The following is a 72089-nucleotide window of genomic DNA, read 5'->3' as shown; positions in this document are numbered from 1 at the left end:
GCTTGTTTAACATCCTTTGCAAGCGAGCAAGTTTTGGCAAAGATCTGTCTTTTCCCATACCAGGCGGTACACAGGAGTCTAATGACTTTTTCACCATAGACCCAGCCGGTGTCTGTAGCGAATCAATAACTTTTGACATAGTCCCCGCAACAGCACTGTGCGTCTCCACACAGGGCGATGTCTTCCCAAAACTCATGGCAGTCCATTCAGGAAGGGTCATTGTGGAGGCCACATCCTCGCCTTGTGACCACAATAGCTCTTGCGACATGGTTTCGAACAAGTCATCATCCCCAGAAAGATCCGACATGGATTCTATTTCCGAGTCTCTCAATTCTTCTGCTGGCAAATACTTATTTACAGTCCCCAACAATGGCTTACCCGTTCCAGACGTAGACTCTGGTAGCTCCGGCTCAGGTAACCTCTGGGATAGGCCTCGACCACGGCCGCGAGAAGCCTTCACATAGCCCACCTTCTTCTGAGTAGGCACCACAGGAACAGGTGTAGTGGACTCACAAATCAAAGTAATGTCTCCTGACGAGACGGCAGCAGCAGTGTCTCTTTCTGAAACATTGTCGGCAACAACAGGCGAAGTGGCGGCCCGTCGCTCTCTCTCTGTAGCGATAGCAGCTTCCACTGTAGCGATACCTGTCACCCAATCCATCCGGTAGGCACGGGGTGGCTTAGTAGGTGGCTCCACTACAAACAAATACTCTCCACACTGCGGACATCGGCCGAATGGACGAAGATGTACGGCCAATCCTCCACATCGATAGCAGGTCATGCCCAGTCCCTCAACATCTCCCGAGGTATACAGGACAAACTTCCCCTGCAGTTTCATTCAAACTCCAGTATCTGTGAGCAGAGTTCCAGATTGCACAGTATTCATCACGGTGCTTGCAGGGAAAACTCTGGGTCCCACAACCAATTGCAACACCGGAAAAGACATGGCCACACTCTGATCTTTTCAGCACGATCACGAGGCCTCTCTTCTCCTCTGGCGCCAAGCACACTACATGCGTCCCACGTGGTAGCAAGTAGGGTAACTCCTCCCACTTGTTCTTTCAGTCACGTAGCTCCCGGGCCTCTTCTGGTGCCCAGCGTCTACGCACCCAAAAGCAAAGTCCTGCAGTTTAACCTTTCCTCTTCCTGAAAAGATTTTTTTTCAAAGTCCAGCTCTCTCTGTAAACTCCCGGTAAAACACTCCACTGGGTTGCAATAATTGTCGGTCAACAAATCCCGGACGACGTCCCCACATGTAGCACTAACTCACGGTTGAGCTGCTGGTTTAAGCGGGTCTGTTACCTTCACTTTGCTTCCCTCTGTTTCACCGAAACCGGGTCTAGGGGTTCCATTGAGTTTACTGCTGGACGACACATGCACCAACACTGGAGTACGTTTTCAATGCTTTATTGAACAGTCAAACTTTAGGAAGTAGCAGGAAAGAGACGGAAAAGGAAACCTTCAGGAGAAACTCAAATATCTTCTTACAAAATCTTAGCGACAAATGTCCTGTTAGAATTCAGATAATTATGTGGAATGTGTTCCCCTCATGGGACGCACTCTTTGCTCATCTGGATAGGCCTCTCTCACTGGTCTAGCAGCCGGTACGCAGCACGAATCTAATGTCTCTGCCGAGTCACCAGGCCCCTCTATAGACCAGCACGCTGCGTGATCTCTCCAAGACGGGTCCTCCCCTGTGATCTCCTCGGCTGTCCAGCTTCGTCACACACGACCGACAGCACAGGACCATTCCTCGGCCATGGTGGTAGGCCCCAGACAAGCCTCTGGACCCACCCCTGTGCCGTAGCATCGTGGGCCTCCCGATCGGAGGACCACGAGGTAGCTCCTTAACGCATACCTGTTGGCCAGGAGGGCCAGCAGGTGGCTGCAAAACGACCTTAGAACATGGCGTCTGTCCCATAAATACCCCCTTCCCAGAATGCAACTCGGAGGACCACCTCCACCGAGCTTGTCTCCGAGACAGAGGAGCATCTATACACTTTGACACGTTGCCCTTCCAACACTGACTAATGGTAACAGCGACACCCACAAGTCAGCATGGAAGCACACACAACGTAAGCCAAGCTGGAACAGAGGCAAACTTTTAACCTTCCTAACACAGAATTTACTAAATTTACCTAATCTGCGGTAGATTGTAAATCTGCCAGCGCTACATATATATATATATATATATATATATATATATATATATATATATATATATATATATATATATATATATTCAAAACCAAAAGGTGTATACTGCGCTATCCCTATGAAGTATTCGATAAACAAAAAAAGCGAAAAACCTAAATCTGTGAAAAACTGAAGAAAAAAAATTAATGCTGCTGCAACCCTAAATGTGAGACAACCTCCATTGCAAAATACTATACAAAAATAGGCTGCGCTGCTATAAATAAGTGAGTGTGGTCATGAACCCTTTATGAGACCATAACATATGCACCTAAATGTGAAAAAAAACAATAAATAATATGGAAAAAAGATGATGATACCTGGAACATACATAAATAACCACAAATGGGTGACATATAGGGTTAATCCTTGTATATATATGCAATCAAACACTAGGTGAGTTGAACAAGGTCCTTATATAAAACGTTCCTTTGAAAAAAAATTGTCCTTCACCACTAAAATTAAAAGGCATCAATATGTTGGTGAAAAATAAAACACCACTCCTCCGCTGATATGAAGCATGCACTGTTGTCACCCTGAAGGACGTGAAGACAGGAAAATTCCTCCACCAAAAAAAAAAACGATCTGCCCCTTACCAGATATTATGATCTCTTGTTTAAGGAGATCATATATGCAGGTGACTGTGTCCCCCAGCCACTGGGTCTTTAATCGAAAATATGGCTCCAAGGGTCACCTCTCAGGGGGTCCGCTAGATGTTAAGCTGGCACTCACATCCCAAGAATGAAAAAAAGAACTCCATAGCGTAATTCTGACATTTATTGGTAAAAAAATCAAAAGAAATGCACTTACAGTGTTGTAGATTTAAAATCGCGTGTATACACAGAACAATGCCGGCCGGCTCACAGCTGCTGCCCGTCGCTTCCGGGATCAGCGGTGGATGGTGGTGACGTCAGCACGTCGCTCCTCCCTACGCCGTTTCGACAAACTTGTCGTCTTCCTGGGGCACGGGCGGCGTGCTGACACACCACCTTTATATATCAAACAATTGTATAGGAACGCCCTCTCCTGAGATCAAGGCATCCGAAACCAGATTCGCCATCTTTAAAGTGGGTTGAAAGAATCATATTCCATTCTAGTGACTGGTTGTATACTCAAAATACTGTTAACCTCTAATACCTCATATCTGAACTTCCGCACTAAGATCGAAAGTTACTATACTAAAAACAAACTTAAATGGAAACACATTCAAATAAAGAATGTTATAAAAATAAAATTAAAAATAAAGGAAAAAAAACCCCACAAGTGTGGGGATCCCACCACACCTGTTCATAGAACATAGTGGGTCGATAGTAATTCACACCCCCACTCATGTATGGATTATGTTCCAACAGTTCAACTCCCATAAGAATAAATTTCGGAATAATATTGAATTAAAAAATATAAAATTAAAAAATATTAAAATATTAAAGTATGACTCTTCTCCCAGGAACAGGGAAATAAAAGGAGGACAATAGTCCCCCATATCACAACCGTCCTGATAATATTGAGACCAGAATTGGTAAATCAGACGTCTAAGAAAAGGGGAGAAGAGAAGGGGTACATATATGCATGAATATTGGTGTGCTTGTATATCTAAAAAAAGAAGGACACATTGGCTATATGCCCGCACACAGATGGTAAATCAACAAAAAAAAAGGGGACAGTCTTGCATCTGGAGACGCAAAACATAAAACAAATCAAAACTGACTATAGAACAGTATATCCCCTTGAAACAGGGGCACATTGGCATCTAAAATGGACCTACGTAATAGGTCCAAACGTTACCCATCAGTTTCAATAGGGGTTTCTTAGAGATTAATAGTGTATGGAACGCCATAGGCTATAGAAGGAAAAGTGCACCATACACGATGGGCCCCTGATATACTAAACTCACCAATGCTCCAATAAAAGCCTGATAAGGAGTGTCCTATATGTTATATTCACCCGAACCGGACGCCTTGATCTCAGAGTGAGGCCAATATCATACATGTTAACCATTATCGATGAATGCATTTACATCAGTATCGATGTTCAGGCCATGGGGGGTGTAACATCGGACACGGTGGATCCAAGCCATTTCTAATCTAGACAGTTCCCTAACAAGAGATCCACCTCTCCAGTGGGCACTGTATCTGTCTATCCCTAAAAATAGGGTATTGGCCGGATTTCGATTATGGTGTAAAGCATAATGTTTCGACACCGAGTGGAATTGGAAACCATTTTTGATGTTTGTGATATGTTCCCCTAGGCGAACTTGCATGGGGCGTTTGGTCCTGCCTATATATTGCAGCCCACATGGGCACTGCAATAAATAGACCACCCCTTTTGAGCTGCATGTAATAAAGGGCTCTATTTTATGCACCCTAGAAGTACTGAAAGATGTGAAAGACTCGGTTTTCCTCTGCTTGTTCTTGTTTAGTGAGCAGATCTGACATCTGCGACACTGATGGTAACCAGACAAATTTTGAAAAAAAGACACTTTTTGGGTGGGTGGGTCCACTACATTGGGAGCAATTCTGTCTCGCAATGAAGGGACCCCCTTGAACACAATTTGTGGTTTTTCAGGTAAAATTGTTTTGATAACTCTGTCATTTGCCAGAAGGTGCCAGTGTTTCTTAAGGATCTTAGTGATTTGGTAATGTTGTGTGGAGAAGCTGGTGATAAACGGTAAAGAGGGTCCCCCGGAATCGCCCCTAGGGGCCTCCCTCAACAAAGTGGCTCTATCAATAGCTTCCACTTGATTCATTGTTTCTACCAACAGGTTCTTATTATATCCCTTTTCCTCCAACCTTCTTGAGATGATACCTGCCTGTACTCTATAATCACCAATGTCTGTGCAGTTGCGCCTCATGCGTATGAATTGACTCTTTGGGACAGACCTAAGCCATGGATCATGATGGCAGCTCCCGATGGGAATGAAAGCATTCCGATCCGTTTTTTTAAAAAAGGACATTGTTTTCAAAGAGCCTTCCTCTTTCGATATAGTGAGATCAAGGAAGTTAATCCTTTCATAACTGCCTTCATGCACAAATCTTATCCCCCTATCATTGTTGTTAATTGAGGAAAAGAAATCATCAAGTTGGGAGATGGATCCATCCCATAGAAGGAGGACGTCATCTATATACCTGGCCCAAAATTTGAGGTGAGGATCTTGGTCCTTATAGATGACGTCCTCCTCCCATTTGGCCATAAATAGATTGGCCAAACTGGGGGCGTACTTTGCCCCCATGGCCACGCCACGCTGTTGGCGATAGTATTGATGACTAAACCAAAAATAATTATGACCCGCTGCGTATTCTAGCAGTTCGATTATATACGTCTGTTGTTCTTCATGCAAAGGCGACAGTTTATTTAAATAATACTTGACTGCAGAAATCCCCAAATGATGAGGGATGACTGTGTACAGGGATGTGACGTCCGCTGTCACCAATAATGTCTGGTCACTAGGCCTTATGTTAGATAATAGATTCAACACATGCCGTGTGTCCTTAACATAAGATGGTAATTTTTGTACAAGTGGTTGGAGGAAGTGGTCGATATACTTGCCCACCCGGGACGTAATGGAATCGATTCCACTGACTATGGGACGTCCCGGGGGGCAAGTCAAGCTCTTATGAATCTTTGGTAGACAATACAGTATGGGAACTCTTGGAGCCTTCGGAATGAGGAAAAGTTTTTCTTTTTCATTGAGGATACCCATCCGAAAACCTTTATCGACTATGGGTACAAGAGTCTTTTTATACTCACGAATAGGATTACCAGGTAATCTGACATAAGTATCCTGATCTCCCACTATGTTTTGCATCTCCAAAAGGTATGCATCTCTATCCAACACTACAATCCCCCCACCCTTGTCCGCTGGGCGGATCACTCTGTTTTTCTTGTTACAAAGTGAATCCAACCCTTCTTCCAGAGTCTTTTCCATACGGGGGTTGGGGGTTTTTATACGCTCCAAATCACGTATTAAGACATCCCTAAATACCTTTAATGAAGGGGCTAGGGTTCCAGGGGGGTTAAATGTTGAAGCATTAGACAACCCAGAATGTTGGATGTAATGCTGCTTGTTCATATTATGCAACGTTGGATTAATCGCGAAATGACGTTTAATATTGATTTTGCGAACGAATTTATGTATATCCATAAAAGTTTGAAATTTATTGAGTTTCCTCGGGGGTGCAAATTTCAAACCCTTATTGAGTAAAGAAGTTTCTGCTTTTGTAAGTGATTGGGAACTTAAATTAAAAATCCCGTCATTTTTTACTTCCTTGATTTTTTTTGACTGTGCTCTCCTCCCCCCTCTGGTTCCTCTTTGCTTTCCACCGGTCTTTTGACTCCCTGGTTGGGCCTGGGAAAACCCCAATTTTGTTGTTGATAGTTTCCCCCATTTGAACTATTGGAGTGTTCCCTAGATGGACCTGGTCTTACATGATCGAAATCTCGATTAGTATTTGCCGAGACAACAGATCCATGTTCAATAGGGCCCTCTCTATCTCTTAGGGGAAAAAAACGGTTCTGGGTGTCAACTTCATAGCTGTAATCCCAATCATCATCTCTTTCAGAGTACCTGCGATTCCTATTATGGTGATCATAGTCATGATATCTATTAGGGCCTTGATAATAGTGTGGTATTCTATCGTATTCCCTCCTGGAATACTGTGGTTCCCTCCCATAATCCTGGTACGAACCTGAATACTGTGAAGGACCATAAGCTTGATTATCGTTCCTTCTCTGATGAGGTAATGGGTTTCCACCTGTAGGTCTTTTCGGGAATCCCCCCTTCAAAGGACCCTTCCCTCTATATGGGGATTGATAAGAGGCTCTTCTCGCCTTCCTATCCCCTCTGCCACTATTGGGTGGTCTTTTGGGAGTTTGTTGTATGTAGTGAGTTGTAGGTACAGGCTGCACTTTTGTGGGGATTGTTCTTGAGGTTTCTTCCCCCTGAGTGATAGCCTCCATACGGGAATCAGAGTGAACTATTTGTTCAGCCGCTATTTTCTTCTGCCACTCGAAAACTTGACTAGCCTGATAGTCTTCATAATCCCTGTTGTATTTCTTACGTTTTTTGACTTTTTGTTCTTTCTCCTCTTTATCAAGAGTTTTGATCAAAGAACAAGTCCTTTCTCTGTACTCCTCACTATCTTTATATAGGAGAAGATTATCCTTCAGGTTCTTAATTTCTAGATCTAATCTGGTTAGTTTGTCTTTTTTGCGAGATATCAGGAACTGGAGGAAATTAATCCCAGCATCATTAAAATACCGGAACCAATCCTCCAGCTCTGTCTCCCCTTTCTGTGGGCAAACCTCCCACCTCAGGCTTCTAGGAACCATTTTCAAGCGTATGTAGGTTTCTAGGAATGCTACATCCCACTGCGTATGTATCTCAGACACAGTTAAATTCTTTAGTCTCATAAAGAGGCCTCCTAGATCTTTCTCACCATCTTTGAAAGTCTCAAAAACACCCTCAGTGTTGACTGTCTTTGATGCTCGATAATCAAAAATATCCATTTTTCTGTGTGAACAATTCTCTCAACCAAAACCAAACAGAAGGATCAATTACAGATCTCCGGTTTTTATATAATAATTGTGAAAAAATTAATCTCTTACCCACCTCCCTGTAATCAGTGAGTTGAGAACTGAGAATTATGCCCGATTGTGAATACGTGCACACCCTTTCATACTTGGTATGATGGAACGTATAATAGATGTACGTTCAGGGATTGCTGCTGTATAATTGTGTCTCTATGTACATAAATTCAAAACCAAAAGGTGTATACTGCGCTATCCCTATGAAGTATTCGATAAACAAAAAAAGCGAAAAACCTAAATCTGTGAAAAACTGAAGAAAAAAAATTAATGCTGCTGCAACCCTAAATGTGAGACAACCTCCATTGCAAAATACTATACAAAAATAGGCTGCGCTGCTATAAATAAGTGAGTGTGGTCATGAACCCTTTATGAGACCATAACATATGCACCTAAATGTGAAAAAAAACAATAAATAATATGGAAAAAAGATGATGATACCTGGAACATACATAAATAACCACAAATGGGTGACATATAGGGTTAATCCTTGTATATATATGTAATCAAACACTAGGTGAGTTGAACAAGGTCCTTATATAAAACGTTCCTTTGAAAAAAAATTGTCCTTCACCACTAAAATTAAAAGGCATCAATATGTTGGTGAAAAATAAAACACCACTCCTCCGCTGATATGAAGCATGCACTGTTGTCACCCTGAAGGACGTGAAGACAGGAAAATTCCTCCACCAAAAAAAAAACGATCTGCCCCTTACCAGATATTATGATCTCTTGTTTAAGGAGATCATATATGCAGGTGACTGTGTCCCCCAGCCACTGGGTCTTTAATCGAAAATATGGCTCCAAGGGTCACCTCTCAGGGGGTCCGCTAGATGTTAAGCTGGCACTCACATCCCAAGAATGAAAAAAAGAACTCCATAGCGTAATTCTGACATTTATTGGTAAAAAAATCAAAAGAAATGCACTTACAGTGTTGTAGATTTAAAATCGCGTGTATACACAGAACAATGCCGGCCGGCTCACAGCTGCTGCCCGTCGCTTCCGGGATCAGCGGTGGATGGTGGTGACGTCAGCACGTCGCTCCTCCCTACGCCGTTTCGACAAACTTGTCGTCTTCCTGGGGCACGGGCGGCGTGCTGACACACCACCTTTATATATCAAACAATTGTATAGGAACGCCCTCTCCTGAGATCAAGGCATCCGAAACCAGATTCGCCATCTTTAAAGTGGGTTGAAAGAATCATATTCCATTCTAGTGACTGGTTGTATACTCAAAATACTGTTAACCTCTAATACCTCATATCTGAACTTCCGCACTAAGATCGAAAGTTACTATACTAAAAACAAACTTAAATGGAAACACATTCAAATAAAGAATGTTATAAAAATAAAATTAAAAATAAAGGAAAAAAAACCCCACAAGTGTGGGGATCCCACCACACCTGTTCATAGAACATAGTGGGTCGATAGTAATTCACACCCCCACTCATGTATGGATTATGTTCCAACAGTTCAACTCCCATAAGAATAAATTTCGGAATAATATTGAATTAAAAAATATAAAATTAAAAAATATTAAAATATTAAAGTATGACTCTTCTCCCAGGAACAGGGAAATAAAAGGAGGACAATAGTCCCCCATATCACAACCGTCCTGATAATATTGAGACCAGAATTGGTAAATCAGACGTCTAAGAAAAGGGGAGAAGAGAAGGGGTACATATATGCATGAATATTGGTGTGCTTGTATATCTAAAAAAAGAAGGACACATTGGCTATATGCCCGCACACAGATGGTAAATCAACAAAAAAAAAGGGGACAGTCTTGCATCTGGAGGGCAAGTATATCGACCACTTCCTCCAACCACTTGTACAAAAATTACCATCTTATGTTAAGGACACACGGCATGTGTTGAATCTATTATCTAACATAAGGCCTAGTGACCAGACATTATTGGTGACAGCGGACGTCACATCCCTGTACACAGTCATCCCTCATCATTTGGGGATTTCTGCAGTCAAGTATTATTTAAATAAACTGTCGCCTTTGCATGAAGAACAACAGACGTATATAATCGAACTGCTAGAATACGCAGCGGGTCATAATTATTTTTGGTTTAGTCATCAATACTATCGCCAACAGCGTGGCGTGGCCATGGGGGCAAAGTACGCCCCCAGTTTGGCCAATCTATTTATGGCCAAATGGGAGGAGGACGTCATCTATAAGGACCAAGATCCTCACCTCAAATTTTGGGCCAGGTATATAGATGACGTCCTCCTTCTATGGGATGGATCCATCTCCCAACTTGATGATTTCTTTTCCTCAATTAACAACAATGATAGGGGGATAAGATTTGTGCATGAAGGCAGTTATGAAAGGATTAACTTCCTTGATCTCACTATATCGAAAGAGGAAGGCTCTTTGAAAACAATGTCCTTTTTTAAAAAAACGGATCGGAATGCTTTCATTCCCATCGGGAGCTGCCATCATGATCCATGGCTTAGGTCTGTCCCAAAGAGTCAATTCATACGCATGAGGCGCAACTGCACAGACATTGGTGATTATAGAGTACAGGCAGGTATCATCTCAAGAAGGTTGGAGGAAAAGGGATATAATAAGAACCTGTTGGTAGAAACAATGAATCAAGTGGAAGCTATTGATAGAGCCACTTTGTTGAGGGAGGCCCCTAGGGGCGATTCCGGGGGACCCTCTTTACCGTTTATCACCAGCTTCTCCACACAACATTACCAAATCACTAAGATCCTTAAGAAACACTGGCACCTTCTGGCAAATGACAGAGTTATCAAAACAATTTTACCTGAAAAACCACAAATTGTGTTCAAGGGGGTCCCTTCATTGCGAGACAGAATTGCTCCCAATGTAGTGGACCCACCCACCCAAAAAGTGTCTTTTTTTCAAAATTTGTCTGGTTACCATCAGTGTCGCAGATGTCTGATCTGCTCACTAAACAAGAACAAGCAGAGGAAAACTGAGTCTTTCACATCTTTCAGTACTTCTAGGGTGCATAAAATAGAGCCCTTTATTACATGCAGCTCAAAAGGGGTGGTCTATTTATTGCAGTGCCCATGTGGGCTGCAATATATAGGCAGGACCAAACGCCCCATGCAAGTTCGCCTAGGGGAACATATCACAAACATCAAAAATGGTTTCCAATTCCACTCGGTGTCGAAACATTATGCTTTACACCATAATCGAAATCCGGCCAATACCCTATTTTTAGGGATAGACAGATACAGTGCCCACTGGAGAGGTGGATCTCTTGTTAGGGAACTGTCTAGATTAGAAATGGCTTGGATCCACCGTGTCCGATGTTACACCCCCCATGGCCTGAACATTGATACTGATGTAAATGCATTCATCGATAATGGTTAACATGTATGATATTGGCCTCACTCTGAGATCAAGGCGTCCGGTTCGGGTGAATATAACATATAGGACACTCCTTATCAGGCTTTTATTGGAGCATTGGTGAGTTTAGTATATCAGGGGCCCATCGTGTATGGTGCACTTTTCCTTCTATAGCCTATGGCGTTCCATACACTATTAATCTCTAAGAAACCCCTATTGAAACTGATGGGTAACGTTTGGACCTATTACGTAGGTCCATTTTAGATGCCAATGTGCCCCTGTTTCAAGGGGATATACTGTTCTATAGTCAGTTTTGATTTGTTTTATGTTTTGCGTCTCCAGATGCAAGACTGTCCCCTTTTTTTTTGTTGATTTACCATCTGTGTGCGGGCATATAGCCAATGTGTCCTTCTTTTTTTAGATATACAAGCACACCAATATTCATGCATATATGTACCCCTTCTCTTCTCCCCTTTTCTTAGACGTCTGATTTACCAATTCTGGTCTCAATATTATCAGGACGGTTGTGATATGGGGGACTATTGTCCTCCTTTTATTTCCCTGTTCCTGGGAGAAGAGTCATACTTTAATATATTAATATTTTTTAATTTTATATTTTTTAATTCAATATTATTCCGAAATTTATTCTTATGGGAGTTGAACTGTTGGAACATAATCCATACATGAGTGGGGGTGTGAATTACTATCGACCCACTATGTTCTATGAACAGGTGTGGTGGGATCCCCACACTTGTGGGGTTTTTTTTCCTTTATTTTTAATTTTATTTTTATAACATTCTTTATTTGAATGTGTTTCCATTTAAGTTTGTTTTTAGTATAGTAACTTTCGATCTTAGTGCGGAAGTTCAGATATGAGGTATTAGAGGTTAACAGTATTTTGAGTATACAACCAGTCACTAGAATGGAATATGATTCTTTCAACCCACTTTAAAGATGGCGAATCTGGTTTCGGATGCCTTGATCTCAGGAGAGGGCGTTCCTATACAATTGTTTGATATATAAAGGTGGTGTGTCAGCACGCCGCCCGTGCCCCAGGAAGACGACAAGTTTGTCGAAACGGCGTAGGGAGGAGCGACGTGCTGACGTCACCACCATCCACCGCTGATCCCGGAAGCGACGGGCAGCAGCTGTGAGCCGGCCGGCATTGTTCTGTGTATACACGCGATTTTAAATCTACAACACTGTAAGTGCATTTCTTTTGATTTTTTTACCAATAAATGTCAGAATTACGCTATGGAGTTCTTTTTTTCATTCTTGGGATGTGAGTGCCAGCTTAACATCTAGCGGACCCCCTGAGAGGTGACCCTTGGAGCCATATTTTCGATTAAAGACCCAGTGGCTGGGGGACACAGTCACCTGCATATATGATCTCCTTAAACAAGAGATCATAATATCTGGTAAGGGGCAGATCGTTTTTTTTTTGGTGGAGGAATTTTCCTGTCTTCATGTCCTTCAGGGTGACAACAGTGCATGCTTCATATCAGCGGAGGAGTGGTGTTTTATTTTTCACCAACATATTGATGCCTTTTAATTTTAGTGGTGAAGGACAATTTTTTTTCAAAGGAACGTTTTATATAAGGACCTTGTTCAACTCACCTAGTGTTTGATTACATATATATACAAGGATTAACCCTATATGTCACCCATTTGTGGTTATTTATGTATGTTCCAGGTATCATCATCTTTTTTCCATATTATTTATTGTTTTTTTTCACATTTAGGTGCATATGTTATGGTCTCATAAAGGGTTCATGACCACACTCACTTATTTATAGCAGCGCAGCCTATTTTTGTATAGTATTTTGCAATGGAGGTTGTCTCACATTTAGGGTTGCAGCAGCATTAATTTTTTTTCTTCAGTTTTTCACAGATTTAGGTTTTTCGCTTTTTTTGTTTATCGAATACTTCATAGGGATAGCGCAGTATACACCTTTTGGTTTTGAATTTATGTACATAGAGACACAATTATACAGCAGCAATCCCTGAACGTACATCTATTATACGTTCCATCATACCAAGTATGAAAGGGTGTGCACGTATTCACAATCGGGCATAATTCTCAGTTCTCAACTCACTGATTACAGGGAGGTGGGTAAGAGATTAATTTTTTCACAATTATTATATAAAAACCGGAGATCTGTAATTGATCCTTCTGTTTGGTTTTGGTTGAGAGAATTGTTCACACAGAAAAATGGATATTTTTGATTATCGAGCATCAAAGACAGTCAACACTGAGGGTGTTTTTGAGACTTTCAAAGATGGTGAGAAAGATCTAGGAGGCCTCTTTATGAGACTAAAGAATTTAACTGTGTCTGAGATACATACGCAGTGGGATGTAGCATTCCTAGAAACCTACATACGCTTGAAAATGGTTCCTAGAAGCCTGAGGTGGGAGGTTTGCCCACAGAAAGGGGAGACAGAGCTGGAGGATTGGTTCCGGTATTTTAATGATGCTGGGATTAATTTCCTCCAGTTCCTGATATCTCGCAAAAAAGACAAACTAACCAGATTAGATCTAGAAATTAAGAACCTGAAGGATAATCTTCTCCTATATAAAGATAGTGAGGAGTACAGAGAAAGGACTTGTTCTTTGATCAAAACTCTTGATAAAGAGGAGAAAGAACAAAAAGTCAAAAAACGTAAGAAATACAACAGGGATTATGAAGACTATCAGGCTAGTCAAGTTTTCGAGTGGCAGAAGAAAATAGCGGCTGAACAAATAGTTCACTCTGATTCCCGTATGGAGGCTATCACTCAGGGGGAAGAAACCTCAAGAACAATCCCCACAAAAGTGCAGCCTGTACCTACAACTCACTACATACAACAAACTCCCAAAAGACCACCCAATAGTGGCAGAGGGGATAGGAAGGCGAGAAGAGCCTCTTATCAATCCCCATATAGAGGGAAGGGTCCTTTGAAGGGGGGATTCCCGAAAAGACCTACAGGTGGAAACCCATTACCTCATCAGAGAAGGAACGATAATCAAGCTTATGGTCCTTCACAGTATTCAGGTTCGTACCAGGATTATGGGAGGGAACCACAGTATTCCAGGAGGGAATACGATAGAATACCACACTATTATCAAGGCCCTAATAGATATCATGACTATGATCACCATAATAGGAATCGCAGGTACTCTGAAAGAGATGATGATTGGGATTACAGCTATGAAGTTGACACCCAGAACCGTTTTTTTCCCCTAAGAGATAGAGAGGGCCCTATTGAACATGGATCTGTTGTCTCGGCAAATACTAATCGAGATTTCGATCATGTAAGACCAGGTCCATCTAGGGAACACTCCAATAGTTCAAATGGGGGAAACTATCAACAACAAAATTGGGGTTTTCCCAGGCCCAACCAGGGAGTCAAAAGACCGGTGGAAAGCAAAGAGGAACCAGAGGGGGGAGGAGAGCACAGTCAAAAAAAATCAAGGAAGTAAAAAATGACGGGATTTTTAATTTAAGTTCCCAATCACTTACAAAAGCAGAAACTTCTTTACTCAATAAGGGTTTGAAATTTGCACCCCCGAGGAAACTCAATAAATTTCAAACTTTTATGGATATACATAAATTCGTTCGCAAAATCAATATTAAACGTCATTTCGCGATTAATCCAACGTTGCATAATATGAACAAGCAGCATTACATCCAACATTCTGGGTTGTCTAATGCTTCAACATTTAACCCCCCTGGAACCCTAGCCCCTTCATTAAAGGTATTTAGGGATGTCTTAATACGTGATTTGGAGCGTATAAAAACCCCCAACCCCCGTATGGAAAAGACTCTGGAAGAAGGGTTGGATTCACTTTGTAACAAGAAAAACATAGTGATCCGCCCAGCGGACAAGGGTGGGGGGATTGTAGTGTTGGATAGAGATGCATACCTTTTGGAGATGCAAAACATAGTGGGAGATCAGGATACTTATGTCAGATTACCTGGTAATCCTATTCGTGAGTATAAAAAGACTCTTGTACCCATAGTCGATAAAGGTTTTCGGATGGGTATCCTCAATGAAAAAGAAAAACTTTTCCTCATTCCGAAGGCTCCAAGAGTTCCCATACTGTATTGTCTACCAAAGATTCATAAGAGCTTGACTTGCCCCCCGGGACGTCCCATAGTCAGTGGAATCGATTCCATTACGTCCCGGGTGGGCAAGTATATCGACCACTTCCTCCAACCACTTGTACAAAAATTACCATCTTATGTTAAGGACACACGGCATGTGTTGAATCTATTATCTAACATAAGGCCTAGTGACCAGACATTATTGGTGACAGCGGACGTCACATCCCTGTACACAGTCATCCCTCATCATTTGGGGATTTCTGCAGTCAAGTATTATTTAAATAAACTGTCGCCTTTGCATGAAGAACAACAGACGTATATAATCGAACTGCTAGAATACGCAGCGGGTCATAATTATTTTTGGTTTAGTCATCAATACTATCGCCAACAGCGTGGCGTGGCCATGGGGGCAAAGTACGCCCCCAGTTTGGCCAATCTATTTATGGCCAAATGGGAGGAGGACGTCATCTATAAGGACCAAGATCCTCACCTCAAATTTTGGGCCAGGTATATAGATGACGTCCTCCTTCTATGGGATGGATCCATCTCCCAACTTGATGATTTCTTTTCCTCAATTAACAACAATGATAGGGGGATAAGATTTGTGCATGAAGGCAGTTATGAAAGGATTAACTTCCTTGATCTCACTATATCGAAAGAGGAAGGCTCTTTGAAAACAATGTCCTTTTTTAAAAAAACGGATCGGAATGCTTTCATTCCCATCGGGAGCTGCCATCATGATCCATGGCTTAGGTCTGTCCCAAAGAGTCAATTCATACGCATGAGGCGCAACTGCACAGACATTGGTGATTATAGAGTACAGGCAGGTATCATCTCAAGAAGGTTGGAGGAAAAGGGATATAATAAGAACCTGTTGGTAGAAACAATGAATCAAGTGGAAGCTATTGATAGAGCCACTTTGTTGAGGGAGGCCCCTAGGGGCGATTCCGGGGGACCCTCTTTACCGTTTATCACCAGCTTCTCCACACAACATTACCAAATCACTAAGATCCTTAAGAAACACTGGCACCTTCTGGCAAATGACAGAGTTATCAAAACAATTTTACCTGAAAAACCACAAATTGTGTTCAAGGGGGTCCCTTCATTGCGAGACAGAATTGCTCCCAATGTAGTGGACCCACCCACCCAAAAAGTGTCTTTTTTTCAAAATTTGTCTGGTTACCATCAGTGTCGCAGATGTCAGATCTGCTCACTAAACAAGAACAAGCAGAGGAAAACCGAGTCTTTCACATCTTTCAGTACTTCTAGGGTGCATAAAATAGAGCCCTTTATTACATGCAGCTCAAAAGGGGTGGTCTATTTATTGCAGTGCCCATGTGGGCTGCAATATATAGGCAGGACCAAACGCCCCATGCAAGTTCGCCTAGGGGAACATATCACAAACATCAAAAATGGTTTCCAATTCCACTCGGTGTCGAAACATTATGCTTTACACCATAATCGAAATCCGGCCAATACCCTATTTTTAGGGATAGACAGATACAGTGCCCACTGGAGAGGTGGATCTCTTGTTAGGGAACTGTCTAGATTAGAAATGGCTTGGATCCACCGTGTCCGATGTTACACCCCCCATGGCCTGAACATCGATACTGATGTAAATGCATTCATCGATAATGGTTAACATGTATGATATTGGCCTCACTCTGAGATCAAGGCGTCCGGTTCGGGTGAATATAACATATAGGACACTCCTTATCAGGCTTTTATTGGAGCATTGGTGAGTTTAGTATATCAGGGGCCCATCGTGTATGGTGCACTTTTCCTTCTATAGCCTATGGCGTTCCATACACTATTAATCTCTAAGAAACCCCTATTGAAACTGATGGGTAACGTTTGGACCTATTACGTAGGTCCATTTTAGATGCCAATGTGCCCCTGTTTCAAGGGGATATACTGTTCTATAGTCAGTTTTGATTTGTTTTATGTTTTGCGTCTCCAGATGCAAGACTGTCCCCTTTTTTTTTGTTGATTTACCATCTGTGTGCGGGCATATAGCCAATGTGTCCTTCTTTTTTTAGATATACAAGCACACCAATATTCATGCATATATGTACCCCTTCTCTTCTCCCCTTTTCTTAGACGTCTGATTTACCAATTCTGGTCTCAATATTATCAGGACGGTTGTGATATGGGGGACTATTGTCCTCCTTTTATTTCCCTGTTCCTGGGAGAAGAGTCATACTTTAATATTTTAATATTTTTTAATTTTATATTTTTTAATTCAATATTATTCCGAAATTTATTCTTATGGGAGTTGAACTGTTGGAACATAATCCATACATGAGTGGGGGTGTGAATTACTATCGACCCACTATGTTCTATGAACAGGTGTGGTGGGATCCCCACACTTGTGGGGTTTTTTTTCCTTTATTTTTAATTTTATTTTTATAACATTCTTTATTTGAATGTGTTTCCATTTAAGTTTGTTTTTAGTATAGTAACTTTCGATCTTAGTGCGGAAGTTCAGATATGAGGTATTAGAGGTTAACAGTATTTTGAGTATACAACCAGTCACTAGAATGGAATATGATTCTTTCAACCCACTTTAAAGATGGCGAATCTGGTTTCGGATGCCTTGATCTCAGGAGAGGGCGTTCCTATACAATTGTTTGATATATAAAGGTGGTGTGTCAGCACGCCGCCCGTGCCCCAGGAAGACGACAAGTTTGTCGAAACGGCGTAGGGAGGAGCGACGTGCTGACGTCACCACCATCCACCGCTGATCCCGGAAGCGACGGGCAGCAGCTGTGAGCCGGCCGGCATTGTTCTGTGTATACACGCGATTTTAAATCTACAACACTGTAAGTGCATTTCTTTTGATTTTTTTACCAATAAATGTCAGAATTACGCTATGGAGTTCTTTTTTTCATTCTTGGGATGTGAGTGCCAGCTTAACATCTAGCGGACCCCCTGAGAGGTGACCCTTGGAGCCATATTTTCGATTAAAGACCCAGTGGCTGGGGGACACAGTCACCTGCATATATGATCTCCTTAAACAAGAGATCATAATATCTGGTAAGGGGCAGATCGTTTTTTTTTGGTGGAGGAATTTTCCTGTCTTCACGTCCTTCAGGGTGACAACAGTGCATGCTTCATATCAGCGGAGGAGTGGTGTTTTATTTTTCACCAACATATTGATGCCTTTTAATTTTAGTGGTGAAGGACAATTTTTTTTCAAAGGAACGTTTTATATAAGGACCTTGTTCAACTCACCTAGTGTTTGATTGCATATATATACAAGGATTAACCCTATATGTCACCCATTTGTGGTTATTTATGTATGTTCCAGGTATCATCATCTTTTTTCCATATTATTTATTGTTTTTTTTCACATTTAGGTGCATATGTTATGGTCTCATAAAGGGTTCATGACCACACTCACTTATTTATAGCAGCGCAGCCTATTTTTGTATAGTATTATATATATATATATAGTGCCTTAAAAAAGTTTTTAAATCCCTTAGACATTTTTCACATTTTGTCATGTTACAACCAAAAACATTTTATTGGGATTTTATGTGATAGACCAACACAAAGTGGCACATAATTGTGAAGTGGAAGGAAAATGATAAATGGTTTTCAAATTTTTTTAAACTATATATCTAAAAAGTGTGATGTGCATTTATATTCAGCCCCCCTGAGTCAATACTTTGTAGAACCAACTTCCTCTGCAATTACAGCTGCAAGTCTTTTTGGGTATGTCTCTACCAGCTTTCCACATCTAGAGAGTGACATTTTTGCCCATTCTTCTTTGCAAAATAGCTCATGCTCTGTCAGATTGGATGGAGAGCATCTGTGAACAGCAATTTTCAAGTCGTGCCACAGATTCTCAATTGGATTTAGGCCTGGGCTTAGATGGGGCCATTCTTACACATGAAAATGCTTTGACCTAAACCATTCCATTGTAGCTCTGGCTGTATGTTTAGGGTCGTTGTCCTGCTGGAAGGTGAACCTCCGCCCCAGGCTCAAGTGTTTTGCAGGCTGTAACAGTTATTTTTTACTAAGATTGCCCCGTATTTGGCTCCTTCCATCTTCCCATCAACGCTGACCAGCTTCCCTGTCCCTGCTGAAGAAAAGCATCCCCACAACATGATGTTGCCACCACCATGTTTCATGGTGGGGATGGTGTGTTCAGGGTGATGTGCAGTGTTAGTTTTCCGCCACACATAGCGTTTTGCTTTTAGGCCAAAAATGGCAAAATGGGACTTCTTATGGCTTTCTTTCAACAATGGGTTTCTTTTTGCCACTCTTGAATAAAGACTAGATTTGTGGAGTGCCCAACTAATAGTTGTCTTGTAGACAGATTCTCCCACCTGAGCTGTGGATCACTGCAGCTCCTCCAGAGTAACCATGGGCCTCTTGGCTTCTTCTCTAATTTTTGCTCTCCTAGCCTGGCCTGTCAGTTTTGTTGGATGGCAATGTCTTGGTAGATTTGCAGTTCTGAAATACTCTTTCCATTTTCGGATGATGGCTTGAACAGGGCACCATAAGGTGTTCAAAGGGATATTGGGATATTTTTTGTGACCTAACCCTGCTTTAAACTTCTCCACAACTGTATCCCTGACCTGTCTAGTACCTTCCTAGGTCTTCATGAAGCTGTTTGTTCACTAAGGTTCTCTAACAAACCTCTGAGGGCTTCACAGAACAGCTGTATTTATACTGATATTAAATTACACACAGGTGAACTCTATTTACTAATTAGGTGACTTCTGAAGGCTATTGGTTCCACCAGATTTTAGTTAGAGGTATCAGAGTAAAGGGAGCTGAATACAAATGCATGCCACACTTTTCAGATATTTATTTGTAAAAAATTATGAAAACCATTTATCATTTTCCTTCCACTTAACAAACATGTGCCACTTTCTGTTGGTCTATCACATAAAATACCAATAAAATAAATTATAAATTTACGTTTTTGATTGTAACATGACAAAATGTGTAAAATTTCTAAGGGGTATGAATACTTTTTTAAGGCACTGTGTGTGTATATATATATATATATATATATATATATATATATATATATATATATATATAGTCCAAAAGAGAGAGCTGAACTAATGAGTCTTGAAAGGTTAATCGCTGCAAAACTTGTATCTCAGCATATACCCTTCGCAGTTGCTACAAACAGGCTTCTCAGCATACACTCCTTGCAAACGCTGCAAGCACACATCTCAACATAACTTCTTACAAATTGCTGCAAGCGCACTCACACAGCCACACTTCATTTTAGTAGCACTTAATCGGCCACTCGTCTCGAGTGGCATTCATATGAGCTACTCATTTTTTTCCTCTGTCTTTCTCTCTCAGGTCAGTCGAGTTCAGGTGCCATCCTGTACCAGGTTGGATATTATTTCCCAGATAAAAAAAAAAAAACACAATCATTGCATCTTCACCAGGGCCAGTTGCACACAAAGGGCACAAAAGGGGAGTTGAAAAAAAATGTAAAAATCTCTTGCCGCACTTATGTCACCCCTACTACAGGTATTCCCGGTTGACCGAGTTCGATCCTAACCAGGACCTTGCTACTAGAGTGTCAGTCAGGTACGTAGTTCACGGGTTTCTCTATCTCATCACTCTGCAGCACCCTTGCACTATATTGTTACTATATTGTTAGTTCAGGCATTAGTTTCTGTAACATATGTCTATACATGACACTCTATTTTCAAAGGATGCCCTTCACCTCGCAGACGAGGTTGCTTAACAGTAGGCTTGCTGGCAGTGCAAGTTTTGGCAGGCTGAGCATACATTACCCACTACAGATCGCAACATTCCTACGTAGGCCGTACCAGACTTCATCTTCTCGCCCCAGTACACCCTGGGGTTCTGGTCTTTAGGTTTGTGCTCCCCACAAACAGGCACCGGAGGTATCGGTTATCTCGCACACCTGCCCCCCGTCACCCTCCACGGGCTCAGAGTGCTGCAGCGTACAGTGCCTGAGGGGATGGACCTTCCCCAAGCTAATTTCTGAGCTGAGACGCAGAGATATTCCCTTTCTCGCCACGGCCAGGAAGACAGAGCTTTTCAGGATCCTCTTCCCACTTCCAGCTACATCTGGGCCCAGCACCCAGCAGGCATCCCTGCAATCCATCTCCGGGGCCATTTACCAGCTGCATTCTTTGATCTCCTCCTTAACCTTCTTTTCAGAAGTCCAGATCAGAGTCACCCTTTTGGAAGTTCGCCCACCCACGGCCCTCTCTTATCCAGTCTTGGTCCTGATGACAGCTTCTCCTTCTGCAGGTACACCAGGCCCTGTCAGATGTGGCTGGTGGCAGCTCTCCACTCTCACCATGTGCCTCCGTGTCGTCTGTTTTTCCAAAGAGGATTCCAGCACTGCCCCATCAAAAAACTCCTCTGTGACCCAGGACTCCAGAGACAGAAAAGGAAAACAGGGAGGGGGACTTGCGGCTCCAAAGACAAACAGAACAAGTTACCCACAGAAAGCACGGGACAAGTAACAGAAGGACAAGTAGATAATGAGACACTGCCACTAATGTTGGTAATCTATCGGACAATCCACTTACCCCCTCTGAGGTTTCTCTGCTTTCCAAAGGACAATCTTTTGCCCCCACTTTTCACTTTAATGTCTTTTCTACTATTGTTAAAAAAACACTTTTCCACTACCATTGATACACCTGTGCCTGCCCCTTTTGGGGTTCATGACTGCACTAACTCTCTGGCCAAAATCTATACTAGAGAGCCTGCAGTCTGAATCTTCAGGGGGCATGTACGGCATATCTAAAGATACTACCTATACTGGTGATAAACTTTTTTATCCTGTACATTCCAGAGGGAACACAGTAGACATCTTTCAACAGGTTGTGGAGAAGGAACTCCTGTCTTTGAAATAAATAATTGACAGTACTGCATCTCAAACATATAACAACATCAGTACATCCGAAAGAAAGGCTCTTGCAGATCTTAAAAATCGCAAAGATATTGTTATTCGAGAGGCAGATAAGGGGCCGTTATAGTGGTACTTAATGATAGTGATTACATAACTGAAGCCTTGCAGCAACTTAATGATTCTTCCACGTACCACCCGCTTAGATTTATATACACTCCAGTTTTCAAGAGTAAACTCAAACACCTCTTGGACACAGGTATGGAAATGGGAGTACTGACAAAAAAGGTGACCCAGCACCTTTTATTTGAACATCCAGTTGTCCCTGTGTTCCATCACCTCCCTAAGATACACAAACCTGAGAGACCTGTAAAAGGTCGTCCTATAGTAGCAGGTATTGGTTCACTCCTTTAGAGATTAGGTGAATGGGTAGACCAGTATCTGCAACCTTTAGTAACAAGACTGCTGGGCTATATAAAAGACGCAGCATGAATCCTAAAATGTATAAATGAAGTACAATGGGCAGAGCATTTTTTGTGGGTTACTTTATGCCCCGTACACACGGTCGGATTTTCCAATGGAAAATGTCCAATCGGAGCGTGTTGTCGGAAATTCCGACCGTGTGTGGGCTCCATCGGACATTTTCCATCGGATTTTCCGACACACAAAGTTGGAGAGCAGGAGATAAAATTTTCCGACAACAAAATCCGTTGTCGGAAATTCCTATCGTGTGTACACAAATCCGACGGACAAAGTGCCACGCATGCTCAGAATAAATAAAGAGATGAAAGCTATTGGCCACTGCCCCGTTTATAGTCCCGACGTACGTGTTTTACGTCACCGCGTATAGAACGATCGGATTTTCCGACAACTTTGTGTGACCGTGTGTATGCAAGACAAGTTTGAGCCAACATCCGTCGGAAAAAATCCTAGGATTTTGTTGTCGGAATGTCCGAACAAAGTCCGACCGTGTGTACGGGGCATTACACGTTAAGTCTCTCTATTCATGCATACCACATCATCTTGCTCTAGATGCACTACAATTTCACTTGTCCAATTATAGTTTCTATGATCCCCAGCTCAAAGAATTTATCATCATGGATGTCACTTTTTTATTACAACACAATTATTTCTTCTCTCACAATTCCTTCTATGTACAATGCTGTGGAGCCTCCATGGGAGCTAAATTTTCTCTATCATTAGCTAATTTAAACATGGGATGGTGGGAAGAATGTTTTCTTTTTTCACATCTCAATCTTTATGCACCCCACATCTATTGGTATGAGTGTTACATAGACAACCTGATTTTAATCTGGGACCATACTGATTCCTCTTTAACTTCTTTTGTCTCATACCTCAACAACAACAGGCTTAATCTTGAATTCTCTTATGTGAGCAATAAGACCATGATTGACTTTATAGATATCACACTCAGGGGTGACTCCAGCACTGGCCTTATAAATACTGGAACCTTCTGCAAACCCACTGCCGGAAATTCCTTACTTCTGGCCTCTAGCTGCCATCCACCCCATACTATTCGTTTTATCCCGGTGGGTGAGTTCATTAGAGCCAAGCGCAACTGCTCTACCACTGAAAGTTTTCAGCTAGAATGTTCCAACATGTCAAAACGATTAAGTGATAGAGGCTATCAGAAGTGGCATATCAATAGAGCAATTTCTATAGCCTCAGGGAAGGACAGGAACAATCTAATATATAACAAAGAGAAATCCTCTTACTCTTTAAAACATACAAAACATATAAATCAAAAGAACAAGGACAAAAGTTCCCTTACCTTTGTCACCACTTTTTCCAGATAAAACAGATCGTTAACAAACATCTTCCCATCCTCTATGATGTGCTTTTCAAAGGGTGCAATTTTTTTTGTCGTCGTGCCCCGACTTTAGGTAATTCTTTGTCACCCAGTCTACATCAAACCACCACTATTCCCAAAACGTGGCTCAGTGTTAATGGCTCGTATAATTATGGTTTAGATACTTGTAGGTATTGTAACAAACATAACAAGAATCACAAGTCTATCACCTCATACCATAACAATAAGGTATTCCCTATTAATGACTTTATAAATTGCAGTACTCAATATGTAGTCTACGTGATAGAATGTGATGTTTGTAAATTACAATATGTAGGATGCACCACAAGGCCCCTCGCACGAGGATTAGCGAACATTATAATGGAGCAGCATATAGTAATGAGAGAAGGTTGTCCAATGTATCAAAACACTTCAAATTTATACATGAAGGTAACATGGATTTCTTCTTTTTCTCTGCAGTTCAAAAAAACAGAATGGAGGAGACAAGCACAGAAGACTATTAAAACAGGAAGTTAAGTGGATTTTCCTGTTGGGGACACGCACCCCCACAGGCATGAACCACAGATGGGATGTGGATCTATTTCTCAAATGACATCATCCTATCCCATCTTTGGTTTTAATGTTCACCTGCTTTAGTTTTTACCCTTTTCTCTTGGTAGGTTCCTTCTGTGCTTGTCTTCTGCCTTCTATTTTTTCCTCCTGACATCTTTGACCAATCATTTGTGAATCTTCCCCCCTCCTATTTTTTTTTGATCCTGCCATAAATGTTTGCTCCTGCCATAAATATAATTTATTTTTATTTTTTTTGATCCTGCCATAAAACTTGACTTTACATTGTGTTACTACAAATTATTTTACTTGAATATTAGTCTACACTTTCATTTTCTTCTAAGGAATACATTTTTCCTTTAGAATAATAAGGTCCTAACATCTCATGTAGCATTTTTACACACTTCTCTTTAGGCTTAACAATTTTTATATTGTCTTCCTTTCCTCTCCCCTTTCTCTTGCTTGCTGAAAACAGGTGTAGTCCCAACCACTTGAATGATTGGTGGTATCAATTAAATATGCTAATTTTCTGTGACACTAACCTGATTGGCCAATTATGTAGAGGTGGAGCTTGTATATGTGTATGTGAGTATATATATATCTTGCCATATCTGTTTCAAATTAGCTACGACTAAGGCTATTGACGAAACGTGTAAGTTTATTGTTTTATTGTCACTCTGATGTACCAATAAATGACACTTTAAGGATTACAGTCTTGCCGGCTCGTCTTACTATTGTTACACCAGGCCCTACACCTATCCTTCCCACTCATCTTGTCCCAGCCAGCGTCAGGAAGGATATACTAGAGGGCAAAGATGTCAATTTGGCATCCCTGCTCATCTCAGCCCACGACTTAGCTAACAACAAATCCTACACCTGGGGGAACCTTTCAGTAGTTGTCAAATCAAAAGACCCCAGGCTCAGTCGTAAGCTGTCACCCACTGAGTTCGCCCTGGTCTTCAGGATGTTCAGGGATGTCCTTTGTTTACCACTCTGTGCCAATCTTCCACCCACACAGCAAATTGGTTCTCTGAGGCAGCCACAAGACACCCGGTCAATTTCCCTTCCACCTCCGGCTTCCACCAGGGCCCGTTAGGCCCACCACAACAGCAACAGGTAGACAAGTTGGGATGACCAGTCTTTTCAATGGGCGGTGTGGCGATATGCAACAACTTCAACCAAGGCGGGTGCTCCTTCAGCCAGTGCCGCCTACTGCACGTCTGTACTTCATGCCACAAGGCTCACCCAAAGTCCACTTGTCATCTTAAGCAGCTTAACAAATCCTGACTAAGCCAGGTGGATGTCCTGTGGCTGAGCTTCTACCTCTCCGCACACCCCACCCCTTCACTGGCAGTATTCCTGCTACACGGCTTCACGGCAGGATTCCACACCGGCTTCATCACCTTACCCCTCTCCACTCATGAGTGCAAGAACCTACAGTCAGCGGCCATCGATGCTCAGGACATAGACACCCTCTTACAGACAGAGTTAGATAAAGGGTTCATCATCGGCCCCTTCTCACAGTCACCTTTCCATATTTGGAGATTTAGCCCTATTGAGCTTGTCAAGGGCAAGTTCACAAATAAACTCCGCTTAGTTTATGACTTGTCTGCACCTCATTTCTCATATATCCCTAGTTTGAACTTTCTGATCCCTTCTGAGGAATTTTCTCTCAAGTATACGTCAGTCGACATGGCCATCCAGGCCATCATTAAGATAGGCACCAATGCCTGGCTATCCAAAGCGGATATCGCAGATGCCTTCAAACTCCTGCCTTTTGAACCATCCCTCTGGTGGTGGCACGGCAGGAAGATTCTTACTATTTTGCCACCAAGATGACCTTTGGCTCTAAAAGCACCCCATGGCTGTTTGACGTTTTCATCCAGTCCCTCACTTGGAGCTTATCACACCAGGCCCAGTGCCACAAGTAACAAAAAAATGGCCACCTCCCACACCCATAACTGGCCTTCACAGTAAGGAGCATATGGAGGGCATATACATGTAAGACAAAGACAATTCCATTGCTCAACTCACCAACCAGTCTGCTGACCAACCAAATTAGCCTGTCTAACCATCTGTTAAAAGCAGGGGTTTTGTTAGCACACATTTGCAAATGCATGTGAAAGCTGCAAGGCCTCGTCAAGGCACCCTGTATTACTTGCAGTCCTAACAATACAAAATGTATAAGTGTCTCCACAGTGGAAGCACATGCATGGAATGGATAGGTGTGAGACAGGTGAGCCTGGAGGCCGCCCTATCCCCCTTAAAGGAACAGGAGCACACTGGACACCCAGCGAGAGCACAATGGCAGCAAAGGCGTCCAGTGTGTCCCTAACCCCCATATATACAAACAGTAACAAAAAAATGGCCAACGCCCACACCCATAACTAGCCTTCACCGTAAGGAGCATATGGAGGGCATATACATGTAAGACAAAGACAATTCCATTGCTCAACTCACCAACCAGTCTGCTGACCAACCAAATTAGCCTGTCTAACCATCTGTTAAACACAGGGGTTTAGTTAGCACACATTTGCAAATGCATGTGAAAGCTGCAAGGCCTCGTCAAGGCACCCTGTATTACTTGCAGTCCTAACACTACAAAATTTATAAGTGTCTCCACAGTGGAAGCACATGCATGGAATGGATAGGTGTGAGACAGGTGAGCCTGGAGGCCGCCCTACCCCACTTAAAGGAACAGGAGCACACTGGACACCCAGCGAGAGCACAATGGCAGCAAAGGAGTCCAGTGTGTCCCTGACCCCCATATATACAAACAGCCTCCAGGCTCACCTGTCTCACACCAATCCATTCCATGCATGTGCTTCCACTGTGGAGACACTTATAAATTTTGTAGTGTTAGGACTGCAAGTAATACAGGGTGCCTTGACGAGGCCTTGCAGTTTTCACATGTTTTTGCAAATGTGTGCTAACTAAACCCCTGCTTTTAACAGACGGTTAGACAGGCTAATTTGGTTGGTCAGCAGACTGGTTGGTGAGTTGAGCAATGGAATTTTCTTTGTCTTACAGGCCCAGTGCCACAAGGTTATCCATTATCTAGACGACTTTCTGCTCATTGAACGGCCAGACATACCCCCCGGTAGATCTAGATAGGCTAAGAGTGGTCTTCAACAATCTCAGTGTGCCTATAGCCAAACAAAGCCACCTTCTTGGGAATTCTCCTGGACACACAGGCTATGCAGGCTAGCCTGCCTGCTGACAAACTAGCCCGTGTTAGGTCAGTCATTCGCGATTTTACAGGGTCACAGGGCTGTACTAAAACACAGCTGCAGTCCTTGGTAAGCATGCTCAATTTTGTGATGAACATTATTCAACAGGGGCGGTCGTTCATCTCACAGCTCTTGGTCTTTCTCGCCCGAGTGCAGGACCCCGACCAAGTCCTCAGACTAGACCCAGCAGCCATAGCAGACTTAAATATGTGGGACAAGTTCCTCACTAACTGGAATGGCATATCCATGTTTATTCCCTCAGTATCAGTCCAGTCTCCACAAGTAGTCACAGACGCTGCAACCTCCACAGGCTTTGCTGCTATTTTTGGCGACCACTGTTTCGCCGGTCCCTGGCCTCCAGAAATCTGCTGATTTGATTCCTAGTTTCACTCGATCCTTGTCTTTGTTCGAACTGTACCACATCGTGGCAGCAGCCCAAGTCTGGGGCCACATGCGGACAGGTCAGACAGTACTCTTCACCACAGACAACCAGCCTATGGCTGACATCATTAATACTCCCCGTCATATCCTTCCTGAGCAGGCTGGAGCAATAATCATTACATCACCAATTTAATATTTACTGTGAGCATATCCCTGGCAAGTGCAATGCCGCAGCAGATCTCGCTTCAATTTTGTCTCATTCTTCCAGCAGGTATCCGGACTTATCATCGACTCCTATCCCAAATTGGTCCCAACTAACAATGGATTGAAGCCACATCTTGCTAATGCAACCCGGCTCATCAACCACTCGCTGTCTAGCAACACACTTAATGCTTACCGCATGGCCTGGAAACCTACTGCAGGTTCCTAGCCGCTTGTCCCGGAACCACAGCAGACGATGTCACTCACGTCCTAGCCTTCATATTTTATTGCCATACACAGCTGGCTCTCGCTCATAACACTATCAGGCTGTACCTAGCCGGTATTCAGCATTTCCTGTCCTTACAGAATCCCAGACAGCCATCTGTGTTCACAGCCCATACAGTGAAAACACTGCTGCCTGGAATTCAGAAGCCGCAGCCCGCTACCAATGGCAAACGCTTACCCATCACAAGCGCTATCTTCAGGGGCATGTCCGAAATCCTCACACATTTCCCTTTGGGCTCTTGCCCGGTCTGGTCATCCAGGCGGCCATCTACCTGGCTTTCTACGGCTTCCTATGACCTAGCGAGTTCACCTCTGGATAGTACCAGTAGTCAGGTACTGTACAGACACCTGCTGACTCGCTTCCCAAACCATTATGTCCTTCACCTTCCGGTCTCCAGAATGCCACAAACCGGACCCGGAGTAGATATCAACTTCTTCAGGACCAGCAATGCCCGGTGCCCAGTAACCATCCTTGACCATCTGCTTTCTCACCTACCCAGCCAGCCAGTCTCCAGCACGTTACTGCCTCTTCTGGTCAACCCCCTCAAACATGTTAGGGTCCTACTGCTCAACTTAGGCTTAGACCCCGGGCGGTATTCTGGACATTCCTTCCGGATTGGTGCAGCCTCAGCCACATCTCAGCGCGGAGTACCAGACCATGTATTCCATATAGATGGAAGTCTGCCTGCCTAGCCAGATATATTCCAAACCCTCAATGAGCTTAGAACCAATAAAGATATATCCCCTACCTGCTTATCTTTGGCCCCTTTTCTTGGCTTACCTACCAGACAACCAAAAGCCATACCTCAGGTCTATTTATGTTGTAAGTCTTGTCGCGTGTTTATGTGATCCACATCTGTCTCGATCTTAGGGCCATGACTAGTAATATATACAGTGGGGACGGAAAGTATTCAGACCCCTTTAAATTTTTCACTCTTTGTTATATTGCAGCCATTTGCTAAAATCATTTAAGTTCATTTTTTTCCTCATTAATGTACACACAGCACCCCATATTGACAGAAAAACACAGAATTGTTTACATTTTTGCAGATTTATTAAAAAAGAAAAACTGAAATATCACATGGTCCTAAGTATTCAGACCCTTTGCTTTGACACTCATATATTTAACTCAGGTGCTGTCCATTTCTTCTCATCATCCTTGAGATGGTTCTACACCTTCATTTGAGTTCAGCTGTGTTTGAATATACTGATTGGACTTGATTAGGAAAGCCACACACCTGTCTATATAAGACCTTACAGTTCACAGTGCATGTCAGAGCAAATGAGAATCATGAGGTCAAAGGAACTGTCTGAAGAGCTCAGAGACAGAATTGTGGTAAGGCACAGTTCTGGCCAAGGTTACAAAAAAATTCTGCCGCACTTAAGGTTCCTAAGAGCACAGTGGCCTCCATAATCCTTAAATGGAAGACATTTGGGACGACCAGAACCCTTCCTAGAGCTGGCCGTCCGGCCAAACTGAGCTATTGGGGGAGAAGAGCCTTGGTGAGAGAGGTAAAGAAGAACCCAAAGATCACTGTGGCTGAGCTCCAGAGATGCAGTCGGGAGATGGGAGAAAGTTGTAGAAAGTCAACCATCACTGCAGCCCTCCACCAGTCGAGGCTTTATGGCAGAGTGGCCCGACGAAAGCCTCTCCTCAATGCAAGACACATGAAAGCCCGCATGGAGTTTGCTAAAAAAACACCTGAAGGACTCCAAGATGGTGAGAAATAAGATTGTCTGGTCTGATGAGACCAAGATAGAAGTTTTTGGCCTTAATCCTAAGCGGTATGTGTGGAGAAAACCAGGCAGTGCTCATCACCTGTCCAATACAGTCCCAACAGTAAAGCATGGCGGTGGCAGCATCATGTTGTGGGGGTGTTTTTCAGCTGCAGGGACAGGACGACTGGTTGCAATCGAGGGAAAGATGAAGTACAGGGATATCCTGGATGAAAACCTTCTCCAGAGTGCTCAGGACCTCAGACTGGGCCGAAGGTTTACCTTCCAATAAGACAATGGCCCTAAGCACACAGCTAAAATAATAAAGGAGTGGCTTCACAACAACTCCGTGACTGTTCTTGAATGGCCCAGCCAGAGCCCTGACTTAAACCCAATTGAGCATCTCTGGAGAGACCTAAAAATGGCTGTTCACCAACGTTTACCATCCAACCTGATAGAACTGGAGAGGATCTGCAAGGAGGAATGGCAGAGGATCCCCAAATCCAGGTGTGAAAAACATTGCATCTTTCCCAAAAAGACTCATGGCTGTATTAGATCAAAAGGGTGCTTCTACTAAGTACTGAGCAAAGGGTCTGAATACTTAGGACCATGTGATATTTCCATTTTTCTTTTTTAATAAATCTGCAAAAATGTCAATAATTCTGTGTTTTTCTGTCAATATGGGGTGCTGTGTGTACATTAATGAGGGAAAAAATGAACTTAAATGATTTTAGAAACTGGCTGCAATATAACAAAGAGTGAAAAATTTAAAGTGGTCTGAATACTTTCCGTCCCCACTGTATATATATATACATATGCACTGCATATTAATGCACAAAAAAGTTAACAAATAGCATAAAAAAATAAAAACCCATGTTTAGGTAGTTCTAAAGCGGGAGCAGGGGATGGGGTCCAGTCTCGCTGTCTGTATCAATGGACACAGCAGCGGGGCTCGAGAGCGAGCATGCACGGGTGCCCCATGGAAAGCGGCTTTCCATGGGGGCACCCGATGAATAGGAGGGACCTGGAGCACCGGTGGGGGGACCCCAGAACAAGAGGATCAGGGCTGCTCTGTGCAAAATTATTGCACAGAGCAGGTAAGTATAACATGTTTGTTATTTTAGTATAAAAAAAAAAAAAAGCTTTAGAACCACTTTTAGTAATGTATATTTTAGTTTGGATTAGAATGAGGAATAATCAGAACCTCTGTTAGTTCTCTATTGCTTTGTGTGTTGTAGTTTGGGAAATTGCTCCTAATTTCTTGTATAGTTTACAGATCTCAGACAGAACAGTGTGTAAATAAAAAAGTCCACATCTATTTAAAAGTTTAATTCGGAATTTGAAGTGAAAGGAAATATCCCCAGTGAGGACAAATATTTAACTATGCCAAAAATGTTCTAGTAGATTCCAGAAACATTGTATTGCTGTCTATGTGAGGGTGTCAAACAAAATAGCAAATGAGAACAACATTTAAACCATGAAAGAAAAATATCCTCAACAGGGACAAATACAGATTTTAAAGTGGTTATAAAGTCTGAACATTTTTTACCTCAATGTATTCCCTGCATTAACCTGTTGCCGCCCACGCTATAGCCGAATGACAGCTACAGTGCGGGCTTACTTTGCAAACTTTAGCTTCCTGAAGGACTGATCACAGATCGGGGTAAAGGGCGAATCATAGAGGCCCTTTACCATGTGATCAGCTGTTTCCAATGACACAGCTTTCTTCTTCTTTTCTCATGCTGTCGGCGTGAGGAGAGAAGAAGAAAGCCGATAACTGACTTGTGTTAAAGGGACATCAACACTGATAATCAGGGCACTTATTATCAGTGTCCTGATTATCAGTGCAGTCCCAAGAGTGCCCACCAGTGCTGCCAATCCATACCCACCATTGCTGCCAATCAGTGCCAACCAGTGCTGCCAATCAGTGCTCATCCATGCTGTCAATCAGTGCCCATCAGTGCCTCCTCGTCAGTGTCACCTATCAGTGCTGCCTATCAGTACCTATCAGTGCCGCCTATCAATGCCTATCAGAGCCCATCAGTGCCACCTATCAGTGCCCATTAGTGCCACCTAACAGTGTCCATTAGTGTGGCTTATTAGTGCTGCCTATCAGTGCCCTTCAGTCCTGCCTATCAATGCCAATCAGTGCTGCCTATCAGTACAGCCTCATCAGTGCCTCCTCATCAGTGCCCACCAGTGCTGTGTCAGTAGGACAGTGGATAGTGTCAGTAGGGCAGTGAACAGTGTCAGTAGGACAGCCGATGGTGTCAGTAGGGCAGTGGACGCCGTCAGTAGAGCAGTGGATGGTGTCAGTAGGGCAGTGGACAGTGTCAGTAGGACAGTGGATGTGTCAGTAGGGCAGTGACTGGTGTCAGTAGGGCAGTGGACAGTGTCAGTAGAGCAGTGGACGGTGTCAGTAGAGCAGTGACTGGTGTCAGTAGAGCAGTGACCTGTGTCAGCAGGACAGTGACCAGTGTCAGTAGGGCAGTGGACAGTGTCAGTAGGACAGTGGACAGTGTCAGTAGGGCAGTGGACGGTGTCAGTAGGACAGTGGACTGTGTCAGTAGAGTAGTGGACTGTGTCAGCTGGGCAGTGGATAGGGTTAGTAGTTGTTGTTTTTTTTTGTTATTGTTTCCAAAAAATATTTATTATTATTATTTTTTTTACAATTTTATTTTTTATCACTTTTTACATTTTTTTTTAGGAGCCCCATTGGGAGGCTTTGGTGGTATATCAGGGGTCTAAGCAGGCCTCTGCTGTTTCACCTTTGAGCCAGAGAAAGGAGATTGAGGTCTTCAATCCCCAGCTCTGTAGCCTAAGCTGCTCTGAATGAATGCACAGGAATAGCTGTTCGGAGCATCCCCTTCATTCACACACTGAAGCATAGTAAATAGTTTTCTATGCTTCAGACATGAATGGACACAGAAGCGATCGGTACACAGAACATGAATGGACACAGAAGCGATCGGCACCAACTCACTGTGTCATAGTTACATAGTTACATAGTAGGTGAGGTTGAAAAATGACACAAGTCCATCAAGTCCAACCTATGCGTGTGATTATATGTCAGTATTAAATTGTATATCCCTGTATGTTGCGGTCATCCAGGTACTGATCTAATAGTTTTTTGAAGCTATCGATGCTCCCCGCTGAGACCACTGCCTGTGGAAGGGAATTCCACACCCTTGCCGCTCTTACAGTAAAGAACCCTCTACGTAGTTTATGGTTAAACATCTTTTCTTCTAATTTTAATGAGTGGCCACGAGTCTTGTTAATCTCCCTTCCGCAAAAAAGTTTTATCCCTATTGTGCGGTCACCAGTACGGTATTTGTAAATTGAAATCATATCCCCTCTCAAGCATCTCTTCTCCAGAGAGAATAAGTTCAGTGCTTGCAACCTTTTTTCATAACTAATGTCCTCCAGACCCTTTATTAGCTTTGTTGCCTTTCTTTGTACTCGCTCCATTTCCAGTACATCCTTCCTGTGGAGTGGTGCCCAGAACTGGAGTCCAGACCAGAGTCTTGTAGAGTGGGAGAATTATCGCTTTATCTCTGGAGTTAATCCCTTTTTTAATGAATGCCAATATCTTGTTTGCTTTGTTAGCAGCAGCTTGGCATTACACGCCATTGCTGAGCTTATCATCTACTAGGACCCCCAGGTCCTTTTCTATCCTAGATTCCCCCAGAGGTTCTCCCCCCAGTGTATAGATTGCATTCGTATTTTTGCTACCCAAATGCATTATTTTACATTTTTCTACATTAAACCTCATTTGCCATGTAGTTGCCCACCCCATCAATTTGTGTCAATTTAAAAAAGGAAGGGGACCATAAATTACTTATTTACCATACCCTTTCCCCACTTTGAACAGAAAGCATCCCTCACAGCAGCCATTGGGAGGGGGGGCCTGGCAGTGCTGTGTGAAGAAAGGGGGAGGAGCAGGGGAGTACACAGGACCTGGATAGGAGGGGGTGGCATATAAAGGAACCAATGCCCTACATTTTCCTCCTGCAGCTGCTGAATGCCAGCGGGAGGGAGTAGCTGGCTTTCAGTGGCTACAGGAGAAAAATGGAGAGCATCGGTTCCCCTCTATGCCACACCCTACTGCTCCTTCTGTCTAGTATAAAAATATGTGACAGGGGAGCATTAGGCCGGGTCATTATTGCAACCCCTATAGTTATGTTTCTGCTTGCTGTCATTGCTAGATTATGCTGACTTATGGGGACGAACCATGTGTGTGAATTCCAGTTTCGCTGCTGCTAGAATGTGACACACTGCTTTTCTTCTATTGCTGCTTTAAAGCGTTTGTGAGCAGTGCAATATGTAGTTGGGGATTTGTGTGGGTGTGGCTTGAGTGTGGGCAGGGACACAGGGGGCCCCAAGATCTCCTATTGCCCTGGGGCCCCATGAGTTGTCAGTCCGCCCCTGGTGCCACCTATCAGTGCCCATCAGTGCCGCCTCATCAGTGCCCATCGGTGCAGCCTATCAGTGCCCATCAGTGCAGCCTATAAGTGCCTATCAGTGCTGCCTCATCAATGCCCATCAGTGCAGCCTATCAGTGCATATCAGTGCAGCCTATAAGTGCCTATCAGTGCAGCCTCATCAGCGCACATCATTGAAGAAGAAAAATTACCTGTTTGCAGAATTTTATACCAAACTATGAAAAAAACATGTATTTTTTAAAATTTTCGGTCTTTTTTTGTTTGTTTTGCAAACAATTTAAAAACCCAATGCTGATCAAATACTGCCAAAAGAAAGTTCTATTTGTATGAAATAAATGATAAAAAATGTGTTTGGGCACAGTGTTGCATAACTGCGCCATTGCCATTCAACGTGTTAAAGCTCCGAAAGCTGAAAATTGGCCTGGGCAGGAAAGGGGTAAAGTGCCCAGTAGGCAAGTGGTTAACGTAAAAAAAAGTTTAGGTAACAGTATTGCCCCATCATCCCTCCTTATACTTACATGAGCCCTTACTTGATCCAGTGCTGTGCTCTTCTGGCTCTCCCGGTATTCTGACGAGAAAGTTCCCCTCGACGGACAATGACCCCCCTGTACTGCGCAGGCGCAGCGTTTGCGCAGTACGAACAACAAGGGAGCCGCCGAAGATATCCGAAGCTGAACATCTGTGAGTCAGCTGTAGACAGCGCCTGTGCAATGAGCAGGACATTGTGACCGACGCTGCCGCACGCTCCCAATGCTCGTGCTACTCTCCAGGGGCGGGTGTATTACTGTGATAATGTGTTTATTATCCACCCCTTGCAGAGTAGCATGAGCATCTGTAGCATGCGGCGTTGTCTGGTAGCATCGGAAGCGTGTGGTAGAATGTGGTGTTAAATGTGCGCAGGCGCGGTGTACAGCTGACACTCAGCTGTGTATGTTCGGCTATTTTCGGCTTGGTAGTGCTTCGTACTGCACAAGCGCTGCACCTGCGCAGTACAGGGGGGTCCTTATCCGCCGGGGGAACTTTTTCGGCAAGACACCGGCTCTCACAGGCTCTGCTGAAGCAGTGGGTGCCATTGACTCCTGCTGCTGTCAGCCAAATCCTGTGATGAGGGAACAGATGGCGGGGTCGAGCCACGCAGTCTGTGTCTATGGACGCAGGCAACGTGGCTCGGAAGTGGCTTCCAGTGGTGCCACACTAAGAAGAGAAGAGCAGCAGGGGACCAGAGAAGGGGAGAATCAGGGCTGCTCTGTGCCATTCCATGGCGCAGAGAAGATAAATGTATCATGCTTGTTATTTTAAAAAAATGCTTTTGATTTTACAATTACTTAAACTTAGCAGAACTTTGAACTGTTCCTGCTCTCTTTCAAACTGATCACTGTTCTCAAGCATTACATGAAGCATATCTACCGGTGAGCTGTCATAAACATCCTTATCTTCCACTTATGACAATTCATTGTGCAAAAAAATACCACAACAGATATCTTAGCCATTTCTCTTCATATGGTTGTATAATTACATGTAGAGTATCCTAAATGCAATTCTGCATATAAAACAGCAGTTGCTTACCTGGTACTTCTCTGACCGGACAAAAAAACAACCAGGTTAAGAGATCGCTGGAGGTGGAACATGTACAAGTTTGTAGGCTAATGGAGATCACACGACCAGCTCATTGTGTAACACAAACAATGGCATACGACCTTTAAAATCATGCATGGAAAACCCAAGCTATAGTATGTGGTCACTGCCAGCTATTTCTACTTGTTCCTATTGTCTGTTTTTTTTTTTTTTTTTATATATGATTTGTATCATATAACTGCATAGAAAATGTATGTAAATAGCTATCAGAAGCTACTAAAACGGCTCATTCAATGTCAGTAGTATTGTTGTCAAAAGAATATTGTAGATGTGCATACATTGCCAAGCACAAAGCAGAACTATCAGCTCCTGTCACTCTGTTAACTGGTCTCAGTTGTATAGTCTGTGCAATGTATATAAAGAGAACTCACTGCTCTTAGATGTTCTTCAATGGTGACAGCTCACTGACCCAGGTTCAAGGAAATTCAAGTCAAGCAAGGTAACGGGATGTATATATTTTGCTTTATTGTGGAGTAAAATATTCTAATCAAACATAATTTAGGCATTTTATAAGTCTGGATTCTAGGAAAACTGTAATTTAGGGCCACGCATATGTCAAGCTCTGTAAATAATATGCTATGCATATGTATATGTATTATATGGATATATTTAACTATGTATCTAGTCATGAATAATATCAAAAGTGATGGTGTTAATGCAAATTATTTTAACTCAGAAGTTCTATGTTAGGACTCCAGGACAATTGCGTACTTTGAAATGTTTTTTCTGATAAAGTTGTAGAATGGAAAGACTAGGTGAAGCTCTGCCGATAATTAAATCATGTGCAAGCAATAAAAAGTTGCTTTTTTTTCTTTTCCTTGTGCGCGATTGGGTATTCTTTTCAAAGTGAAATTTCAACACATTAAACTCTGGGAAGATTTCTCTTGCAAAGTGCAACTTCCCTTGTAAAGTGAACAACTAAATCTACTCCAAAGTCTTAAAATGAATAATGATTTGACAGAGTGTAATCATTGGTCCTAAAAGTGCATGTATTAGAGAGAGAATAACAACTATAATACAGTTATCTATGGATTATAAGTATATTCATGTCAGAGAAGTTAATTGAATAACAATAGAGTGCCACAATAAAAAAGAGTTCTGAATTAAAATATAAGAGTCTTTTTCCTACTTTGTGATCTATGATAAATTACACTGTTCTTCATAATTCTCCTGTCTAGTCCAGCAAAGGATTACACATTACCATTTACTACCCAGATGTTATTCCTCTCACACAAAGGGCAGATTTCCAGCAATTTAACTGCTATCAACCAGCTTTCAGGTGAAGAAACAGTTAGATGGATCAGTGCAACCTACCACCAGCAACAGTTATTATTTGGAGATATATAGCAAGGATGTTGGCCTTCTTTCATAGCTTATAGCTTATTACGTGATCAAAATTAGCTTAGATGTATGAAAAATTGCATGATAGAGAGTCAGTTCAAATTTCAGAACATTATCTGTAAGCAAGTAAAGGTTTTCAGCCACCATGGAAAGGGTTCAGTCTCATGTGGACACTTCCATTCTGGTGATACAGGCAGCTACTGTGCAGAATATTCATCCTTCTAATGCTAACTATGGTAGCTTAGTAGATCGATGTCCATTAGTTTAGATATTTAGGTCATTAACTTCTTAGGTTCCTAAATGCTAATTCTACCAATATCTAGAAATTCCGCTCTCAGTCTTAATAACACAAAAGAATTGCACTGCACGACCCCCTCCATGTTACAACATAGAGGTGTCAGAACCTGTGAAGATTTTGACTTAAGGTGTATTTAAACCCAAGAACAAAAATGTAATACCAGTGCTGCCTGCATTAGTTTTATTTATTTCAGACTTTTTAACCTTTATTTTCACTTGGTGATCTTGCCAGTAACATATTTACTGTCCTAGGGCAGCAGTCAAAATTTCCACTCGCCTGCTCTCATTTGGTGAGTGGAAAAAGGCTGAGGGTGAATGTGGAGCAGGGGTGGACTTGACAAAAGTTTCCTGGCTGATCGCTTCTGGTAGAAGCGGTGTGGATCACACGGAGTGAGGATCTCGCGCTGTGACACAGCTTGGATATGAAATGCCGGTGGCTGCCAAACAAAGTCCTGAATCCTGGACCAACTTTGTTTGATAGCGGTCAGCATTTCAGATCCAAGCTGTGTCCCAGTGGGAGATCATCTCTCTGTGCTATCCTGCCAGCTCTCCTCCCAATTCCTCCCTATAATACCCATGCAGTGATAAGCTGCATTGATGGGCACTGAGTAGGCTGCACGGATGGGCACTGATAGGCTGCATTTATAAGCACTGATAAGGACTAATGAGGCTGCACTTATGGGCACTGATGAGGCTGCATTGATGGGCACTGATAGACTGCACTAATGGGCACTGATAACACTGCACTGATGGGCATTGATGAGGTTGCACTGATGAGCACTGATATGCGGCACCCATGATGCTGCACCGATGGGTACTGATATGCTGCACTGATGGGCACTGATGGGGCTGCACTGATGGGCACTAATGAGGCTGCACTGATGGGCACTGATAAGGCTGCACTGATGGGCACTGATATGCTTTATGTTAATATTGTTAATGTTGTTGTTAATATTTATTTTTGTAAATTAATTCTGCATAAAACATTTAACAGTGTCATTTCATGAGATAATTTATGAGCGCACGTTTAGGGGCAGACTTAGGGGCGGGTAGGGGTAAGGTGGGGCAACTGGTGGCGAGTAGCTCTGAACTTGACATTTTGAGCCCAGTCCTAGGGTATACTTTTCACATACTTTATGATAACTGTTTGGGAGCCACTTTGTCAGTGTCACTCTAGGCTGTGCATTCCTGATTTGGATTATTAAACACCCTTCTCCTTATCTCACTAACACATGTGTTTTGTAGTTCACAAAAAAAAAACTAGGCAGACTGAAAACACTGCTTGGAGTTTCAGTTCAGGACAGAGATCACAGAAATTTATAAGCTTACTACATTTTTGGCAGGATCAGTGGGTATTGTTTTTACCTATCAAACAGATATAATAAAGCACTTTCAAATGTACATTTAACAGACCAAAAGGGAACAAATAAGAGACGTTCATTGTAGGGTTTACATATATGTAAAAGCAAAACACAGTAATGTTAATATTTAGCTGTGTTTGAATCACAGATGTATTAGTACCACCTAATTTTTTACTTACATTGCACATATGTTCATCATGATAACATTGATTTTTTTTTTTATCTATTACAGATGCAGATATTCTTCTACGAAGACAACAACTTCCTAGGCCAATATTATGAGTGTACTAGTGACTGTTCTAATTTCAGTTCTTATTTGAGTCGATGCAACTCTATTCGAGTTGTACAAGGAAGTTGGATGATTTATGAGCGGACCAATTACAGGGGCTACCAGTACTATATAAAGCGGGGAGAGTATCCAAATTTCTCACATTGGATGGGCTTCAGTGATTCTATTAAATCCTGCTTTGCAATTCCAGAAGTAAGTATCCTCTTTCCTTATAGGAGTTTAGTTAGTATATTGTATTATTATTATTATTATTATTCAGGATTTATATAGCGCCAACAGTTTACGCAGCGCTTTACAATATAAAAGGGAGACAATACAGTTATAATATAATACAATACAATACAATAGGATTAAGAGGGCCCTGCTCAGAAGAGCTTACAATCTAATAGGGTGGGGCAGGTGGTACAAAAGGTTGTAACTGTGGGGAATGAGCTGGTGGAAGTGGTAGGAGATTAGTTGGAGACGTGATAGGCTTTCCTGAAGAGATGAGTTTTCAGGGATTGCCTGAAGGTAGCAAGAGTAGGGGATAGCCGGATAGATGGAGGTAGTGAGTTCCAGAGGATGGGAGAGGCTTTGGAGAAATCCTGGAGACGAGCATGGGAGGAGGAGATGAGAGAGCTTGAAAGCAGGAGGTCTTGAGAAGAGCGGAGAGGACGATTTGGGTGATATTTGGAGACAAGATTAGTGATGTAGCTTGGGGCAGAGTTGTGAATGGCTTTGTATGTTGTGGTTAGAATTTTGAATTTAATTCGCTGGGTGATTGGGAGCCAGTGTAGGGATTGAAGTAGAGGGTTGGCAGACACTGAGCGGTTGGTAAGGTGGATAAGTCTGGCAGCAGCATTCATGATAGACTGAAGAGGGGATAGCCTATGGAGCGGTAGGCCAATGAGAAGGGAGTTGCAATAGTCAAGGCGAGAGATAACAAGGGAGTGAATGAGGAGCTTGGTGGTTTCATTTGTTAAAAAAGGGCGAATTTTAGAGATGTTACGGAGGTGAATTCTACAAACTTTTGACAATGATTGGATTTGAGGCTGAAATGACAAGTCGGAGTCTAGGATTACACCTAGTACCCTGGCGTGAGGGGAGGGACTGATGGTTGCATTGGTTGCATTGTAGAGAATACATTGCTGTACATTATTGATTATTGATTTGATGTAGTTAAATCCTTAAGTCCTGTGTCCATAGCTAATCCTTTTCACCCTGCCCCTTCACAGATTCATATATAATGAGATGCAACACTGATGGTTGCCACTCGATAGAGCTGATAAGCATGCTTATTTCCTATGATACTCAGTGCAATCTAGTGACCACAATGCGGTATTTTCCCTGTTCACACATTAGGTTTGAAGGAGATATTTAAAGAAGAACATTCAATTTTGCCCCGTTTTCACAGAATGAATTTACATGCAGTTTCAATGAATGAGCAGCTTTGCAAACTTTTTATAAATACACCCCTAAGTGTTACAGCAAAACTAAACCCTCTAATCATTTTCAGCCAAGGAAGCTGCCATTTTGGCCGCTGTTTGATCTCCAACTGCCATGATGTTGCACGAGTGATCAGTTATGACACCAGACATTTGAAGGTTTGACAGTTTGGTTGAAAGCACAACTAATGTAACGTAATGTAACGTAATGTTTTTTGAAACTGGTAAATCGATGGGTTTAGTTCCTTAGGACATAGATGTAAGCAGTTACATACAATTACAAGGTTAAGCTGTAAGGCATTGCAGAAAGATATCAAGATATGAAATGTACCAAACTAATCAATTTGATTTTTTTTTGCTAATCATTTAAAAAATGATTTTCTTCATTGCTATAGCCCTAATAAATAAGCCCATATGTTTTTATTTATGTTGCAGATGTAAAAATGTATTTATTTTTAGCTAAAGTGTTCTTATTCTGTTTTCTACTGTTACAGTACAAAGGATCTTACAGGCTGAGGCTCTATGACAGAAATAATTTTGGAGGTAAAATGTTGGAGGCCACGGATGACTGCTCTTCCGTGTCTAATCGTTTTAATCATCATGACATCCAGTCCTGCAATGTCTTTGATGGCTATTGGGTTTTCTATGAGCTTTCCAACTACAAGGGGTGCCAGTACTACCTAAGACCAGGAGAGTACAGAAGATTTACTGACTGGGGTGCTCAGAATGCCAGGGTTGGCTCCTTCAAGCAAATTACTGATTTTCTTTAAATTAATAAAATAAAAAGGTATTAAAACATTTCTGATCTTTTCCTTGGATTATAACTGTATAATATAAAATGCAATTCAAAATTACAAAAAAAATAGAGAGATGGCATTCAAATCAAATCCTTACAAAAAGTCCAAAGGTCCATAAAGGTCTCTAATTACCATTTGTGTGTTATGTAGCAGTACTGTTAAAGGTTAACTGTACTTTTTGTAATCTTTCCTTTTTATATCCATTGTCCCCTACCCAGCAACCCACCAACCCAAATATGATGTTTTCCTGTCCCTATATATGCTGTATGGCCCATTGGGTGTTCCACAGCATTTTCACTTAAAATATCCAAACCGGTTTCAGCTTCTCCCGTATATACATACCACATTCTTAATGCCATGGAGTTGTTTTCCACACCTGAGATGAAAGATAGATAACTTTTCCTTAGTAATGAATAGAGATTAAGGAGCACATGCATCAAAGAAGCAGAGCTCAGCCAGGAAAAAAAAGGTAAAGGATACAAGATTGTTGTCATATGAACCACACAGCAAAAATCTCAGCAGAGGAGTGAGGTCAAGTAACTTTATAGGGTTTGGAGAAGCGGAGTGGGGTGATTATATAAATGTACAATTATCCTTTAAGGACTAAAACTGAGCACAACTGATATTGATTACTCATTTAAAGTCAACATGTAGATTTAAACTACACTCCCTTTGTTTATAACTGTTAACTTTGATTTATTTAGCTCTGGCAACCTAATAATAAGAATTCACACTGGTAAATCATTTTTCATTAGTTCTATTCACAGCCTTATAATAGACATGAGATGGCATAAGATCTAAATCTTTGTGTGAAACAATTGTTGCATGAAGATGTATTGTCCATCATGTTTGGGAGCCAGGAATCCACAATTGTTAGTTGTTGGCAAGGCAGAAAATAAAAAATAAAATGTGTAACAAAAACCTATCACTTTTTTTTCCTGCCTCTATTGCTAATGCTTAACCCCGGACTGAATTACAGTGTGATTATTGATAAAAAAGTAAACATTTGCATTATCATGATATGAACATGTGCAAATGTAATTTAGAAACACACACTGTAGAGATACATTTTAAGTGTTTAGCAAGATGGTATATCACACTGGTTAGGGCACATAAATATAAAGTAGGAAAGTCACCATTATGTTGGAGAGGGTGCAATGAAAGTGGGACTATGTTTCACATTTGGTAGGGATGTATTAGGTGTTCTATTGGGTTGAGGTCATGACTCTGTGCAGGCCAGTCAAGTTCCTCCATCCCAAACTTGCTCATCCATGTCTTTATGGACCTTGCTTTGTGCACTGGTGCACAGTCATGTTGGAACAGGAAGGGGCTATCCCCAAACTATTCCCACATAGTTGGGAGCATGAAATTATCCAAAATGTCTTGGTATGCTGATGACTTAAGAGTTCCCTTCACTGGAACTAAGGGGCCAAGCCCAATCCCTGAAAAGCAACCCCACACCATAAACCCCCCTCCACCAAATTATTGGGACCAGTGCACAAAGCAAGGTCCATAAAGACATGGATGAGCGAGTTTGGGGTGGAGGAACTTGACTGGCCTGCACACAGTCCTGACCTCAACCCAATAGAACACCTTTGGGATGAATTGGTGCCTGTTACCCAGCCTTCTCATCCAACATCAGTGCCGGACCTCACAAATGAGCTTCTGGAAGAATGGTCAAACATTCCATAGACACTCTGGACAGCCTTCCCAGAAGAGTGAAAGCTGTTATAGCTGCAAAGGGTGGGCCAACTCAATAATGAACCCTACGGACTAATACTGGGATGCCATTAAAGTTCATGTGCATATAAAAGCAGGCGTCCCAATACTTTTAGTAATATGGTGTATTTGTACCATGGAGGGTTTGTAACAGATCAAATAGTGCGCCTGTTCACAGACTCCGTTGATAGGCATTCATAAAAATGAATCGGTCTAGGATCAGCAGCTATCAAGAACCTGATGCTGATGTAACTGATTGAATTTACTATGGATCTGGGATTCCTTGAAGACTGCCTATGCTGACTATCCTATTCCTCCTCAATCTTGATGATGCTAGCTTCCAACAATATTTTTGGTTTAGGGCACTATCACCCAAGGCCCAATTTTTCTGCCTCTGTTTAATAGGGGAATGTAATTATAATTTTTTATCTAATATTTCACAGCAGGGCCCGTTCCTGCACCCAACAAGTGTATCTGTGAGGATTACAGTGTTGTGGCACCACCACCACCACCCAAGGCCCAATTTTTCTGTCCTTGTTAAGCAGGGGCATGTAATTACAATTTTTGATATAATATTTCAACGCAGGGCCCATTCCTGTGCCCAAAAAGAGTATCTGTAAGGGCTTACAGTGTTCTGGCGCCACCAAACCCAAAGGCCCAATTTTTCTGCCCCTATTTAACAGGGGCATGTAATTACTATTTTTTAAATAATAGTTAGGTAGGGCCCATTCCTGCACCCAACAAGAGTAACTGTGGGGGGTTACAGTGTGCTGGCGCCACCAAAACCAAAAGCCCATTTTTTCTGCCCTTGTTGAACAGGGCCATGTAATTTCAATTTTTGATATAATATTTCACAGCAGGGCCCGTTCCTGCCTCCAACAAGAGTAACTGTGAGGGGTTACAGTGTTCTAGTACCACCAACACCTAAGGCCCAGTTTTTCTGCATATAGGGCAGGCCGTATAGTATATATACTGCTGTTCAGAGTATATAGTGCCTGGGGGCCTGGGGGACCCTCACGCCATTTTAAGAAAATTTGGTGCAGGGTTCCCCTTAAGGGCCTGAAGGGCCTGGTATGGATTTTGGGGGACATCCACGCCATTTTTTTCGGTATTTTTGGTATTTTTATCTATATTGCAGGGATTCGACAATACATTACAGCTGCGAGCAGTTTTAAATTTAATTTTTTCCTTTAGAAATGTAATTTTGCTGTGGCACTGTTATAAACATGGGAAAGATGCCCTACTTTAAAGGCATACTAAGGCACGATATATAAAGGAATATTTCATTTTTATTGTTTCACTTTAAGCATTATTAAAATCACTGGTCCCGGAAAACTGACATTTTTAAAACTTTTTTTTGCATTAATACATGTCCCCTGGGGCAGGACCCGGGTCCCCAAATAACTTGCATATAATCCTTTAAAATTAGCACTTTTTCACGTTTGCGTCCCATAGACGGTGTTCGCACAATTTGTTTTTTTTTTTTTGTTCGCATGTTCTGCTGCGAACCAAACCAGGGGGTGTTCGGCTCATCCCTAGTAAGCTCTAATGAGCAGGGCCCTCTGATTCCTACCGTATTAAATTGTATTGTAACTGTACTTTCTGCACTCATGTTGTAAAGCGCTGCACAAACTGTTAAAGGGTAACTCCCCTTTTGTGGAAAAAAAAATACAAATGAAGAAAAAATAAAATTGTGCATATAATTGTGATACTAATCATATTGTAATTGAATGTTATTAAAAAATTACCTTTCCTTTTCAATCTGCTGCCACTGTAATTTTCTGAGAATGCATTGCAATATGGCTGCATGGAGAGTGTGTACTGACCACCCCCCAGAAACATAATTTCCTGCTTGTGTGATTGACTCACCAATTTTCCCAGAAGTCTGCCTAAGATACAAGTCAGATTTCAGGCATCCCCTGCAACAAAAATGTCATTTTTGGAGAGATACTTTCAATAGGAACACGTCTAAAGGGATGCAGGCCCAGCAGATTTCCTCATTAGTGCTCTGCATCTGCACACCTGACAGTTAATTATGAAACCAGTCCCATTAGACCCACTGAGATCAGAGGCACAGAGAAACACAGAGTAATTTCTTCAGAATAACAAAAGGTAGGAATCTGCAACAAAGTTTGTCATAATCCTTGCAATGTACATACAGTAGATCACCCAGAGGGGAATGTTTGTTTCTCGACAAAAGTGGAGTTACGCTTTAAATAATAATACACCTCCCACAATACTAAACTTCCAGCTTTCCTAACAGTCCACATTCTCTTTCTCTGTGTATTCATATTTGGTAAACAGTCTCTGTCACTAATCAGACACAGAATCCTCTCCACAGAAGTATTTTTCCAATATATACCTCTGCAAACATGGCCAAGGGCAGCAGAAGACACAATGAAACTGCAACTACTTCTCCCTGCTGGCATTGCAGACTGGGGATCAGGACTATACTAAAATGTTTCAGCACAGACTTTCTTGGTTTTAGATATTATATTTATATTTAACAAAATATTATGATCAAAAATAAAAATAAATAGTTTAACTTCAAGGTTCAATCCAAACCAAAGTGTTAAACTCTAGTTCTTTAGCTGTGTGTTAAAATCTACATTTCTAGAAAGAAAGCTTCAAATACAATATAAGTGCTCTTATAAATATGATGATCAGCCATTATAGCCACAATGATCAGATTATATATCATGTGTTGGTGTAGAAACCTAGTGGCATAGCTACAGGGGTCGCAGGGGTCATAATGGCAACCCCCGCCCATGCTCCAGGGTGCCCGTGTGACTGGTAGATAATGCCAATCAGATGAGACCAAACTCCCCATCCTCAGCCGAACTGTACATCGGCAGTAAGAGAGCTCAGTCAGACAGTTAATGCACTCAGCAAAGTGAAAGCAGTGGAAGGGGGAGGAGTTTGTGCTGTACTCTCTCTCACTCCCCCTACAGTGCAGTACTCAGCTATATGATTGAAGGTACTGTGGTGTACTGATATTTTGAAAGGCATTATATATATATGTATGTGTGTTTTTATATTTGTTTGTATGTGTGTTTATATGTGTGTATGTATGTGTTTGTATGTGTATTTATATATCTGTTTGTATGTGTGTGTATATGTGTGCAGAGCATTCCATCCATCCCATTATGCACTGCAGAGAATTTCACCTATCCCATGATACACTACAGAGCATTTCACCCAACACACAAAACACTGCAGAGAATTATAACTATCCTATGACACACTGCAGAGCATTCCACCCATCTCATAAAACTGCAGGGCCTTTCACTCATCCTATGATACACTACAGAACATTTCACCCATTCCGTGATACAATGTAAAGCATTCCACCCATTACATGACACTTAAGAGCGATCGGGCCCTGACGTTCCACCACCGTGGGGTGGGCCCCAAGATGGCAGGAAGGGGGTCTGATGCAGAACATGTGAAAGGGTCCCACTGCAGGACCTAATAAATGGCCCCATGATAATAATAGAAATTACTGAACGAATACAGATATCCTTATCACTACCCCTGAGGAAGGGTGTTCTAACCAGAAACGCTTTGGGTATATTGGAGACAACACAATATCTGTATATGTATATACAAATACATGCAATTTCATATGTCTCTGTATAGACATTATTTTTAGATGAATGTTGTTTTTATTCTTATTTTGTAATAACATTTATATTTTTTTAACAAGAAGTTTATTTGGTGTCCGTGTCGCCTTTAAAGTCGCGTTTCCCAAGGGGGACATTTTCTATTGTTTCCAAATTTGTTTGGGAAGTTGGCAACAGGACACCAGGTCTTGTTCATGGTGAAACCTCTTTCTTATGACAGGAGTAAAGGTCCCTGGGATCAAGGGCCCCTGGCCCACAGGGAAAAGTCCCCAGCTCAAAGAGAATGGTCCCGGGACCAGAGGAAAGGGCCCAGAACCGATGGAAAGGGCCCCAGGACCAATGAGTTCTTGCACTGGGGGCCCTCTAGTTACGGCTCTGTAGATACCCCATGGTCAACTAATAGATCACACAAGCTGGATTTTCCTGGTGGATTGCTATTGTTCCCTACAAATAGGTAATCCCACACTTGTTTACTACAATATCTATTCTAAGATCATCTAAAAATGATCACCAAGCAGATGGTTTTTTTTTTTCTAATACCAGCTCATTTAGATCGGTACCTTTCAAATATTGTTGCGCAGGTATGAGAAAACCAGAACTTATTTTCTTGTTTGATATCTTTTGATTTCTGCCCCTGTAGCGTCTAAATCTGATATTTTTTAAGGAATGTTTAGTGGTTTTGTATAATATTTTCTTTCTTAATCAGGGCAAAAAAAAAAATGGCTGAAAAATGTATTTCTTCAAATGATAAATATTGCATATTAATTTTATTTGGTTTTTCCGTTAGCATAAACAGGTGTTTTACATGAACCAATATGATCTTTTGATATAACGGTAGTTTTGGTAAAAGAATTGTGTTTTTCAGAGAATGATCTTACTACATTGTTTTGATCAATATACAACCATTTAAGGACCATTTCAGGTGTGAGAATTCCTTCAATTTTTGATCTATTTCAACCAAATTGATCTTTTTCATTGATTAATCAAATGAGCAGATAATAATTTAAAACATTTGTGGATGATCATTATGTGCATGGTCATTATTAATCTGCGCATAATTACATTTGCACTGTATTTGGGAGAAAAAAAATCAAAATCGTAAGCTAACCACACACATTACTGTTTGATTATACAATCTCCATTAGATCTACCATAGGTGTGTGCAGCCTATTGCATTAGGGTGTGTATCCCAAAGGCTTGAACACACATGTGTATATATATATATATATATATATATATATATATATATATATATATATATATATATATATATATAGCCCTGGCACATTGACACATTGATCTCCCTGCCGGCACAGTGAAAGAAAAGTATGTAAGCACTCCTCTTTTGGCAGAGTCGGTAAGAGGGAGATCTTTCCCATCTCCCTTCTGCTACACAGAGTGATAATGCTAATGTGCACTAGGTGATGTGCCCAGGCACATCCACCACACCCTGTGCGCACGCCCATGAGATATACCAGTTTGGACCAATGTAACCAAGTATATACCATATCTGGCTGATGTACCCGGAAGCTGAAAAACACTGAAGTAGACCCTACTACTTTCAGCTGCGTCCGGTCCATAAGGGGTGCAGTGGCACTGCCCCCCCAATCTCCATGCGCTGGCCCCTAATCTACATGCAGGGCGCCAGACGCATGGATTTCTATGGGGTTTTTTTAAGCATATGATTAGAGCCTGAGGCTTTAATTGGCTTCAAAAAGGTTGGGCCCAGGGCGCAGAGCACTTGTGACATTAGCGAATCAACATTCGCTATTGTCTTTCTGCTTCTCCTCCCGGCCAATCAGGACATAAAGCGAGTCCTAAGACCAGATTGGCCGAGAGAAGTGACTGGATTGGCCCGGAAGGAGAAGCCGGGAAAGCCGCCGCGACCTGGATGGGGTAAGTGCGGGTGTGCGTGTGGGCTAACGGGCGGGCGGAGGGGCTTGTTTGCTGTCCCCCCAAATAATGGATCACCAGCCGCCACTGAATACTTCTGTGATCTCCACTTTTTTTTCTGGGGCCCGTGCTGAGTGGCTAGCCAGTGCATTCTGAATGCAGGTGCTTGGCTGCTCAGCTCGGGCACTATTCAGAGAAAGCTTTGCATTTTCTGAACTAATGTGTTCACTCCCTGATTGGCCAAGATGGAAAGCATGACATGAATGCCCACCTGTCTACCTTGTCCAATCAGAAAATGCTTTGCATTCATCCAAAATATGCAAAGCATTCTCTGAATTGTGCCCATGCAGAGCGGCTGACCTCCTGTGTTCAGTAAACAGGTTTGAAGCCGCTCAGCGCAGGACCCAGAAGCAAATTGAGATCACTGAAGTAGAGGTACTGTATCTACTCCAGAGAACTCTAGGTTGCAGGGGCATCAACCAGGAATGGCATATACATAGTTACATTGTTCCAAGCTGTATATATAACATATATATATATAATGATTATTTAGGAGTGCAGGTTAACTAGGATCGTCTTGCAAGAATTGTAAGGTCCATTATTCTCACACTTTTTCTTCTCTTATGTGCTGCATTCTTCCAAGTTTTTTTTAATCTGTTAAATATTTCAGTAATTTAGAGCAATAACTTATATAAAGGGCATTATTGCTTTATAATTGTAGTTCAGAAAGTCACATAAAATCCTACGAATTATTATACTTATATTATATAGTACCTAAAATGTTTAATCTTGATGGTCTAGAGATAAATATTTCAATGTTGACTAAATGATAGATAAAAACAATTTATCTAGCAATTGCCTCCAAAATAAATAGTTTTATCCTAGTTATTTTAGTGTGCATTCAACACTTTTCATTCAGTTGAAAACAGCAATGCAAGCTGTGTCAGTGTAGCGGTTCAGCCTATTGTTGCTTTATGTACAGTATAATGATAATGAGCACATTTTATCAAGAGATTACAGTACTAGAGTGTTCAACCCTATTATAAAACAAGGACCACTGCCAGCAGTTGTCTGTATAGTTTACACAGCTGTCACTTCAGGACTAAACTGACCAAATTCTACAGTGTACAGAAAGATTTTCTATAGACTACTAAAAAATGGGTTTTAGGTCATAGTGTATACAAAATATTGATATCACAATATTATATTAAAACCTCATGAGATGTAGAAAGATTGATACCACTCTTACTTTAACTTGAAAGTATACTAACTCACCTGACATGGTTATTCAGATGAGGTTTCACTTATTTTCCCTCCTGTTGAATAGACTCTTTGGAGTTGATTTACTAAAACTAGAGAGTGCAAAATCTGCTACAGCTCTGCATGGAAATCAATCAGCATCCATTTTTTTGTCAAAGCTTAAAGGAGTTGTAAAGGCAGAAGATTGTTTATCTTAATGCATTCTATGCATTAAGATAAAAACCTTCTGCATGCAGCAGCCCTCAGCCATTGGTGCCGCTGCTGTCAATCAAAGTCAGCTAGCCAATCAGGGGAGAGAGGGGGCGGGCCAGGTCTTAGTCCTGTGTCTGAATGGACACAGGGAACTGTGACTTGGCTCAGGTGCCACCATAGCAAGCTGCTTTCTGTGGGGGCACTCAACAGGAGGGAGGGGCCAGGAGAGCCAAAGAGGGACCCGAGAAGAGGAGGATCGGGGCTGTTCTGTGCAAATCCACTGCAACAGAGCAGGTGAGTATGACATGTTTGTTATTTTTCTAGGAAAAAAAACGAGACTTTACAATCAAACAATTGAACAAGCTGAAGTTAGAAGCTGAGTGACTACCATGCACAGCTGCACTAGATTTGGCACTCTCTAGTTTTAGTAAATCAACCGTTTTTTGTCTCTATGGCAATATTCACCAAAACAGATAGTGAGGGTGAATCTCTCTAGTGCCAAAAGCAGAAAATATGAAGTCTCAATTTATATTCATTCAGACTCCTGTACTATTAAAACCCAACATGTTTTAGGGGTTCAAAGGGTCTCCTTCTTCATTAGGGCTTAGTATTGTTGAATGAAGCATGTACTGAATTGATAAAATTGGATGCATTCTGGTAGATAAACCGTACATTTACTCCATATACTGGTTAAACCCTACCTTCATAGGCTTTTTATGATACTAGAGTCTGAATAAAATCAAATCTAGAATTTATACGTTCTGCTTTTGGCTCTATACTCCTTACACACCCAGTCCACACTTAAGCTAAGAGCTGACCTTTGTCCTCCACCCTTGAGGGAGCAGCCTAAAGACATTCATTCCCTTAACACTGCTTAAAGATGATTCCTAGATTTTGGTGAAGTTTGGCACAAATTAACTATTTACTTCACAAACATCTGCAACTGCTGTCAGCGGTGTGTGAACTATATGTAGCCTCAGCTACATACAGTATTCAGCTCTGTGATCCAGGAACTTTCTATCCCACCCTCGGAATAAAATCAAGTCAGCCTAAGTTGCTGGTCAGCAATTCAGAGGGAAATTTAAAATCTAAGAATAAATAACAAACTTCCTCTAACTGGGTAAGTCGAAGATCAGGACTTTATCCATACATCTCTCCACCAAAACCAACCAGTGGAAGCTTTGTATTTATTCTTAGAATAAAAATCTCCCTTTAAATTGCTGATCAACACTCAGCCTGGACTCAATTTTGTTCTGGATGTGGGGTGGGAAGTTTCCATCCCGCTGCCGGAACACAGCACTGTATACTGTTTGCAACGGAGGCTACATACAGTTCATACAGCGCTGACAGTCGCTGTAGTTGTTAATGTTGTAGATAGTTTGTTTGAACCAGCCTTGGTCAAAACTATTTAAACTTAACCAACCCCTGCAGATCAGCTTTATGACCTGACTGTGAACACCTATTTCTTTAAGAGATCCCATGCCCCACACCTTTCTTCTATTTCCTGTATTACAAATTTGAAAAGGGTTTACATTTGGAATTATTTTTATTTTATTATTATAATTACTTACGTGGATGCTGCATCTGTCCCCCGCCAGCTCTAAGGCTGAAAACCAAGTCTCAGTGACTGTTAGTCACCACTGTCTGCTTACTGGAGCACTGGGATGTGAAGGGGGTGGGATTGGCCAGCTCAGGCTCTCAGTGGCTTGCTGAGAGGCTGAGCCAGGTTCCAGTCCAGGCATGTGGGTGGATCCCGACCATATGGTCGCAATCTTTCCCGAGCCTGGGCTGTGATGTCAGCTTCAACTCGCTGTCTGCTGAAAACGGGTTACAGGAGTGCAGAACGATGTGATACATAGGAGAAGTACAGCCAAACAAGCTTTGGTTGTACTTCTCCTTTACCTATACACTATTAATAATGTGGTATATACTGTAGTAGAACAATAGTCTCCATTAATCAACTGTCTTGCTATCAGTTAAATTTATATGACAAAAGCCGAAACTTGCAAAGGCTACATAAAGCAAAAAGATTTGTAGCAAGTCTATATAACAGTCACATATCTTACTTGTCTCTACAGATATGAGTGCAATTACATACTGTGGGGGGGCATTTATCAAGCAAATGCAGTCATAAATCAGGCTTCATCTCCTTAGGCAAAGTCTTGGCAACATGTTTACAGACCTGTGTGTCTGTAGTCCTGGGCAGCCAAGTGTGATATCCGTTTTAAACAGATCTACAGTATAAAATTGTCAGGGTCAGATTTAATGCAGTCACAAGTGTAGACTTTAGAGCATGCCAAAAGAGGAATTTTATGACTCAGGCTGTAACCTTGCATATTTCTGTCTAATAATGCTACCCACTGCCACTGGTTAACATTATTTTGCCTTGAGACAGGATTGGTAAATGTCCCCCTGTATATTTTTCTTGGTTATATCAGTTGATTTTCCAAATTATGTAAACCTATTTGGATAAGCGGTTCTTCTGAAACAGCAATAACTACTATTATAAAGACAAATGCATATTTATTTAGTTAAGTGCATATGTATTACCTTATGTGCCTTCTTGTTATTTTGCTTTAATTCTAGAATATTTAATTAAAAGTGTAACAGTCACTTCTCTTTACATGCAGAAGTAGGCTAGCAGTCCTATAGTACATAAAATAACCTTTGTAAAAGAGTCAAAAATAGGAAAGTCTGATATGCAAAACCATAGAGCTAGCACATTCAGTAAGGTATTGAAATGTTCACACATATAGGGGTTGATTTACTTAAACTGGAGCACTCCGAATATGGTGCAGCTGTGCATGGTAGCCAATCAGCTTTCAACTTCAGCTTGTTCAATTAAGCTTTGGCAATAAAACCTGGAAGCTGATTGGTTTCTATGCAGAGCTGCACCAGATTTTGCACTCTCCAGGTTTAGTAAATCAACTCCATAGTATCTGAAGTGCAGAAGCGTTCTACTACCTGCATGCCAAAACCGCTTCTCCTGCTGATATAGACTTATGTGCGAATTTTGAATGTTGGCCTCATCCCAACCAACATCATTAGACTGAAAAGCAAATTAATCGGGCCAGAAAATTGACAATTTAAAGCGGAACTAAACCCATCAATTTAACGGTTTTAAAAAACAGTTGCATTCCCGGCATGCCAGAAGTGCTAACTGTCACATTTGCTTGTGCTTTCAGCCAAACTGTTAAACCATCAAATATCTGGAGTCATAATTGCTCACATGTGCAGCACCATGGCAGTTGCAGATCAAACAGAGGCTAGGATGTCAGCCTCCTTGGCTGAAAAGGGTTGAAGGGTTTAGTTCTGCTTTAACAGCAAATGCATCCAATCAGATGCAGCTGCTGTTCAGGTATTCTGCCAGCTGTCATAATACAGTAGCCAAGTGTGTGCGTGGGGGGGGGGGGGATTCATCCATCAGTGCTGTTTGGAAAGGACAGAGGAACCTGTTACATTTTTTTTATTAACAGCTTGCCGACCAGGTGCCGTCATTATACTGCGGCACGTTGGCGCATCTGCCCGAATCGCCATGGGTGTATGCTAGTCACTTTAAGAGCTATAGGAGGCGCGACAATGGAGCGGATGAGCATGGCCGGAGGCCACAATGTCCACCAGGCAACCCGCGATTGCTCCTCAGAGAGCCAGAATGGGGAACTGTCAATGTAAACAGACAGATGCCCATTCTGTCAGGGAAGTGGAGAGAGATGTGCTGTTCCTAGTGATCAGGAACAGCGATTTCTCTCTACTCTCAGTCAGTCCACTCCCCCCACAGTTAGAAACACCTCCCTAGGGAACACTTAACCCCTTGATCGCCCCCTAGTGTTAACCCCTTCCCTGCCAGTGACATTTATACAGTAATCAGTGACTATTTTTAGCTCTGATTGCTGTATAAATGTCAATGGTCCCAAAAAAGTGTCAAAAGCACCTGATTTGTCCACCGCAATGTTGCAGTTCCGCTAAAAATTGCTGATCACTGCCATTACTAGTAAAAAAATAATAATAATAAAAATGTCATAAATATATGTATTTGTAGATGCTATAACTTTTGCGCAAACCAATCAATATACGCTTATTGAGTTTTTTTACCAAAAGTATGTAGTATGTAGAAGAATATATATTGCCCTAAACTGATGAAAAAATGTATTTATTTATTTTGGATATTTATTATAGCAAAAAGTAAAAAATATTGTTTTTTTTTTTCAAAATTGTCGCTCTTTTTTTGTTTATAGAGCAAAAAATAAAAAACTCAGGTGATGAAATACCACCAAAAGAAAGCTCTATTTGTGGGAAGAAAAGGACATTAATTTCGCTTGGGTACAACGTCGCACAATCGTGCAACTGTCAGTTAAAGCAACGCAGTGCAGTATAGCAAAAAATGATCTAGTCAGGAAGTGGGTAAATCCTTCCGGGGATGAAGCCATTAAGACTGCAGAGTGAAAAACAAACAGTGTATTGCCAGCTTTACTAAGGTGCAACTGCCTACTTTGTACACATCAAAGTAAAAATGGTGACACCAAGCACAGGCCTTTTTGATCCTTCTAGCTGGCCAATTTGTACATTTAGCTTTAACTGAATGTATTTGCAGTTAAGACCAGAGTGATTGACTAGTCAATTAAATAGTTTCTATCCAAAAAGGTTTTCTAAAAAAGGCATACTTTTATAATTAATAAATACAGATAACGCTTGAAGTAAAAATAAAGATCATTTCATGGAGTTTGGACATTTTTACCTATTGATCATTGTTCACTATCAGGGATGTTGTCTTGTGGGTGTAAAGCTGTCATTCTGTTCATTGTTTTGGACCAGCTTGTACAGTGTAGCCAAGAGTGCAGGGACTCCTTTAGATAAAATTGGTCCTAGAACAGAAAAAATAAAGCTGCACGGTTAAAGTAGCATAGTACCATTTATAACTAAACTCACATTAGGGTGTTTTGACCATTGCTGCCACAAGCAATACTATATTTACATATATTTAGGTGTATAGGCACACTAAGCATGTGCCATTGGAGGAAGCATAAAATGACCTTAAAAAACTGTAAATGATTAATTCTTTTACATTTTTTTTTGTTAAAAAACTCATAATTATACATTTTGATTACTTGAAATGAATGCCTCAATATCTTCCAAAATATATTTAGTAAAATGCATTTAATACCTATATATATATTTTAGGCTACGTTCACACTACTGCTAGTGCAGTGCCGGCTCTGGCAGGCAGCAGTGTGATGCAAATTTTAGCGCATTGCACTGCTTGTTTTATTTTTTATTTTTTTTCAATTTTATTTTAAGTATCATGTAGTGACACATAATTCATGTCATTTCACAACAGCATGGTGCATTGTAATGCTGTGCTGTTACATGCAGTGCCATCTGGTGCTGCGAAAGAAAAAATGCTCACATGCTGCATTTTTTCACACTGCGCTGCTGTGTACATCACACCAGTGTTGCAGTGTAAAAGAAGCTCTTAGAAAACAATTGTTTTCCATGTGTCCCAGCGGTGACCTGTGTTAATGTTGTGTGGAAAAATGTAAATCACTGCACTAATAGCATTTAGTATTTTATTTTATTGTGTCTAAGTATATTGGCACGTGGAAAACCAAATGTTTAACTGGCTTTTGGCTGGGTAATGGTGACTAATTCTCTTTTTAGTGAATAAAGGTCCACAGATTTAAATTCACTCTTCCACTATTGTTTGCATCATCTTTGCAGATTAAAAGAGCATCTCTGTAGTTGAGTGTGTATCCCACAAGAAAAAAAATAGGGCTGCTGGTGAATTATGACACAGTAGTCCCAAAAAAATGAGTGATTATGAAAGAGAAAGTATAATTCTAATTTAAAGGGAGCCTTTTTATTCATCAAGCATTTTACCACCTGCCTACTGGGAATTCTTACACCCTTCCTGCCAGGCCAATTTTCAGCTTTCAGTGCACTTGGAATCACAATTGCGCGGTCATGAAACTCTGTACCCATATAACATTTTTCTTTTTTTCACAGAAATAGGGCTTTCTTTTGGTGGTATTTAATCACCATGGGGTTTTTTATTTTTTGCTAAACTAACAAAAAGTTTTTCATAGTTTGGCATAAAATTTTGCAAAATAGGTAATTTTTCTCCTTCACTGATGTGCACTGATAGACTGCACTGATGGGCACTGATGAGGTGGCACTGATGGGCACTGATAGACTGCACTGATGGGCACTGATGAGGTGGCACTGATGTGCACTGATAGACTGCACTGATGGGCACTGATGAGGTGGCACTGATGGGCACTGATAGGCTTCCCTAATGGGCACTTATGAGGTGGCACTGGTGGGCACTGATGAGGAGGCCCTGATGAGGAAACACTGATGAGGCTGTACTGATAGGCGGCACTGATAGGTGGCACTGATGGGCATTGATAGGTGGTACCGATGGACAATGATAGGTGGCACTGATGGGCACTGATAGGCACTGGTAGGTGGCACCAATTGGCACTGATAGGCAGCACTGATAGGTGACACTGATGAGGAGTCACTGATGGGCACTGATTGGTAACCCTGGTGGGCACTGATTGGCAGCACTGGAGGGTACTGTTGGAACTGCACAGAAAATCAGGGCACTGATAATCGGTGTAGATGTCCCTTTCACACAAGCCAGTTATCGTCTCTCTTCTCCTCTCCTTATGCTGTCAGCATTAGGAGGGGAATGCCAATAGTGTTATGCTCAAAATCTGCTCCATTAGGTATTTTAAATTCTCCTAAACATACAGTCTAAGAAGACCTAACAGTGCAATCACCCATAGGTAAATTTTGACTCTAACCACTATTTCAGGCCACTGACATGTGCAGAAAACAGAAACACATGACTTTTATGGGAAGGGCAGAGGCATCTTTCACAAGCAGGCTATAATCACAAGCCTGGCATGCAAGAGACAAGATGGCAATACCCAAAAGTGAAATAAGTGGGACTTGGAGGACAGTATTTTTGATTATGAAACAGCAAAATGTTTACAAATGTAAAGCTGAACTCCGGGCACAAAAACATTCATTGGTCATGCAAACCAGTTTCTGTACATATTGAAAAAATAGATTTAGGTTGCTTTAAAATAGAATACTCTTTCACAGAATAATTGGAAATACATTTGCGTAACTGTTTATTGTTTGGCTATATGTTTCATATTAATGGAAGGAAGTATGTTTTATGATCTGTCCAAACATTTAAAGAGGCAGTGTACCAATGTTTAGGTTACCAATAGGTTTTTTTCACTATTCAAAAAAGTCCCATGAGAGTCCAAAACCAAATATTGTACATCACTTTCTATCACATTCCAGACTTAAAAATATAGAGCTGGCAGCTATAGATTTTATTGGATACTGAAGACATATTATAACTGTCACCCATTAAAATATCTTCATTGCAATATATATTTATTAGCATACCCAATATAATTAAATCAAGCCATTAACATTTGTGCTACAAAAAATATGCTTTTATCAGCAACCATATAGTCCAAAAATCTCTAGAAAGTGATCACACAGAATACAGTTAAAAAAATGAGAGCACCTATAAAGCATATTGTACATCAAAGAACAGTAGAGATAGAGCTCTTGTGACATTTTCCCTTACTGGACAGAAAATGTTCTCTTTTGTTAGAATTCTGCAGATCGAGCATGGGTTCTGATGTATATAAGAGCTACTAGACTCTGCACTAGGTACTGGGAAACTGCATCCACAGCCTAACAAAAATGGGAAAGGTAAAAGACAATGCTATAGCTTAATTATATTTCAAATAATGATCACAGTTAAACCATTTTCACTAATGTACTCTAGTGAATTTTAAATGAGAAGCTTGCAATATAGTAATAGTTACATTCTGAGATTTCTTTGCAAAATTATTATTCATTTATAACCATGGAAGTGACAATTTGTATTGCAGATCATCTTCTACGAGGACAGGAACTTTCAGGGCCGCTGCTATGAATGCAGTGGTGACTGTGCTGATCTCCACTCTTACTTCAGTCGCTGTAATTCCATCAAAGTTGATAGCGGCTGTTGGATGCTGTATGAGCGCCCCAACTTCCTGGGCCACCAGTATTTTCTAAAGAAGGGAGAATATCCTGACTACCAGCAATGGATGGGCTTCAGCGACTCAGTCAGATCTTGCAAAGTTATTCCACAGGTGAGTCTTATGTTTTTTGCACATACTGTATAATACCTCACATATAAGTGCCCATTTGCAGATGATTCTATTACTCAGAATAATAGGTCAGTGTAATATTTGTATCCTTAATCTTTGTGAAAGATACTTCGGAATTATTGATTACCAGTATAAACAGTTCTCTTACTTCCTACACAGTAGGGAGACTTAATTTCTAATCTTGTCTTTACAACGAAGAGTCACTGTTGCATTCAAGAAACTAACAGGACTTGAGAATCATATTATTAATAATAACAGTGTAATGTGTTTAACCAAATAAAGGAAACAGAACTATTCTTTAATTGCCTAACTTTCACTAGAAAAATTCCAAACTCAAATGGGCTGAAAATATTTTGCTCTGGATGGTTCTCTTCTCTTGTACAAATAAATTAGTCCTAATATGGTCAATTTAAAACTGTAGTGAGGATTACTGTTTTCCCTGGCTGTCATTCTGCGACAATGGCTTTCAGTATTTATAAATCACTGACTTGGAAGCAGACTAGAAGTTCTGATTTTACATTGACTTTTTTATGATCTGCGGGCTTTTAGTCTCAAAGTTTTAAAGCCAGAGACAGCAAGGCAGATTCCTTTTTTGAAGGTCAACAATGGCAGCATCTACATTTCTCTCACAACAGGCTTCCTTTAAAGCAGCAATTCTCAACCCTGTCCTCAAGTACCCCCAACAGGCCATGTTTTGGGAATTTCTCTTAGATAAAATAGCTGTCCAAAATACCAAGCCATTGGCTCTGATTTAAAGCACCTGTGCAAGATAAAGCAAAACCTGCAAACATGGCCTGTTGGGGGGTACTTGAGGACAGGATTGAGAACCACTGCTTTAAAGGATATCACCATTCAACCTGCAAACATGGCCTGTTAGGGGTACTTGAGGACAGGATTGAGAACCACTGATTTAAAGGATATCACCATTCATCACTTCACCGATACTTTAGTTTTGGGTAGAGCAACCACTGGCATGCTAGAACTTTACATGCAGGACCTTTGTGCTTTATTTCCAAGCCCATACACTTGCATCAAAATGGTGTCTAATTTGTCCTGTTATATTTTCCAGTTATGATACTAAAAATAACCCATCACCTTAGGTTAATGTCATCTTTCTTTAGTATGTCTATTCCATGTGTGGAAGGTCAGAACCAGGAAATATAGCAGGGTGATAAGGTAGCTGGATTAGCCAGATGAGATAAAATGTCAGTGGAGGATTCAGTTTAATGGTCTTTAACTGAAATGTCAGTTTTGCACCTTTAAGGACCTAAAATGTTAGGCATTTGTTAGTTTACTTGCCTTAAAAATGCAATGCAATATTAACCGGAGATTATTTTTTGTAACATATATCATTATATTTTTATATCATAATTTACAATTGTTGATTAAAGCTAAATTCCAGCCAGGATTAATATAACGCTAATAGCATGTATTTGCCCTTTTATTTTGTAAAAATGCTCTTTGTTTATCCAGTCCATTTTGCTAGTATATCTGCTCCCCCAAATAGGTCCCAGTTTACTGGGGTTGATTTACTAAAGGCAAATAGACTGTGCACTTTGAAAAATGCAGTTGTACTTAAATGAGGTAAATTAATATTCAACTGCATGCAAGGAAAATAAAAATAAACAATATTTTTGCTTGCACATGATTGAATGACGGAAATCAGCAGAGTGTCTGCTCATTTACTAAGATCTGAAGCAACTGCACTTTGCAAAATGTACAGTATATTTGCCTTTTGTAAATTAACCCCATTGTGTCTTGTTTGCTTGACCAAGCACTGCTATAAAATGGCTCCTGATTGTGTTTCCTCCTTGTTGTATTCTACAGAAGGAGAAGTGCCACACTTCCTTCTGTGTGTGGGTAGAATCGCAACAGCAACTGGTCATGACTTACCCACAATCACTGATTGGCAGATATAGAGTATTAAGCAAAATGTGTGTGGGTGCTTATATTTTCCCAAAGAATGGCCCCGAGGTTCACCCATATAGACCTATCATGCTCTATATTTCCTATTGAAACATGGAGAATGTAGTGCTTAATTCCCCTGTTAAATGCGACATGCAACTTCGGCATACCTTCTCCCCTTCATAGGGAATAATGTATGTATTTGAAAAATTAGGCCTTAGTTATTAAAAAAAATCACAGTAGTTTTTATTGAGCATGGGGAGATGAATTTAGGAATACAATGAGGACAAGATCCCACAATTCAATTTACAGTATTTTATTAACACACGTATAACTAGGGATCGTGTTCATTACAGAAAAACTTGTCATAAGAGAAAAAAATGAAGATTATATTGCTTGCTTTTGAAAATGCTGATTCCCTGACTGCCTCTGGCTGTCATATTTTCTAAGTGACTGACCCAAAACAAGCATGCAGTTAAGGAAAGTCAGGAGTTCTTATCTGCACAATTCCGGGGTCAGTCACTTGGAATGCGCTAAAGACAGGTACAGCAAGGGAACTAACACTTGTAGAAGGAGATGTCAGCAGCCATAATCCTGGTATCCTCTTCTTTAGCGGGCAATCCGCTTTCAGATAAATGTGGTCTCTGCGGCGTATTCACCGCAAGATCACTTTTATCAGCGGCAGGAGAGGGCCTCTCCCGCTACGCTCCGGTGCCCCCCACCACTTACCGTAGCCGTCAGTAGCGGTGAAGGTGATCAGGTCCTCTCCCTGGCTTGGTATGGAGACGAGTGAGGGGAAGATGGCCCCACCTGTCTCCATACCATTGCAGGGCAGAAGCGATGTCAAAAAGTCACTTCCGCCAATAGCTCTTAAAGAGAATTTTTTTTTTATTGCATATAGCGTAAATATGAGATCTGAGGTCTTTTTGACCCCTGATCTCCTATTTAAGAGGTCCTGTCATGCTTTTTTTCTATTACAAGAGATGTTTACATTCCTTGTAATAGGAATAAAAGTGACACCATTTTTTTTTAAAAGAGCAGTGTAAGAATAAAAAATTAAAGGTAAAATAAATAAGAAAAATAAATTTAAACGCTCCCTGTCCCGCCAAGCTCGTGTGCAGAAGCGAACGCATACGTGATCAGCGCCCGCATATGAAAACGGTGTTCAAACCACACATGTGAAGTATCACCATGATCGGTAGAGCGAGAGCAATAATTCTAGCCCTAGACCTTCTTTGTAACTCAAAACATGCAACCTGTAGAATTTTTTAAACGTCGCCTATGGAGATTTTTAAGCGTAAAAGTTTGTTGCCATTCCACGAGAGGGCGCAATTTTTAAGCGTGACATGTTGGGTATCAATTTACTTGGCGTAACATTATCTTTCACAATATAAAAAAATTGGGCTAACTTTACTGTTGTCTTATTTTTTAATTAAAAAATATATATTTTTTCCAAAAAAAGTGCACTTTTAAGACTGCTGCGCAAATACAGTGTGACAGAAAGTATTGCAACGACCGCCATTTTATTCTCTAGGGTGTTAGAAAAAAATATATATAATGTTTGGGGGTTCTAAGTAATTTTCTAGCAAAAAAAACTGTTTTTAACTTGTAAACACCAAATCTCAGAAAGAGGCTCGGTCCTTAAGTGGTTAAGCACAAGTCAACATGTTCTCTAAATACCAAATAGTTATTGTTAAGTTCAGGTCCATTTTAAAAGGAGTTTCCCATAAAAGGATTAAACTCTGTTTCAGGAAAGGAAGCTAGTTAGTGCAAAATAGCATTCAGCTTGCTAACATCCCCTTTTAAGCACATGCACATGATTTGTCTGCAGTTACTCGGGTTACATTTTTACTATGAAGGTCATCATTTCTCTGTATCACATATTTAAATTCCATTGTAATAATTTATATATTTTTTTATATTTAGCAAAAAGGTCCCCACAAAATGAGGATCTATGAGAAAGAGGAATTAAAAGGCCAAATGCTGGAGGTCTTGGAAGATTGTCCATCCGTCTTTGAGCTCTTTAAAAACCATGACATCAATTCCTGCAATGTTCTTGAAGGTCATTGGATTTTCTATGAGCAGCCCAACTATCGTGGAAGGCAATATTTCCTGAAACCCGGAGAATACAGGCGATTTAGCGACTGGGGATCCCTCAATGCTAAAGTAAGCTCCTTCAGGAGAATCTTGGATTCATGCTAAAATCCTGATAATGATCAGGGGAATGTGTTCTTCCTGACAAAATAAAATAAATATATGCAACTGACTAAGTTCACATTGTGTGTCATTGTTTCACTTGCCTAACAGTGTGGTATAAATTAATATCATATTAAATAAGATAAACATTTTACATAACAATACACTCACCTTAAATGATCACATTGCCTTAAATTAGGAAAAGGTAATTCAACTATTGGCGCTGCTTAAAAGATATACACTGTATATAGAAAAAGCGCGAGAGAGAGAGAGAGAGAGAGAGAGGAGAGAGAGAGAGAGAGAGAGAGAGAGAGAGAGAGAGAGAGAGAGAGAGAGAGAGAAAAGAGAAAGAGAGGAAAAGAGAGACAGACTAATAGATAGATAGATAGATAGATAGATAGATAGATAGATAGATAGATAGATAGATAGATAGATAGATAGATAGATAGATAGATAGATAGATTGGTGGGGGTGATTTAACAAATAATAGTATAGGCATTCAACACCCACTTCGATAGGAGAAGGTCAGCATTGAAACATACATAAACTGTAAGTGAAAATTTGTGTATCGTACAAAGGAATATACATGGGCAGTTTAGTTGCTGGTAAGAAAATATTACACAAGTATAACAGAACCAACCCTAAGTGGCATATAAATCACAGGCAAAGACAAACAATAAAGCCTCTGCACCATAGAGGAGAAAATACTCATGGAACCAAATGCAATACATTACTAGCCAACAAGCAAATCAAATATTACCAATCCCGAGGGATTAAACAAGTGTCCTCCAGGTGTCTGTTAATTTCAGGTCTCTCCCCTCAGTGTGCCATGTGTTTGACATGTGTTCTTAAAACAGTATGTAGCAAAACCCCCTGCAGGAGCTGCTGTATTTTAATTGGGCCTGTACTCTGCTTTGCTACCACTTTGATTTCTCTCAGTCCCCCTGGCACAGCTGTGATGTAATATAGTGTGCAGTCAAAACCTTTAAAGACAATTTCACAATACACAATGTAATATACCTTTTTGTCTTTACCTTTGGTCTCCAGTCTCCACTTGGTTGATAATGCAAAGGAAAACAGCACTCACACAAAATTACTTAAACAAGAACTTTGTTTACTGTATTTGCTTTAAAGTAGAACACTACAATAATTGTACTGTCAGGCCAACGTAGCCTGAGGCCCCTTTCACATGAGGCGGACTCCGTTTCTACGGAGCCTGCCTTGGTCCGCCGGCTCAGCGGGAGATCTGTCCATTGATCTCCGCTGAGCCGGCGGATGACAGGTCCCTCTTTACTCAATGAGCGGGGAGGGGCTTGTCAGGCACCGCTGCCGCCTATGGAGGGATCGGATGAAAACGGACAGCATGTCTGTTTTCATCAGATCTCACCCGATCCGATCCACCAGCGACAGACCTGGATGTAGGGCCATCCTTCTGCTTTTAGTGGATCGGACAGGGTCGGATGTCAGCAGACATGTCTCCGCTGACATCCAATGCTCCATAGACTAACATGGAGCGCCCGTTCAGGTCCGCCGTCAAAACTGACAGGCGGTCCGATCGTGTGAAAGGGGCCTGACAGTCAACAGATTTCAGCTTACAAAGATATTATACAGATGTAAAGTGTTTGAAATAACTTGCTAATAATGTGCTAAGGAAAGTAGGATAAATGGCAGAGTGAACTGATTTCACTATGAGCACTGCCCTATCCTTTGCACGCTTTGTAAATATAATTGAATCAAATGCTGATTTAACAAAGTACAATACAATATTTAGGGAGCTCCCATTGCTTGATATCACAATAACTTCAATATGGCAGTGAAACACAAAGCCTTGTGTTTTATTAGACAGTCCTTCTTTTCTTCTTTCTTTGGCTAGCTATGAATAAAGTGAATTTGTAATCCAAGGGTTAATGGCTCCCGATCAAAACAAGCTGAATATTGAATCAAAGTTATGGTACAGCAGCACTGCAACTATCTCTGATGCCAATGATACAGTATCAGATCCTCAATGAGATACAGGCCCAGGGCCTATTTTTAGCTCAGTCTAATCCTTTGACTTTGCTTGTGGGACTATGGATCCCAGCAACTCTGTATTGTACAAGTGAACGTGTAAAAGTGCACCAAGGAAACTTTTGGGCAACAGCCCTCTCACCCAACCAGGTCAGCGTTGTCAGAAAGTTCCACTCTGGGGTACTGGGTCCTGTCTCTGGCCGGCCAGCACTACTATGCTGCTCCACTCCGCACAACGAGATGTTCCAGAACTCCCAGATGGCTCTGACAGGCTCCTCTGGCTTCTTCCTAGTCTTGCCCCGCCATCAGCCCAGCTCACTGGTGTGTCGCAGTATTGCTGCTCGGATCGCTCTTCCATGGAGGTAGGCCACGCTGCGCTAGAGACCTCACACAGATCCTCCCAGGCTGGCCATGCATGTCCAAGAGACCTAAGATGGCCGCGCTGAGCCCTTTTATAATCTTCCCACAATGCAGTTCTGTCCTCCTGATGTTCATGGGAGTTAATGGGCATTATGGGTAGGTCAAGTTAATGTTCAATGTAAACAAACAAACACTTCCATGTTAACTTCTTGAACGATGAACAATAAAGATCCAGTCCTTTCATATTTTGGTGCCAGATGCTAAGATATAACATACATTAAGTTATATACCAAAAATGTGACCGCTACACATACATATCATCACAACTACTTCGTGCATCCGGGTGGATAATACCGCGTTTTTTCAGGACAATTTGGGCTTTCATTTGGTGGCAAATGGTAATGTATATCTCCTGATTTTTATTATTATCAAAGGAAAACTGGCCAAAAGTAGTAATTTTTTTTTTTTTAATTTAGCTGTATATTTTTTTTGCTACTACCATAACCTTCTGCCAAAGAACAACCAAAAATAAAATCTTCTGCATCTGACGATTGTGTATATTAAAGGTGGAGGGGAAAAAATGGATCTTTAAATGAGGTATACACATGGTAATATGTGCCTCCAACCCTCATTCAATTTAACATAAAAAGGGAGTAGTGACTTGTGTGAGGCAACTGACAACTGAATAAGGTAATGCGTTTATGGTGACTTAATGGGTTTATTGTCATAAAGAGGGTATAGAATCTCACTCAGTATGAAGTACATTAAAATCCACTACTTATATGTAAATAATAAATTACAGTTCATAAAAACATAGCATTAGAAGATATAAATACATATTCTGAACTGTTCACACATGTACAACCTTAAAAACAATATAGCAGCACATTCCAGTTACCAATGAATGGAGTAGGGATGAGCTGAACATCCCCCGATTTGTTTCGCAGTAGAACATGCAAAAAATGTGTGCGAATGCCATTAAAGTCTATGGGACACAAACGTGAAAAATCAAAAGTGCTAATTTTAAAGGCTTATATGCAAGTTATTGCCATAAAAAGTGTTTAGGGACCTGGGTCCTGCCCCAGGGGACATGTATCAATGCAAAAAAAGTTTTAAAAACTGCCGTTTTTTTCAGGAGCAGTGATTTTAATAATGCTTAAAGTGAAACAATAAAGATTAAATATTCTTTTAAATATTGTTTCTGGGGGGTCTCCTTAGTTTGCCTGTAAAGTAGCACATCTTTCCCATGTTCATAACAGTACTACAGCAAAATGATTTTCTAAAGGAAAAAATGTCATTTAAAACTGCTTGTGGCTGTAATGTATTGTCAAATCCCGGCAATATAGACAAAAAATAATTTAAAGAAATGGCATGAGTCCCCCCCCAGTCCATTACCAAGCCCCTTGGGTCTGGTATGGATATTAAGGGGAACCTTGCGCCAAAATAAAAAGAAATGGCATGGGGTTCCCCCCTGAAATCCATATCAGGCCCTTCAGGTCTGGTATGAATATTAAGGGGAAACCATGTGCCAAATTTTTTTTTTAAATAGCGTGGGGGACCCACAAAATCCATACCAGGCCCTTCAGGTCTGGTATGGATTTTAAGGGGAACCCCGTGCCAAAATTTTTAAAAAAATGGCGTGGGGTCCCCCCAAAATCCATACCAGACCCTTATCTGATCACGCAACCTGGCAGGCCACAGGTAAAGGAGGGAATGAGAGAGCGCCCCCCCCTCCTGAACCACACATGGCCACATGCCCTTAACATAGCACCTTGTCCCCATGTTCATGGGGACAAGGGCCTCTTCCCCACAACCCTTGCCGGTGGTTGTGGGGGTCTGCGGGCAGGGGGATTACTGGAATCTGGAAGCCTCCTTTAACAAGGGGGCCCCCAGATCTCGGGTGAAAGGGGGCCCCCGTATGTGAATGGGTATCAGGTACATTGTTATTATTGGAATCTGGAAGCCTCCTTTAACAAGGGGGCCCCCAGATCTTGGGTGAAAGGGGGCCCCCCTATGTGAATAGGTATCAGGTACATTGTACCCCTACACATTCACCAAAAAAGTGTCAAAAAAGTAAAAATAACAGGAGACAGTTTTTGACAATTCTTTTATAGAAAAAAAAAGTGTCCCGCGATGTCCATTCATCTTCAATCACAGCGCTGACGACCCAAGAAAAAAAACAAAAACGGAAAAACTCCGCCTCGATTGGAGGCGTCCGACCAACTGCAGCCTTTTCACAATGACAGCTGTTATATAGCTTAGGGCGGGGCCACTCGGTAACATAAACAGGTGACCCAGCCCCCTCCTGATGTCATGTGATGTCAAGTGAAGTCAGAAGGGGAAGGGTCACCCATTTATATCCTGTGTGGCCCCGCCCTCAGCTATATAACAGCTGTCTTCCTGAAAAGGCTGCAGTCGGGGAACGCCTCCCATCGAGGCAGAGTTTTTCAGGGGTTTTTTTTCGGGTTGTCGGCGCCATGATTGAAGATGAATGGACATTGCAGGACACTTTTTTAAATAAAGGAATTGTCCAAAACTTTCTCCTGTCATTTTTACTTTAAAAAAAAAAAAAAAAAAAAAAAATGCCCCCTTGTTAACCATTAGCCGACCAGCCAACGCAGTTATAATGCGGCAGGTTGGCACAGCTGCGTAAATCGCCGTAGCTGTACATAGCTTCTTTATGACATCACAGCATGCATGTGCGATGACTGCCAGGCACCCACAATCGCTTGTGACAGAGCGAGAACTAGGATCTGTGTGTGTAAACACACAAATCCCGTGTTCCCTCAGGGGAGAGGAAAAAGATTGTGAGTTCATACTAAGTATGAACACCAATCTCTCTCCTCCCCTAGTGAGTCCCAGCCCCCCTACAGTTAGAACACACCTAGGGAACACAGTTAACCCCTTGATCATCCCCTAATGTTAACCCCTTCCCTGTCAGTGACATTTATATGGTAACCAATGGCTATTTTTAGTTCTGATCGCTGTATAAATGTCAATGGTCCCAAAATAGTGTCAAAAGTGTCCGATCTGTCGCATCTGTCGCAGTCCTGATAAAAATCGCAGATCGCCGTCATTACTAGTAAAAAAAATAATAATAATTACATAAATCTATCCCGTATTTGGGGATTATTTTTCTTTCTTTGACTTATTGGGATGTGGCACACCCATAGAGAGTATTCCCTGTCAGGTTCCTCTTTCTATTTCTATTTTGGTAGCAAATACCAGTCCCCACTTTTTTCTGACAGTGAATATTACCTTACTCTTTAAACAACATTTTTGTTATCGGGTTGTATATATATCCATTATTATTTTTGTTGTTTTTTTTGTGATTGTGTATTAGTAAATATTATTTCTTAGGAATATAGACTTTTGACTATGGCTAACGATACGGGCAGGGACTGGGACAATCTGATGTCTGGATACCTTGATGAGTATGGGAAAAATGAGCATATTGACTCTGAGGTTAACAGTTTGTTTCTGAAACTCACCAGAACCCTTGAAAAGAAGTCATCCATGTTTTGGCACATTAAGTGCTTCCCGGACTATATCAAGGATGACATTAACCCCCTGGGACTCAGAGTCCAGATCTTTCCCAATTCGGAGGGTCTGGACACTGATTTAAAAAATGCATGGGAAAAAATACTATGCACATGTTCAAAAGATATAATGCAACTTCTCATCTGTCTCTTCACAGGTTTCCTTGAAGAATAAAAAAGCACCTTGTTACAATCGAGGGGACAATCACTCACAGGGACAAAAAGTCCACACCGACAATGCACCTGGGTGCTCCTCAGGAACACCCTTGGTTACAGGTAGAGTACCGACTGTGACGACAGGCTCCACGGTTTCCTCTGTGTTGCCCTCTCACGGAGGTAATAGCAATTCACCTCCGGTCACAAGATCTAGAACTTTACAGGGGGTGGATAGACATGATGTTGCCCCTTTAGTGGAAACACTTTTAAACAAACCCACCAACAGAATTTAGTTGAGGGTAATGAAAGGGCCTTGGGTTTTGCCCGAATGAAAACATGGACAAGTTTGAAGTGGTGAAAGATTTGGAACTTTTTGCACGTAAGCTTATGTTAAAAAACATGTACCAGAAACCTCAGGAACCCATTAACCTAACACCCAAAGAAAATCAGGCCATCGATCAGTTGGTGTCGCTCCTGGAAGAGAGCGATATGACTGATCTAATCGATCGTATTGATCTACCCACGGTACTTTCCCTTCCAAAGGATAATATAGGTGGGTCAACACAGGCTTCCAGCAAAGGGTCCAAATTGAAGAAAAAATTGATACAGTTCCCACCCCCAAACTCTAATCCCAATCTCTACATTTCTGAAGTTGGTCAACAGGGAGATCGATAAACTTCTCATTCGATGCCTAAGACTGACCAATGTGAACATGTCGGATAAACAAGCCTTAAAGAAGTTAGGTGACAACAAACTAATAACCATTAAGCCAGCTTACAAGGGGGGTAACATTGTCCTGATGGACAATGCCCAGTATACCTCCATGTGTCTAAAAATCCTTATGAACAAAAACTGGTATAGGAAGATTACTAGAGATGTTGTAGATAGATTCAACCAGGAATATTATTCATTGGTTGATTCGGTCTACAATAACAATGTTATCAATAAAACCATATGGGAATACATTAGAGTAAAGTTTCCAGTTGTACCAACCTTTTATTCCTTACCCAAAGTCCACAAGGATAGCCGAAATCCGACAGGTAGACCAATAATATCGGGAAGGGGATCCATTAGCGAGAACGCTAGTCGTTTGATCGATGAATATTTAAAACCACATGTTATAAGCCTACATTCTTTTGTAAAGGATACAATTAATTTCCTAAAGATTATTGAAAATCTTATGGTGCCCGATCATGCTTACCTAGTCACCATTGATGTAGAAGCCCTCTACAGCTCCATCCCCCATTCTAGGGGGCTGGCAGCTGTTAAACATGCCATCTTCCAGAGAGGGAATGGTGACTGGGCATACAATGAGTTTATCCTTTTGCTGTTAGAGTATATCTTGTACCACAATATCTTCACATTTGATGGCTCCCACTCCCTCCAGGTACAGGGAGTAGCGATGGGGACTTGTTGTGCCCCTTCCTACACAAACCTGTACCTGGGGGAGTGGGAAAATATGTTTTTCAATGATGAAACCTTATCGATATATAAGGACCATTTCCTTGTATGGTTCAGATATATCGATGACATTTTCACCATTTGGGATGGCCCCCTTGATTTGTTACATCAATGCCTTGAACAAAATGAATAAAAATCAATTTAATCTCACCTTTACAATGTCATCTAGTTGTAGTGAAATTCCTTTCTTGGATGTGATGGTATCGAGAAGTGGGGATGGTACACTCAGCAGTGGCCTTTTTCGAAAGGCCACTGCGGGTAATACTATATTACATGCTTCTAGTTTCCACCCACGGAGTTTAATAAAATTCATACCATACAGCCAATATCTCAGGGTGAGAAGGAATTGCACCAACGATGTCATCTTCAAAACTGAGGCAGACAGTTTACGTGAAAGACTTCTTCATAGAGGTTACTCTCGTACATCTTTAAAAAAGGCCTATAGACGAGCTACTACCTATACTAGACACAAACTTATTTACTCTCAAAAACCTAAAAATCATGATAATCCTCTTCGTATAATTACGAAGTATTGCAACCAACATATGGAAGTGAGAAAAATTGTGTCGAAATTCTGGCACATTCTCACCATGGATCCCAATCTGGGTAGACTTTTGCCTGAGAATCCCCTTTTCACTTTCAGGAAAGCAACATCAGTGGCATCTAGATTAGTGAGAAGTGAGTTCAAGGGGGACCTTGATATGGAGCATTGTAAATATAAGGATACTTTCATTTGCGGGGCGTGTGGGTACTGCAAATTTATATACATCAATAGGAATCCCATCTTGCCTGATGGCAGTACCTTCAGGCCAAAGCACTTTGCAAACTGCAAGACCAAAGGGGTCATATACATGCTCCAATGTGACTGTGGGTGTTTCTATGTCGGAAAGATGAAACTCGAGTTCTGGCATAGGGCATACCGACACATTCAGAGCATGCAAACCTTTGAGTCTGACCTGCCATTGGGAGACATGCTACTTTGGTCCATCAGGGTGTCTTCCCAAAAATCAAGTTCCTGATCTTGGCCAGGGTACACCCAATCCAAGGGGGGGGACTGGAACAAGAGTCTCCTCCAACTCGAATTGCGATTGATCTACAATTTGTGAGCTACCAAGCCCCCTGGGCTCAATGATGATGCGGTCTGTTTTAAGCCATTCTTGGAAGGCTTCGAGTCTGGGGGTATGGAGAAATAAGACCATTGATTGTCATTTATCCAGCAGATAGAGGGACTATATTGTGATTTACATGTTTTCACTATCTGTACTGTTTACCAACTATTTGGTTCTGGTCTTCGGGCTTGCTCGATCGAGCCTAAGGATATATGTGCGAGTTTTGTACCTAACTGTATCTATGATATACTGTTATCAAATTCTTTAAATGTTTTTTACAATTGTTGGGCCCCTGAGTCGGTCCATGGTCCCTTTGGGCAGCTTCATGAATGGCTTCTCTGCTCATTATCCATTTAAAAATTCTTTTACACCAGTACTATTTTTTGTGCCATGGGTCCAAACTTTTGGATCACTTGGCACTATTCACCTATGGGGCAGAGGGATTTTGTCTTGGGTGTACATGTCACTTGTTTTTGGACATTGTCCAGTTTTGACAATTATGTTTTTTGGTGTCCTCCCTTTCTTTTCACCCCCTTTTTTGTTCAGTCCTTTTTGTATAGACGTGCACGATCTACGTCTTCATATATCCATGACACATTTGTGTCCAGTTTATCTAGTGCCTAATATCCTTGCCCGTCTTCTTGGTCTGGTCA

At 41.5% G+C, this 72089-nt stretch overlaps 2 protein-coding genes across 2 annotated transcripts; both read left to right on the top strand.

The window, feature by feature from the left end:
• Nucleotides 1-36564: 36564 nt before the first annotated feature.
• LOC141147753 (gamma-crystallin M2-like) lies at nt 36565-41809 on the top strand. Its single transcript, XM_073634936.1, has 3 exons — nt 36565-36766; nt 39559-39807; nt 41534-41809. The coding sequence occupies exons 2-3, from the start codon at nt 39559-39561 to the stop codon at nt 41807-41809; spliced, it is 525 nt and encodes a 174-aa protein (XP_073491037.1). The 5' UTR covers nt 36565-36766.
• A 16322-nt stretch (nt 41810-58131) lies between these two features.
• Nucleotides 58132-62874, top strand: LOC141147752 (gamma-crystallin 2). Its single transcript, XM_073634935.1, has 3 exons — nt 58132-58260; nt 58443-58685; nt 62535-62874. The coding sequence occupies exons 1-3, from the start codon at nt 58252-58254 to the stop codon at nt 62808-62810; spliced, it is 528 nt and encodes a 175-aa protein (XP_073491036.1). The 5' UTR covers nt 58132-58251; the 3' UTR covers nt 62811-62874.
• Nucleotides 62875-72089: the final 9215 nt, after the last annotated feature.

Source organism: Aquarana catesbeiana, linkage group LG06, assembly GCF_042186555.1.
Source record: "Aquarana catesbeiana isolate 2022-GZ linkage group LG06, ASM4218655v1, whole genome shotgun sequence".
NCBI classification, from domain to species: Eukaryota; Metazoa; Chordata; class Amphibia; order Anura; family Ranidae; genus Aquarana; species Aquarana catesbeiana.
Note: the sequence above shows the minus strand (reverse complement) of the source record. Positions and strands in the feature narration are given on the sequence as shown.

Bases quoted from the DNA above. Each gene is read 5' to 3' on its own strand.
- LOC141147752 (XM_073634935.1), top strand. The intron at 58,686-62,534 runs GTGAGTCTTATG...TTTTATATTTAG, and splicing joins CTTGCAAAGTTATTCCACAG to CAAAAAGGTCCCCACAAAAT.
- LOC141147753 (XM_073634936.1), top strand. From the start codon at position 39,559: ATGCAGATATTCTTCTACGAAGACAACAACTTCCTAGGCCAATATTAT. The intron at 39,808-41,533 runs GTAAGTATCCTC...CTACTGTTACAG, and splicing joins CCTGCTTTGCAATTCCAGAA to TACAAAGGATCTTACAGGCT.